The sequence below is a fragment of the Giraffa tippelskirchi genome, chromosome 5 (assembly GCF_054371585.1).
Source record: "Giraffa tippelskirchi isolate mGirTip1 chromosome 5, T2T-mGirTip1v1.2.pri, whole genome shotgun sequence".
Lineage (NCBI taxonomy): Eukaryota > Metazoa > Chordata > Mammalia > Artiodactyla > Giraffidae > Giraffa > Giraffa tippelskirchi.
In genome coordinates, this window is record NC_137279.1 from 173,540,787 (window position 1) to 173,612,875 (window position 72,089).

The window sequence follows — 72,089 nt, forward strand, 5'->3', positions numbered from 1 at the left end:
TCTGCTTCTGTTAGGTCCATACCATATCTGTCTTTTATCAATCCCATCTTCGCATGAAATGTTCCCTTGGTATCTCTAATTTTCTTGAAGAGATCTCTAGTCTTTCCCATTCTGTTGTTTTCCTCTGATTCTTTGGATTGATCGCTGAGGAAGGCGTTCTTATATCTCCTTGCTCTTCTTTGGAACTCTGCATTCAGATGGGTATATCTTTCCTTTTCTCCTTTGCTTTCCACTTCTCTTCTTTTCACAGCTATTTGTAAGCCCTCCTCAGACAGCCAGTTTGCTTTTTTGCATTTCTTTTCCATGGGGATGGTCTTGATCGCTGTCTCCTGTATAATGTCATGAACTTCCGTCCATAGTTCATCAGGCACTCTGTCTATCAAATCTAGTCCCTTAAATCTATTTCTGACTTCCACTGTATAATCATAAGGGATTTGATTTAGGTCATACCTGAATGGTCTAGTGGTTTTCCCTACTTTCTTCAATTTAAGTCTGAATTTGGCAATAAGGAGTTCATGATCTGAGCCACAGTCCGCTCCCGGTCTTGTTTTTGCTGACTGTATAGAGCTTCTCTATCTTTGGCCGCAAAGAATATAATCAATCTGATATCAATGTATTACCATATGTAAAACAGATGACCAGTGCAAGTTCAATACATGAAGCAGGGCACTCAAAGCTGGTGCTCTGGGACAACCCAGAGAGATGGGGTGGAAGGGGGTTCAGGATGTCGGGACTCATGTATACCCGTGCTGGGTTGATGTATGGCATAAACCACCGCAATATTGTAAAGTAATTAGCCTCCAATTAAAATAAATAAATAAAAGGAATAGAGGCAGTGGGCGAAAATTATAAAATAATATGAATGTACTTGTTTACAAAACAGAAATGGACTCACAGGCATAGAAACATGCGTTAGCTTACCAAGGAGAAAGGGAGAAAGGAATAAATGAGGAATATGGGATTGATCTATTAACACTACTGTATATAAAGTAGACTAATCTCAAGAATCTACTGTATAGCACAGGGAATCTTTTTCAATATATTTTGTGAAGAAGAACTAAAAATCCTCTTGATGAAACTGAGAGAGGAGAGTGAAAATGTTGGCTTAAAGCTCAACATTCAGAAAACTAAGATCATAGCAAAGAGATGGGGAAACAGTGGAAACAGTGTCAGAATTATTTTGGGGGGCTCCAAAATCACTGCAGATGGTGATTGTAGTCATAAAATTAAATGACCCTTACTCCTTGGAAGCAAAGTTATGACCAACCTAGATAGCATATTAAAAAGCAGAGACATTACTTTGCCCACGAAGGTCTGTCTAGTCAAGGCTATGGTTTTTCCAGTGGTCACGTATGGATGTGAGAGTTGGACTGTGAAGAAAGCTGAGCGCTGAAGAATCGATGCTTTTGAACTGTGGTGTTAGAGAAGACTCTTGAGAGTCCCTTGGGCTGCAAAGAGATCCAAACAGTCCATCCTAAAGGAGATCAGTCCTGGGTGTTCATTGGAAGGACTGATGTTGAAGCTAAAACTTCAATATTTTGGCCACCTCATGCGAAGTGTTGACTCATTGGAAAAGACCCTGATGCTGGGAAGGATTGGGGGCAGGAGGAGAAGGGAGCGACAGAGGATGAGATGGCTGGATGGCATCATCGACTCGATGGACATGAGTTTGGGTAAACTCGGGGAGTTGGTGATGGACAGGGAGGCCTGGCATGCTGCGATTCAAGAGGTCGCAAAGAGTCGGACATGACTGAGTGATTGAACTGAACTGAACTGAATAGAGAAGAATCTAAAAAGGAATATGTATGCATATAATGCATATATCTGAATCACTTTGCTGTACACCTGAAAATAATACAGTATTGCAAATCAACTCAAAGCCAATAAATTAAAAAAAAAAAAACAAATAGCACCATACATTGGCCTTTAATTTAGAGCATTTACAACCTCCTGGAGAGTCTTACCTCAGACATGCCAGTTATTGCCACCTAGCTCATGCTGTATACCCACGCCACCTAAAGTTATTTTTCTGGTTCTGGAATGCATAACTGGAACACATATATTCATCATTTGGTAAAGAAGAAGTAGCTAAACTTTGGGGTTTAATGTTTCCAGCTTCACTGGGATCTTCCCATATGTTCCCTTTCCAATTGCAAGTTCCCATTACTTCCCAATAAACGCTCACACTTTGGCAGAAGAATGGGAAATCAATTTGCATGTAATTCAGACATTGACAGGATGAGACTCTGGATTTAGTTTTCACAAATCTCAGCCTTGGCTGAGGCCCTGTAGCTACAGGAAACAAAAGTTTCTTTCAGATCAGACATAGAAGCTTTCTGGTCAAGTATGTGTAGTTTGCCCTGGGAGTTTGAATCCCCAATCTCATCCATTTCCTTCAGTGCTCTCACTAGTACAGCTAGGAACAACCAGCCAATCTTACTAAACTCTTTAATTTGACTGAAAAGTTCTAAGATATTGAATAGATGGTCATTAGAACCTTGCTTTTATAAAAATTTGGTTAGTAACATCCAATAATGATGTTTTGTGTATCTTTATTGAAAATCCTCAAAGATGATGCTCTTAAAGGACTGCACTCAATATGTCAGCAAATTTGGAAAACTCAGCAGTGGTCACAGGACTGGCAAAGGTCAGTTTTGATACCAATCCCAAAGAAGGGCAATGCTAAAGAATGTTCAAACTACATACCATTGTGCTCACTTTATATGCTAGCAAGATTATGCTCAAAATCCTACAAGCTAGGATTCAGCAGTATCTGAATCAAGAATTTCCAGATGTACAAGCTGGGCTTAAAAACATAGAGGAACCAGAGATCAAATTATCAACATTTGCTGGATCATTGAGAAGGGGAGGGATTTCCAGAAAAACACCTACTTCTGCTTCAATGACTAAGCTAAAGCCTTTGATTGTGTGGATCACAACAAACTGGAAAATTCTTCAAGAGATGGGAGTATCAGACCACCTTACCTGCCTCCTGAGAAATCTGAATGATGCTGGTTAAGAAGCAACAGTTAGAATTGGACATGAAACAGAAGGTTGGTTCCAAATTGGGAAAGGAGTACGTCAAGGCTGTATATTGTCACCCTGTTTATTCAGTTTATATGCAGAGTATATCATTCGCATGTTTGGCTGGATGACTCATAAACTGGAATCAAGATTACCAGGAGAAATACCAACAACTTCAGATATGCAGATGATACTACTCTAATGGCAGAAAGTGAAGAGGAACTAAAAAACTCTTAACAAGAGTGATAGAAGAGAGTGAAAAAGCTGGCTTGAAACTCAGCGTTTAAAATATAAGATCATGGCATCTCATTGCAACATTTCATGGCAAACAGAAGCCGAAAAAGTGGAAACAGTGATAGAGATAGCAGTCTCACTTTCTTTGGCTTCAAAATCACTGTGGATGGTGACTGCAGCCATGTATTTGGAGACACTTGCTCCTTGGAAGGAAAACGATGATAAACCTAAATAGCATGTTAGAAAGCAGAGACATTTTGCTGACAAAGATCTGTATAGTCAAAGCTATGGTTTTTTCAGTGGTCATGTACGAATGTGAGAGTTGGACCATAAACAAGGTTGAGCACTGAAAAATTGTTGCTTACGAATTGTGGTGCCGGAGAAGACTCCTGAGAGTCCCTTGGACGGCAAGGAGATCAAACCAGTCAATCCTAAAGGAAATCAACCTTGAATATTCATTGGAAGGACTGATGCCAAAGTTGAGGCTACTGTACTTTGGCTACCTGATGTGGAAAACAGACTCATGGGAAAAGACCCTGATGCTGGGAAATATTGAGGGCAGGAAGAGAAGGGGAGGCAGAGGATGAAATGGTTGGATAGCATCACCAATTCAATGGACATGAATTTGAACAAACTCCAGGAGAAACTGAAGGACAGAGAAGCCTGGCGTGCTGCAGTCCATGGGGTCACAAAGTGTCAGACTCAACTTAGCAACACAACAACAACAACATTGCTACCTCATGCCCTAGACTACCTGTGTCCTCTTTACCATTGACCACACAGTCATTAGTGTCTTTCCAACTACTTCTTTTAGAGAAACAGTACCATCCAGAAACCAATTCAGGGAATTCATCCCTCAGATTTTGCTCCTCTTCGACATTATGGGTAGCAAAATCTGAGTTAGTCTGAGTTCTAACAGAGAAACAGAACCAGCAGAATAGACGTCCACACAGGGAAAAAGACAATCGCAGCAGGAGAAGGTGCCTGAGTGCTGCTTCTCTGCCCAGCCACGAGTTCTCCTGCCTCCTTCTCTGTCATCCCACTAGGAGGCTGAGCAGCTGAGCTTAAGAAGGGAACATGGGGACGAGGTAGTCTGGTGGATCAGATAACTGACTGAGTGGGAACAGGGTAGGGAGAGACAGCCAGGCAAAGATCCTTCTCACACAGCACCAAAGGGGAGTGGGAAGGGCAGGGAAGGCAGGTGCTCACTCACCAACCCACTGGAAGAAGTCATGTATACCTGGGCCTTAGGATCTTCCGGAGACAGAGAAGACTGAGCCACGCAGGGACCGAGGGATTCCCAGAGGAAGTCAGGTGATAAACAGGGTGGGTCCCCACCTGGCCAGACTTTGGGTGCAGGCCCAGGACCCCTCTCCACATGGCACCCTGAGCCCTTTGCTCTCAGGAAGCTTCAACTTCTCCCAGGAACCCTCGCCTCCTCGAGTGTACACAACTTTGCCATAGTCAGGATCATTGATGTTTAGGGAGCCAAGAAACTGTCCAAATCAGCGTGGGTGGCCCAAGAGAACTGGTGGATCCAGGATACCCCCTTGTTCAGACTCCCGGTTTACTGGATCTGAAATAGCAACAGAAGGCCTGGCCCCTCAGGGACCCAGCGTCACCAGCCAAGCCAGCAGGGAAAAGAGAAGGCTGCCCTGGAAGATGCAGGGAGCACCCCTCCCTTCATAACAAGCAAGTAAACTGTAAAGTAAAATGACTGCAGGCAGTACTAAGTACCAAGAAGGAAATAAGCCCAGTGCTGAGAGAGAAACTGACAGGGAGGCCCTGCTTAGACAGAGTGACCCAGGGTGGACTCTGGGTGGAGACGACATTCGAGGTCAAACCAAAGGAAGATAATGGAGCTGACCTGTGAAGAGTAAGGGGAAGACCTTTCCAGGTAAAGAAAGCAGCAAGCAGTGTGTGGAGGAGGAAAAAATATGGTTATTTCCCAGGAGCTGCCACTAGATGGGGAAGTGGCCTGAGATAAGGTTGGAGAGATTGTCTAGAGGGTGGTGTATATTCTAGGACGGAGGGTATAGAAAGGATGATATAGAGAAAGCAGCTGGCACCATGCCAGCACATAGCAAGTTATATGCAGTAAGTGAGAATCAGGTATTAGCAAAGTTGGAGTTAATAAATTTAAGGTGATGGTCTTAATTCTGACAGACTTGTTTTGTGTCTTGAAAAGTCCACTATCCCTATATTCTTGTCTGTAAAACAAGCTTAATAACACATGGTAAATTGAGGAGTAGATGGGATTGTGCTTTGGAAAGTATAAGCACTCTGTAAACATTGAAGAGACAGCTTTTTTAAAAAATCTTTTTGTTTAAATTTATCTATTTTTTACTTTACAATATTGTATTGGTTTTGCCATACTTTGACATGAATCTGCCATGGGTGTTCATGTGTCCTCCTTCCAGAACCCGCTTCGCACCTCCCTCCCCATCCCATCCCTCTGGGTCGTCCCAGTGAACCAGTCCCTAGCACCCTGTATCATGCATCAAACCTGGCCTGGGGATTCGCTTCATATATGATAATTTACGTGCTTCAGTGCCATTCTCCAATATCATCCCGCCCTCGCCTTTCCCATAGAGTCCAAAATACTGTTCTATACATCTGTGTCTCTTTGGCTGTCTCGCATACAGGGTTATCTTTACCGATTTACTAAATTCCATATATATGCGTTAGTATACTGTATTGGTGTTTTCTTTCTGGCTTACATCACTCTGTATAATAGGCTCCAGTTTCATCCATCTCATTAGAACTGATTCGAGTTTTCTTTTTAATGGCTGAGTAATATCCATTGTGTATATGTACCACAGCTTCCTTATCCATCCGTCTGCTGATGGACATCTAGGTTGCTTCCATGTCCTGGCTATTATAAACAGTGCTGTGATGAACATTGGGGTACACATGGCAGAGACAGCTTTAAAACCTTTACCACTTTTACTGCCAGCATTGTGCAGAGTACAGAAAAGGCCACTGTGCTTTCTCACTATCACTTCTGTATCTAATTGCAGGCAGAAAGAGGTGATATAGATTTGTTCTTGTTCAATCCCTCAGTCGTGTCCGACTCTTTGTCACCCCATGGACTGTAGCACGCCAGGCTTCCTTATCCTTCACCATCTCGTGGAGCTTGTTCAAACTCATGTCCATTGAGTCAGTGATACCATCCAACCATCTGGTCCTCTGTCTAGCTCTTCTCATCCTGCCTTCAATCTTTCCCAGCATCAAGCTCTTTGTTAATGAGTCACCACTTCCCATCAGGTGCCCAAAGTATTGGAGCTTCAGATTTAGCATCAATCCTTCCAATGAATATTCAGGATTGATTTTCTTTAGGATTCATTTCCTTTAGTATTCACTAGTTTGAACTCTTTGCAGTCCAAGGGACTCTCAAGACTCTACTCCAACACCACAGTTCAAAAGCATCAATTCTTCAACGCTCAGCTGTCTTCATGATTCAGCTCTCACGTCCATTCATGGTTACTAGAAACACCATAGCTTTCGCGGTACATATACACAATGGAATATTACTCAGCCATTAAAAAGAATACATTTGAATCAGTTCTAATGAGATGGATGAAACTGGAGCCCATTATACAGAGTGAAGTAAGCCAGAAAGAAAAACACCAATACAGTATACTAATGCATATATATGGAATTTGAAAGATGGTAACGATAACCCTATATGCGAGACAGAATAAGAGACACAGATGGATAGAACAGTCTTATGGAATCTGAGGGAGAAGGTGAGGGTGGGATGTTCTGAGAGAATAGCATTGAAACATGTATATTATCATATGTGAAACAGAACACCATTCCAGGTTCGATGCATGAGACAAATGCTCAGGGCTGGGATGACCATCCCAAAGGGATGACCCAGAGGGATGGGATGGGGAGGGAGGTGGTAGGGGGTTCAGGATGGGGAACACATGTAAACTCATGGCTGATTCATGTCAATGTAAGGCAAAAACCACTACAGTAATGTAAAGTAATTAGCCCCTAACTAAAATAAATAAATTTATCAAAAAAAAGAAAAAAGAAAAATTAGAGCTTTAACTTTACATACCCTTGTCGGTAAAGTAATATCTCTACTTTTTCACATGTTGTCTAGGCTTCTCATGGGTTTTCTTCCCAGGAGCAAGCATCTTTTAATTTCATGTCTGCAGTCAGCATCTTCAGTGATTTTGGAGCCCAAAAAATAAAGCTTCTCCCTGTTTCCATTGTTTCTCCATGTAATTGCTATGAAGTGATGGGACCGGATGCCATGATCTTAGTTTTTTGAATGTTGAGATTTAAGCCAGCTCCAATGGGCATGATACATATTGTCCCAGGTAAAATAAACAGAATTGTTCTGTGACTTTCACTGCATGGGGAAAGCAAGCAAATATTTAGGCTTGAAAGACTTTTCCTGGAACTTGCCGTCTTCATATGAGTGTAGAAGTAAACAAGATATGATAACTTGCATCAGCATCAAACCCAGCTTTCTCAAATACAGAGAACAAGAAGTGCCTGTGACCTCCCCACAGCAGCAATCACTTCAAGCTGCTGACTTGAGGATTGACTACATTCCCTCTTCCACCTTTCTGTTGCCTATAACCTGAACCAGGAAGCATCCTGAAATTAAAATATTAACTTCCTTCTTAAAATATGGCACTAAAAACTGACCCTAGTTTCTTGAAGATTATGATTTAACTAGTCCAAAGTTACACTCCCTCCCTCTTTCATTCATTTATCAAAACAGTAACATTAATTGAAGATCATCAGTAGGTACTGTCTTCTGGTTCAGGTTATGGAGATTATAAGGACATAGAATGCTAGTGACAACTTTCAAGGAGTCCTTGGTTGGGTTAGGTGGGTACCAAATGAATGGAAAAAATGTTTACTGGTTATGAAATATTAACCACAGCTGACATAATTTTTTAAAGAATTTAACTCATGCTCTACAGTTGAATAACCTCACTTTGTAACAAGCTCATTGAAAATTCTCAATAAACATCACTTTCAGTGATTGCTACATCTAACCACAGAGTTTGCCCAACACTTTCTCACAAAGGCAGCCCTGAGTAGTGAGGCTGCATTTATACCAGTACTTGGAGTTGATAACCTGAAAGACTCTCCTGCTACTTGGATCACTGGAAAACACATCAAACATGAAACACCCTTGGAAAATTAGGCTGCATTCATGTATGGACAGTGGCTCAACCCACTCATTATCTTTTTATGCTCATGGTTAACAGCAAAGTGTCTGGAGCCAGACTGCCTGGGTTTGAATCCTGGTTCTACCTCTTAGCAACAGAGTGACCCTGGTGGGAAACTAGCCTCTTAGTGCATTCGTTTTCTTGCCTTGACTATGGGGATTATTTTAATATGACTTGTAGGATCCTTGTGGGATAAAACATATAATGTTCTTTGCTTAGTTCCTTTAATGTAGGAGGTGATCACTAATGTTAGCTATTACCAAGCATTTTGAGCCCAGCTATATAGAAGAAGCCAAGGACTGAGGGAGGGAAAGGGTAACAACCAGAATTCAAATCCAGCTTCTCCCACTTCAAAGTCTTTCCCTCACTGCCCCTATGCTGTGGGAGAAAAGCTAGTGCTGAGCCAAGTGAGGGAAAGAGTCAGGGTCCAAGAGTCCTTGTGTGGGGGCACAGAGGGGGATGGAAGGCAGCCCAAGAACAAGGTGAAAGTGGAGAGGAATGAGTGTAAGCGGTTACATGCCCTGGAGTTTGGACAGAGCTCAGGATTTAGGGGACAAAGAAAAGAACTCTGGCCTCACGGGTTGTGTATTAAATCCTCTGTCATGAGGATGGGTAAAGGAGGAGGGTCTTGGGAGTAAGAGGTTAAATAGTTCAAAGAACACGTCTGTAGGAAATGGGGCCCCTTTGGGAAAGCTTCCAAAGAATCTTTCCTGAAATGAATGGTGTTTTACTTTCCGTGTTATGAGCCTTGAATATGACCTTGAAGGAGATATTCATGGGAAAAGTGAGAGGCGTTGTTGAGTTGAAGATGATGTCCTCACCTCTCGCTTTTTCATGTATGACTTCCATGGATTTGCCAATACTTGGAAAATTTTCCTAGTGTTTGCCAACTGATGTTCTCCCATCCATCCTCCAGACCTCTTTATTTTTTAATTTTCTCCTTCCCTAGGTGGCCCAAGCCGACTCTTCATGGCTTCAGTACATCCTTTATCAGATATTATTGAACTAATTCATTTTTCTGTCCAAGGCACTAAACCGTGAACTCAAAAGATATTAATTTTTGAGTGAATGAATGACTATGAATGAGTGAATACCTGTGTGAGGTATTCAGAGAAAGAATTACCATCCTACCTTTGTTCGTTTCACAGGAGAACTGTAGCAATTTACCAGAAACATTGTGACTTAAAACAATATAAATTTATTGTGCTATAATTCTTGGGGTCATGGTATGAAATCAATATCACTGGGCCAAAATCAAGATATTGGCTGGGCCAAAATCAAGATATTGGCAGGGCCATACTATCCCTGAAATCTCTAGGGTGAATTCAGTCTGTTCCCTGCCCCAACAGCTGCTCCTAATGTACCAGTTGTAGACATATTTTGAATTTGAAGCTCATCCTGACCTTAGGATGGAGTACAGAGCTAACTTGTTTTTGGTAGAATAAACCATATCCTTGATTTTATGTTAATTAATCGATGTGGCATGGGTAGAGGAATTCAATGTGTTAATATTAAGGCAAGCAATAGAACTGAGTGATGATAAATATTAACGCAGAGGAAGCTCATGGTTATAATGGTTCTTTAATAATCTTACAACTTTGTCAATTAGTATAGGCATTCCATCGAAGACAATAAACTCGTTTTTTTTTTGAAGGTATGTAACCCTAAAACTTTTTGCACCATTAATATAAGGATTGCTATGGCTCATTAAATAGGAATAACTAGTCACAGGGCTTCCCAGGTGGTGCAGGGGTAAAGAATCCAACCAGCAGTGTAGGAGACCGCAGGAGACAGGTTTGATCCGTGCGTCAGGAAGATCCCTGGAGGAGGAAATGGCAACCCACTCCAGAATTCTTGCCTGGAAAATCCCATGGACAGAGGAACCTGGAGGGCTATAGTCCACGGGGGATCGCAAAGAGTTGGTCACAACTGAGTGACAGGCATCCTTGAGCATGCAGGCAACTAATAATAAGTCATTACTAATGAACATATTGTTAAGAATTGCCTCTTGGAAGAGAAAGATTTAAGTGTTATACAATTACCAGGCTTTGCTACCTTAACACACCCATTTTGGGGTAGAGATAATGTTTATTGTTTTGATTAAGATTACCTCCTGTATTTAATATAAAATCTTTCAGAAGATTGGCCTTACTTCTGTTGTCCTTTTTAAAATTTAGAAGCCTGTCAGGAATGCTATGTCTGTTGCTGCTAGATTTCCAATATTTAGCAAAGATCACTTCATGGGAAATGGATGGGGAAACAGTGGAAACAAGTGTCAGACTTTATTTTGGGGGGCTCCAAAATCACTTCAGATGGTGATTGCAGCCATGAAATTAAAAGACGTTTACTCCTTGGAAGTAAAGTGATGACCAACCTAGTGAAAGTGAACGTGAAGTCGCTCAGTCGTGTCCGACTCTTAGCGACCCCATGGAATGCAGCCTACCAGGCCTCTTTGTCCATGGGATTTTCCAGGCAAGAGTACTGGAGTGGGTTGTCATTGATAGCATGTTAAAAAGCAGAGACATTGCTTTGCCAACAAAGGTCCGTCTAGTCCAGTCTATGGTTTTTCCAGTAGTCATGTATGGATGTGAGAGTTGGACTATGAAACAGCTGAGCCCCAAAGAATTAATGCTTTTGAGCTGTGGTGTTGGAGAAGACTCTTGAGAGTCCCTTGGACTGCAAGGAGATCCAACCAGTCCATCCTAAAGGAGATCAGTCCTGGGTGTCCATTGGAAGGACTGATGTTGAAACTGAAACTCCAATAATTTGGCCACCTGATGTGAAGAGTTGACTCACTGGAAAAGACCCTGATGCTGGGAAGGATTGGCAGCAGGAGGAGAAGGGGACGACAGAGGATGAGATGGCTGGATGGCTTCACTGACTCGATGGGCATGTGTTTGGGTAAACACGGGGAGTTGGTGATGGACAGGGAGGCCTGGCGTGCTGTGATTCATGGGGTCGCAGAGGGTCGGACATGACTGAGCGAATGAACTGGACTGAACGGATAGGCAGAGTTTTAAATGATTGTATAATCTTTTGCAGATATTGCTCATCATTTAAATTATGAATAATGAATACAAAGCATAAGTCTAATCCACTGGAGTGGGTCGCAATTTCCTCTTCAGGGGATCTTCGTAACCCAAGCATTGAGCCAGAATCTCCTGCATCTCCTACACCCCAGGAGTTATTTATTTTATAACTGACAGTTGGAACGTTTTGATTCAACCCATTTTACCTAAGCCCCATCCCCCATCTCTGGCAACCTCCAATGTTTTATGTGTAAGTCCAGTTGTTTTATTTCCTTTTGGGTTAGACATTTAAGTGAGATGATGTCTTTCTTGGTCTGACTTATTTTAGTTAACATAAAGCCCTCAAGTTTCATTCATACTGTCACAAATAGCCAAATATCCTTCCTCTTTTATGTCTGAATTACATCCCATATATACATATGTGCTCAGTCACTTCAGTCGTGTTTTTCTCCTTGTGGCCCTATAGACCTCACATATGCATATGACCCCACACTTATGGCAGAAAGTGAAGAGGAACTAAAAAGCCTCTTGATGAAAGTGAAAGAGGAGAGTGAATGTTGGCTTAAAGCTCAACATTCAGAAAACAAAGATCACGGCATCTGGTCCCATCATTTCATGGGAAATAGATGGGGAAACAGTGGAAACAGTGTCAGACTCTAATTTGGGGCACTCTAAAATCACTTCAGATGGTGATTGCAGCCATGAAATTAAAAGACGTTTACTCCTTGGAAGGAAAGTTATGACCAACCTAGATAGCATGTTGAAAAGCAGAGACATTGCTTTGCCAACAAAGGTCTGTCTTGTCAAGGCTATGGTTTTTCCAGTAGTCATGTATGGATGTGAGATTTGGACTGTGAAGAAAGCTGAGCGCCGAAGAATTGATGCTTTTGAGCAGTGGTGTTGGAGAAGACTCTTGAGAATCCCTTGGACTGCAAGGAGATCCAACCAGTCCATCCTAAAGGAGATCAGTCCTGGGTGTTCATTGGAAGGACTGATGTTGCAGCTGAAACTCCAATACTTTGGCCACCTTATGCGAAGTGTTGACTCATTGGAAAAGACCATAATGCTGGGAAGGATTGGGGGCAGGAGGAGAAGGGGACGACAGAGGATGAGATGGCTGGATGGCATCACCGACTCAATGGACATGAGTTTGGGTAATCTGTGGGAGTTGGTGATGGACAGGGAGGCCTGGCATGCTGCGATTGATTGGGTCCCAAAGTGTCAGAGACGACTAAGCGACTGAACTGAACTGACCCTATAGACTGTAGCCTACCAGGCTCCTCTGTCCATGGGGATTCTCCAGGCAAGAATACTGGAGTGGATTGCTATGCCCTCCTCTGGGGGATCTTCCCAACTCAGGGATCGAACCCGTGTCTCCTGTGGCCCCTGCATTGCAAGCAGAGTTTTTACCGTTGAGACACTGGGGAAGCCTCTCTCTCTCTCTCTGTATATATATATATATATGCCCATGTTTTATCCACTTATAAATATTTTGTTTATTCATTCCTCCATCAATTAACACTTAGATTGTTTCTGGGTTTTTTTTGGCTGTTATAAATATACTATTTTCCACAGTGGTTTCACCAAGTTACATTGCCACACATAGTGCACTAGTGTTCCCTTTTCTCAATATCCTTGCTAACACATTTCTTGTCTTTTTGGTAATAAGCATTTTAACAGTTGTGAGGTGATCATTCATTGTGGTTTGACTTCCATTTCCCTGATGATTATTGATACTGAGCACCTTTTCATGTGTCTGTAGGCCATCTATATGTTTTCTTTTAAAAAATGCCTATCCAGATCCTCTACCCATTTCTAATCAGATATATAATTCTGCTATTAATTTTACGAATTCTTTATCCATTTTGTAGACTAACCCTTTATCAGATATATGAATTGCAAATATTTTTTCCCATGTGGTAGGTTGCCTCTTCATTTTGTGGATCGCATTCTTTGTTGTGCAGAAGCTTTTCAGTATGACTTATATGTTATATCCAACTTGGCCATTTTGCTTTTCTTTTCAAATACAAAAAATCATTGCCAAGACTGATGTCAAGGAGGTTATCACCTATGTTTTCTTCTAAGGAGTTTTAGCATCTTTTGAGCTTATATACAAGTCTCTAATCTATTTTCAGTTAACTGTAAGATGTGATTCAGCATCATTGTTTTGCGTGTTACTGTCCAGTTATCCCAACACCACTTGTTAAAGAGATTGTCTTTTCCCCATCGTATATTCTTGAGTCTTTTGTCATGAATTAACCAACCACATATGTGTGGGGTTGTTTCTGGGATCTCTATTCTATGTCAATGATCTATGTGTCCGTTTTTATGACAATACTGTATTGTTTTGATCACTACAGCTTTGTAGTATAGGCTGAAATCTGGGAGCATGATACCTCCAGATTTGTTCGTTTTCTCAAGATTGCTTTGGGTATGTGGGGACTTCCATGCTTCCACATTTTAAATTATTGTTGAATATTGTTAATATTTTGATGAAGATGCTTGTATCTATGTCCATCAGATATTGGCCTGAAAGTTTCTTTTCTTGAGATATCGTTATTTGGTTTTGTTGCCAGGGTAATACTGGCCTCATGTAAAGGGTTTGGAAGTGTTCTCATCTAGTCTATTTTGAGAAGAGTTTGAAAAGAATTGGTATGAATTCTTCTTCAGAGGTTTGGAGAACTCACCAGTGAAGGTGTCTGGTCCTAAACAAGTTTTTATTGAAGGTTTTTGATTATTGACTCAATCTCCTTACTAGTAATCAGTAAGTTCAGATTTTCTCTTTTCGTCATGTTTCAGACTTGGTAGGTTGAACGATTTTAGAAATTTATCCATTTCTTCTAGGTCATCAAATTGGTGGCGTGTAATTGTTCATTGTATTCTCTTATGTACCTTGTATTTCTGTGATATCACTTGTAACTTCTTTTTTCTTTTTTCCTTGGTGAGTCTAGCTAAAGTTTTCTCAGAAGAAAGCAACAAGTTTTAAAATACCATTTTTGTGTTTAAGAACAGAATGCAATAAACAGTGTAGTAAAGGCTCTGAAGCACAGTGTAAAATTGTTAATTAAATAATGATTTTCTATCATAGTATAAAAGGGAATTCCTAAAACTACTCCTGTTACAAGTGTAATACTTCAGTGAAGTAGGACTGAAACTGGTGTTGGATCCTCTATGGATGATGGAAAGTGAGCGGTGTAGTCCAAGTTGAGTACATTTTCTGGTTGCAGCTCAAAGTAAACCTATTAGTAGGAAAACACTATAATTAAGATCAAGGATACAACTTCATTGAAATTCTCAAATATTTGAATGGAGAAGTAATTATGTATTGATATTGCAAAACCAATCATTCCAATGTGATCATAGGGCTTCCCTGATGGCTCAGACAATGAAGAAGCTACCTGCAGTGCAGGAGATCCATGTTGGAACCATGGGTCAGGAAGAACATCTGGTGGAGGGCATAGAAACCCACTCCAGTATTCTTGGCTGGAAAATTCTATGGACAGAGAGGCCTAGTGGACTACAGTCCATGGGATCACAAAGACCCAGAAAAGCCTTGAGTGACTAACCAGTCATTGCAATGTGATTATAAAAATGTGCTTAAAAGGTTGTTAATTAACCTCAGTCACAACCAGGAGGTAGTTAGGAGGGGGTAAGACAGGGGACTGGGAGGGCAGGACTGGCTCAGGTTCTTAGAGCATGGTTATGGTCAGCAAGCCCACAGGACAAAGTCTGTGTAACAGTTACACGGTTCCCAAGGGAAAGCCAGCTAACCTCTCAGGTCTTGGCCCCTCACCCTGTCTGTGGAGCTCACTCCTCACAGGCCCTGGGCTGGTGTCCTCGGGTCTGTCAGACACCCCTTCCTCAGGGAGATCTCAGACTCTCCTGGCAGCCCGGCCCTTTGAGGACAACAGCTCTTCCTTCCTGAGTCTCCCCGCTCCCCAGGCTGAGCACCTTCAGCTGTTCTCACAGGCTTCCAGATGCTTCCTTGCCCTTCCTCAATCCCACCCTCCATGCTTGGACCTGAGTTTGCCTGAGAGGACAGGCATCAGTCTGATGGATGAGCCCTGTGGGTCCACTGAGTGTGTAGTCAACAGACAGGAATCTAAAATGACGTCATGTCACAGGAAATGAGGCTCACCTGCTGTGCGGGGAGTTATATCAGGTAGAGCGGGCCAAATGGCTTGATTTTGTGGAATGCAGGACTTTGCTTAAAACTGACATTCCCAGACAGATTGATCAGCCTCAAGCATGGTTTCTAAGCAAAGGGTGCTGATATGTGACTTGTGCCCCTTAAATTGGGTCTGGTTTTCTCTGGGCATTCTTCCCTCATACAGTGTGTTGTGAGTTTCCTGGGGCGGAGGTATCATCCCCTTCCTGTACCCCTGTACTCTGCACAGAAACTGACCTGGAGGGATGCTCAGTCCAGGTGTGTGGAGAGAGAGAGGAAGAGAGAAATGAGGTGCTTGCAGGCTGGGGAAGCACAGCATCTACCCACTGAATGAGCCAGCACTCAGCCCCGTGGCAGGGCGGGGCTGGGGGGTAAAGGACGTGAGGGCACACTCTGGGGCCAGTCTTTTTGCAAGAGGAGGAGTCTCAGTCATTATCAGCAGAGTGGACCTAAGATGGGGACTGTTAGAATCTGCCACAGAGAGACAGCCAAAGCCCAGTTTGTTCACGGAAGTTGTTGTAGTAGATTTCCAGATTATTTAGATTTTGAGAAACTGTGGGGGTTTTTTGGGTGCAAATGTCACTTTTCTGAGCTAAGGATTGGCACATGGAACCATTAAAACACTTTCACTGATCTTCCCATTTCACTGATGGCTGTTACATAATATATAGACTCTGTAAGTAGATATTTTTTCTTATGCCAATTGTATTACTCATGGTGCTTCCATAATGGCTTGGGTGGTAAAGAATCTGGCTACAATTCAGGAGACAGGGGTCTGATCCCTGAAATGGGAAGATCCCCTGGAGAAGGGTACAGCTACCACTCCATTATACTTGGGAGTATATTGGAGAATTGCAATACTTAGGAGTATTCCAGGGACAGAGGAGCTTGTCAAGTTGCAGTCCATGAAGTCGGACAAAGTGTAGGACATGACTGAACAACGAACACACAAACACACACGGTGCCAATCCTCTCCCAATTTCTGCTGGTCTAATATAACATCTGCAACCAAATATTTCTAGCTGTTATAACACAGAATTTTTTTTCAATACCTGTGTTACTGGCACAGTTAGGAATTAGAATGCCAACTTAATTGGGTAGAACAAAGGACATGCCCAGGAAGAAGGATTTGCAGGCATCTGGCTTTCTTAGGCACCAAGCAATCAGAAAAGACATCCAGGTCCTCTGGGCCAACCAGAGGAGATCCAAGAAAGCTAGGTAACATAGCTAGAGTGGTTAAGGGGCTCCTAAAGGTCAGTCCCTACACTGGGTCAGAAGAACAAGCAGACCAAATGACGGTCATGACTCTGGAGCACAGAGCAGCCCTCATAATGCATTCAAGCAGAACATCGTTCAGTTCAGGGCAGGATTGTCAGCCCTCCCTAGAATAGAGCTCCATGATGGCAGGGATTCTGTTGCTCACTGCAGAATATCTTGCTCCTAGGATGGCAATTGATCCAAAGGAAGTCCTCAACGTATAGATATCAAATAAATGAATAACTGAGCTCATCTACCCACCTACTCTTTCATGTACTTGACATCCACCGTGGTGGAATCATTACAGGATATCTGCTCAGCTCACTTGCTTCAAGATCTCTTCTCTCACAGAGGGTGGGCCTTTGGAAGGCCTATTCACCCCAGCCACAGTTCATTGTAACAGGTGGACACCTTGGCCATGATATTAGAATCAGTGTCTTGGAATAGGATTCAACAGGGCCCCTCAGGCTTCAGTGTGGCAGAATGGAGAAACGTTCCAATGCCAGAAGAGTAGACATTCCCTTCTCCACCACCTCGACCCAGCTGTTCAAGGACAGGGACTGTGTCTGTTGATTCATGACTGTATTACCAACTCCTACCAACTCCTCTGTTCAAGGTAGAGCCTCCTTATACACTTGCAGATGAATGACGGCATGAATGTACAGAGAGAAACAATGGGAGATGCAGTTGTGGCAGCCCTCCAGTCCCTGGTTCTCCCCTATCACACCCTGGCTGTCCCTGCCCTTGGGCTCTGTGAGATGGCCCTGAGCCTCAGCTTTATTTTTGTGCTTCCTTCTTTCTTTCTTAGGTCTGATTCTATCTGATACTTTTAAACAGAATTTTGTATTAAAATGCACTCATCACTCCTACATGTACTCATTCCTTCTTCATGAACTTATTGCTTCTTTGAAAAGTGAGGCTTAATCCCTATGAACATGCTCTACACTCACTCTAGAAACCGGATGATATTTATGAAAGGCAAGCCTGTCAACATGATGCCAAGCAATTAGAACACTGAATGGAAACATGATAAGAGAGGCACCCAGGGAGTCTTGGGGACCCTGGGAAGGGACACCTTGGGGTCAGCAGGTTTGGGTTGAAATGCAATTCACCTGGGTATATATCCTTTCCATGGGTTTCCTCATTCTTCAGTGAAGCAAGATCAAGTAATAACCCCCCCCCCCATACAGGATTGCCTTAAGCATTACATAAGCCTATGAAAACGTTTTGTACTCCATGGAGTGAATCCCTGAACATTTGTCAAGCTTTCATGTGTACAAAGTTCTAATGGTAGTTCTGAGTGAGAAACAAACAAGGAAACTAAATCGTGTCTTAGGCCAAGTTCTGGAGAGATATTAGAACCTGGATCAGAGTCTGGCTCAGCAGTTCTAGTCTTTGACGTCTGTGGATACAATCCAAACCATCTCGCCATGCCTGTACAAACATTCAGCCTTGCCTCAAGCACTTGACTTTAAACAGAGTTGCTTCCATTTTTGATTTTTTGCTCTTGTTATACTTCCAAAGGAACAGAAACAGCAACAACTGCTGAAAAGGACAGAGAAATTCCCATGTATTCACCTTCACTTTCTCTGGGTGATCAAGGTTAGCCCTGTGATCTCTGATACTGAAAACATGCAGGTGGTCCTGCGAAGGATAGATGAAATGAAACCCACATGCCAGCAGGAGCAAATCTTCCCTCTTGGGTACATGTCCCTGGGTCTGGGAAATTCTGACAGAGACCAGCCCTTCAGCATCAGTACGTGACTCTCAACCAGTCATCCTTGAAGCCTGAGAGAGTCAGGGATGGGAGGCAAGTTCGCTGTGGGTGAGAGAGATTGATAGTGGAGAGTCATCAGGAAGGGAAGGCAGCTCGTGGTATAATTATTATTGAAAATTATCATGATATACGACCCAGCGATCCCACTGCTGGGCATACACACAGAGGAAACCAGAACTGAAAGAGACATGTGTATCCCAACGTTCATCACAGCACTGTTTACAATATCCAGGACATGGAAGAAACCTAGATGTCCATCAGCAGACGAATGGATAAGAAAGCCGTGGTACATATACACAATGGAATATTACTCGGCCATTAAAAAGAATACATTTGAATCAGTTCTAATGAGAGGGATCAAACTGGAGCCCATTACACAGAGTGAAGTAAGCCAGAAAGAAAAACACCAATACAGTATACTAATGCATATATATGGAATTTGAAAGATGGTAACGATAACCCTATATGTGAGACAGAATAAGAGACACAGATGCATAGAACAGTCTTATGGACTCTGAGGGAGAAGGTGAGGGTGGGACGTTCTGAGAGAATAGCATTCAAACATGTATATTATCATATGTGAAAGAGAACACCATTCCAGGTTCGATGCATGAGACAAATGCTCAGGGCTGGGGCAATGGGATGACCCAGAGGGATGGGATGGGGAGGGAGGTGGGAGGGGGGTTCAGGATGGGGAACACATGTAAACCCATGGCTGATTCATGTCAATGTATGGCAAAAACCACTACAATAATGTAAAGTAATTAGCCCCAACTAAAATAAATAAAATTATTTTTAAAAAAAAGAAAATAATCATGATAGTAGCAACAACCCTCAGAAGTATTTTCTCAGATCTAAAGAACAAGAGATAAGAAGCACTCTTAGTAACATGAACTCTTTTTATTAATTGCCTGATGTCTCCCCCACTCGCCACAAATAGAGAAAGCCTGCATGTAGCAACGAAGACCCAGCACAACCAAACATAATAAAATAAATAAATAGTTTTTTAATAAAAAAATAGCCCTATAAGCTGCCCAATATTATTCTTCATATAGTAGAAAGGTGGAGATTGTTTCGTGACCTATCACTATGGATAAAACTTGTAAAAGGTTTCACTTTTCTTACTTTTTTCTGAACAATGAATAATTAATAACAGCTATCATAGGAAAGAGATTATTAAATGTTGAGCATAGTTCCTCATTTTCTACCATGAATAATTGTTCCTCCCACTCTTTTTTTTTTTTAATAAATTTATTTATTTTAGTTGGGGGCCAATTACTTTACAGTATTGCAGTGGTTTTTGCCATACATTGACATGAATCAGCCACAAACACGTGAAAAGATGCTCAACATCACTCATTATTAGAGAAATGCAAATCAAAACCACAATGAGGTACCACACCAGTCAGAATGGCTGCTATCCAAAAGTCTACAAGCAATAAATGCTGGAGAGGGTGTGGAGAAAAGAGAACACTCTTACACTGTTGGTGGGAATGCAAGCTAGTACAGCCACTATGGAGAACAGTGTGGAGATTCCTTTAAAAACTGGGAATAGAAGTGCCATATGACCCAGCAATCCCACTGCTGGGCATACACACTGAGGAAACCAGAATTGAAAGAGACGCATGTACCCCAATGTTCATCGCAGCACTGTTTACAATAGCCAGGACATGGAAGCAACCTAGATGACCATCAGCAGACGAATGGATAAGGAAGCTGTGGTACATATACACAATGGAATATTACTCAGCCATTAAAAAGAAATACATTTGAATCGGTTCTATTGAGATGGATGAAACTGGAGCCCATTATACAGAGTGAAGTAAGCCAGAAAGAAAAACACCAATATAGTATACTAATGCATATATATGGAATTTGAAAGATGGTAATGATAACCCTATATGCGAGACAGAATAAGAGACACAGATGCATAGAACAGTCTTATGGACTCTGAGGGAGAAGGTGAGGGTGGGACGTTCTGAGACAATAGCATTGAAACATGTATATTATCATATGTGAAACAGAACACCATTCCAGGTTCAATGCATGAGATAAATCCTCCCACTCTTTTTTAACCTTTATCTCTAATTGTCACATCTCAATGGCACAGCCATTTTGGAAATTCACTTTCCAGAAATATACTGGCCTTCTTGCCTTTTCCTGTCACATACCTCCTTCTGACAATCTTGGTTCCTCCTATGTAGTCCCCAGTCACCCCTCTGATCCAGTCTCCCTGACCCCCCTACACACCCATCTATGGTCCAGGGAACGCTTTTCTCCTGTTGGAGGGGCAGATGTGGTTCCAGTATGGGCGGATGCTGACCCCAACCTTCCACCATGACATCTTGAAGCCCTGTGTCGGGCACATGACCAACTCTGTCCAACTGATGGTGGTGAGTTCACCTCTCTCTCATCTGCACATACTCACACCAAGCTCAATCCGCAGTTCACTCTCAAGCAGATATATCCGTCAAACATCCATCAGACACAGCCCCCTAGAACAATGCGCTCAATCCCAGAGACACGCACATTACACACTAGAGTGCACAAACACATTGTCACGTGCTGAAACTCCCTTCTACAGCCAAGCCTGTTCCCTCTTGCAGACACATGGACACATTATTACCCATCTTATGGGACACACACCTCAACACACATGTGCTACTGCCATATAGAGATAAGAATTGGGAGCTATGGTGGGGCTGCATCTGGGACCCCAGAGTCTTCATCTCTGGCTGGAAACCACTGTTCTGGGACAGATGCAGTGATCAAGGAGAGGAAGGCTCACCTGCAGAACGAGGGACAGCTAGAGAAGGAGAAGACCAGGAGGAACTTGGACTTCCTGGACATCCTCCCCTTTGCCAGAGTGAGTGTAGGCAGGAGAGGTCTGAGCTTTTGGGCCGAAGCACACAGGAAGGGCATAGGTGCACTCTGGCCTTGCCTCCACAGATGGAGAATGGGAGCAGCTTGTCTTACGAAAACCCGTGGAAGTTTCAGTTGCCTTGGACAAATGAAAATGGTTCATGTGGTCAAGCAGGATACTTCAAGGCTATTTATACTAGAGAATTAAACGTGATTCTGTACAATATCACACTGTTAAATAAGACACCACAGGGATATGTTATTCAAGGAAGCTTTTTTTTTAATATTTATGTTTGCTAGTTTTTTTTAACCTTTTGTATTTTTAACATCAAAGAAAGGTAGTCGCTCAGTAGTCTCCAACTCTTTGCCATGCTATGGACTGTAACGTGCCAAGGTCCTCTGTCTGTGGATTTCTGCAGGCAAGAATACTGGAATGGGTAGCCATACCTTTCTCCAGGGGACCTTCCTGACCAAGGATCAACCTGGGTCTCCTGCATTACACGCAGATTCTTTACCCTCTGACCCACTAGCCCAATTTTTATTGGAGTACACTCAATAATCAGTGTGTGATAGTTTCAGGTGAACACTGAAGGGACTCAGTCATCAGGAAGCTTTTAAAAATATTTACTTTTCTGTTTTATTTCAAACTGTCTAAAGATTTCAAAAATGTAAGCATGTGATAGTTTCCATTATCCCAAAACAACCCAAACTCCAAGATCAAGTTATAAGTATTATCTTTTCTTTATAATACTTATATTTTGGAACAAAAGAGAGATTGGTTTAAGAAAACAAAAATAAAAAACAGTAGCAAATCAAGGGGCCCAGGTCTGAGTTCTGTGTTCACTTTCACCCTCCCCCAGGTGGGCGGGGAGATCCTCCCAGATCAGTCTGGGTGCTCAGGGGAGGTCAGCCACAGTCAGGGACAGTCAGTGACCCAGAAGCCATTGCACCATGAGTGTCTCTGCACTGAGCCCATCCAGAGCTCTGGACAGTGTCTCTGGGCTCCTACAGGTGATCTCTCTGCTCGGCCTGGTTCTGCTTCTGCTCAAGGCACCACAGCTCTACCTACACAGACAGTGGCTGCTCAAAGCCCTTCATCACTTCCCGTCTCCTCCTTCCCACTGGCTCTATGGACACAAGCGGGAGGTAGGATGGAGCTGGATGGGGGAGTGGGAAGGTCGGGAGGGCTGGAGATCTAGAGCATGGTCACACTCAGCAAGTTCATACCTGGCCCTGTGCTTGCCTGAGAGCACAGATGTGCTCAGTGTGATGGATCAGCCCTGTGGGTTCACTGTGTGTGGAGACAACAGACAGGAATCTAAGAAGGTGTCAAGTCACAGGAAAAGAGGCTTACTGGCTGGGTTGGGTTATGACAGGTGTGGGGACAAACCAGCTTGGTTCATTCAGACTAAGAGATTTTTTAGTCCCGTAAGGTCAGTGCCAGAAACCCACACCAGAGGCCACACAAAGGAGCGAAGATCCCTTGATGGGGCCAGGTGAGGAGAACTGCCTGTTTGGTGTCCTCTCTCTGGACGATGAGCTCTTGGAACTGAGCCTGTAATCCCCCTCACCCTCAGCACCCAAAACGGAGCCTGCACAGAGCGATGTCAGTCCTCTGTGTGAAGGGACAGACAGGAGGGAAGGGAGCAGCTTGCAGGCTGGGAGGGGCAGCACCTGCCCACCCAGCAGGGCACCACTGCCCCGGGGGGGCGCGGGAGCTCAGAGCAAAGTCAGGGCCACATGGAAATGGCTCACCGAGGGTCTGTGGCTTAAACAAGGTTAGGAGGTAATCACAGATTGAACGGATCTGAGGCCTCTCTTTCTCTGCAGCACGATTAGGGCAGAGTGGAGCCAAAGACAAGAACTAGAAGCAGCCCAAGCCCCATGCGGGCTGGCCCAGTACCTCTCTTCTCTCTCCTTCCTAATCTCCTGCACCCCAGGTTACTCAAGGTCCTCCCCCCAGCCTGTGCATTCCAGCCTCTGAGACTCAGCTCCCGTGTGCCCTCTGCCCGGAATGATCTCATCCCTCATATGAGTGTCTCACAAGCTCCAGGCCCAAATCATTTTCATCGTGGGTCTCCCAGGAGAGGAGAGGACACTCTTTTTCCCTTGGATGTCCTTCCCACATGTCAGTGCTAACTAGATACAGCTATTTCTCTCTGCAAGATCATATCTATGAGCTTCTTCTGGGAAATCTTGCCTCTGGTTTACCTTTCTATCCTGAAAGCATCTTGGTAAATTATGAGTCAAAGAAAGAGCAAGTGCAAGAAGGCTTTTCTAACATCCAGCTCTGGGTTGGGCCCCCTTCCCTAAAGCTTCCCCATAGCCTACGGCTTCTGTCCATCACACTTTCATGATGCCCTTCTCTTATGGCCACTTGATCTCTCAGTCTATTTCACTAACCTGCAGGCTCCAAACAGACAAGCATCTAGAGCCGCATCCTAGTTTAGTGCCTTCCACCTGTGTCTGGCACAGAGTTACTGCTCAGTACACACAAGCTCAGTGAAGGAACATGACGCAGGGTAGACAAATTGCCTCAGAGCTGGTGAGTCTTGATACTAGAAGGATGCAGGCAGAGATGAGATACCAAAGAGCAGAGGGTTGCTCTGAGTTACACAGAAGCCATTGAAGTAAAGACGATGTGACTAAATGCAACATGCCTGGGATCAACTGGTGAGAAGAAATCCAGAGGTAACAAAGCAAACTGAGTCTCCAATGTTGAGGAGAGGCAGTTGCTCTGTGGTAAAGATGACGGGCCACCTGGTAGAGGGAAGAACATGAGCAAAGACCTGGAAGATGAGCAGGTAGATCCAGGGCAAGGAGTGCTGGCAGCAGCATCTTGGAGGCAGAGCAATGGGTCCTGTGGAATCGCCAGCCTGTCAGGGCAAGAAGAGAGAGGGTAAAGTCAGAAAGGAAAGGCCTTTGTGGTCCACACGTAGGAGTTTGCAAAGATTCCACTACAAGACGGGAAGTGCACAAACATTTCTGACAATTAGTCAATGAAACTGAGATTAAAAATCCACATATCAAAATCTTATTTCAATACCATTCTCATATGTGTACTTGCAGAATCTGTCCTAAAACTATGCACACACTCAACATGGAAAATAATATTACACACACAATGTAATATTTAATTTTTTTCACTTAGACATACACATTGCAAACGTTCTTTCATTCTAAGATACATTAACATGTATTCTGAGATAGCATCAAACATATATATGATTAGGATGGCAAAATGAAATTAATATATAAGTTCAACTCTTAAAATATCTATCTCTTCTCTAAATAAGCCAAATAATATGAAAAAACTGCTTACTTTCTCCAGGGGATCTTCCCAACCAGGCATCAACCCAGGTCTCCATTTTGTAGGCATGTTCCTTAACACCTAAGCCACATGGGAAGCCCAACAAGTGATACAAATGTTCATAAATTGCTCAAGGAATTATGTCACTGTGTGCAAATTATTTCCAAATGTTTCACAAGCTATGTAGTTATCTTTGATGTAAGATTCTGTAGGCAGTTTGTAGTGTTGACCCATAACTCTACTTGACATGGGACAGAATCTGATCTTAGGACAATGGTGGACAGCCTGCAAAGTTGGATGAGATTCCAGGTCAGAAGAAATAGTTCTAAACTCTTAGTTCTGCTGATGGATCCAGAGTGATCACCTGACACCCTTCCAGGCCTTCACCTCCACTCCTGCTCCGGAACTAAAAGAAAGAAGTCGTTGACTTGTCTTTCCCCTGGTGACAGTTCCAAGAGGAGTGTGAGCTGCCACACCTACTGAAAAGGGTAGAGAAATACCCGAGAGCCTGTGTTCGCTGGCTGTGGGGCACAAGGGCCCTTGTTGTGGTCTACGACTCTGACTGCATGAAGGTGATCCTGGGGAGATCAGATGAGAGGGCAACCCTCAGCTGGAGGCAATCTTCCATTTGAGTACATGCCCCTGGGTGTAAAATTTCATAAGACACTGGGACGTCAGACGCCAAGGCCTGAATTCCTCCAAACACCCCCCAATTCCAAGCCAGATAAGGACAACATTATTTATTACTAATAAATGCTTTACTCCTGGTGGGGCTGGTTTCTCTTTTACGTCTTTTTTCTTCTTACAAACAAATTGAGATGATCCCACACCTGGAGCCAGTTCCCTGTCCACACTGGCCTAGGTTGGGCACCTTTCACTGTTGCCTGCCCTGGGTCATGAGATAGCCAGACCACCACCGATTGTAGAAAAACCACAGATTCTGTCTCATTCTATGGCACTGAACAGAGTTTATGTTTCAGGGCAATTCACCACCTTAGTCCTGTGTGTGTTCTGCTCTGCAACACTGAGTCTACTTTCCTGGGACCATGGTGACAACCAGGACAGAGACAGTCAGGGAAGGGAGGCAAGTGTTGGTGGTTTCAGACTGACTGCCATCTGACAAGCACCAGGAAGGGAAGGGAGCCCACGGTCTAGACCTCAGCTGCTCTAGAGGCTGTCTGCAGAGTTGGGTCCCATCCATCTTCCCTCCTTACTTTTCAGACCCAAAGGCTCACGTTAACTACAGATACCTGAAGCCGTGGATTGGTAAGTACATTTAAATACAAGTGCCGACCACCCACCCGTTAGGTTCACCAAGAGCGGTCTCTTTGGGTAAATGGAGAACAACAGGAGCCAGGCACCCTCATCTCTGAATCAAACCTCATTTTTCTAATAATACCATCAGCCTTTGGAAAGTATAAGCATTCTGTAAACATTGAAGAGACAGCTTTTTTTTAAATCTTTTTTTAAAAATTTATTTATTTATCTATTTTTTTACTTTACAATATTGTATTGGTTTTGCCATACTTTGACATGAAGCCACCATGGGTGTACATGTGTTCCCCTTCCAGTACCTGCTTCCCACCTCCCTCCCCATCCCATCCCTCTGGGTCATCCTGGTGAACCAACCCCTAGCACCCGGTATCATGCATCGAACCTGGGCTGGCGATTCGTTTCACATATGATAATTTACGTGCTTCAATGCTATTCTCCCATATCATCCCGCCTTCGCCTTTCCCACAGAGTCCAAAATACTGTTCTATACATCTGTGTCTCTTTTGTTGTCTCGCATACAGGGTTATCTTTACTGATTTACTAAATTCCATATATATGCGTTAGTGTACTGTATTGGTGTTTTCTTTCTGGCTTACTTCACTATGTATAATAGGCTCCAGTTTCATCCATCTCATTAGAACTGATTCGAGTTTTCTTTTTAATGGCTGAGTAATATCCATTGTGTATATGTACCACAGCTTCCTTATCCATCCGTCTGCTGATGGACATCTAGGTTGCTTCCATGTCCTGGCTATTATAAACAGTGCTGTGATGAACATTGGGGTACACATGGCAGAGACAGCTTTAAAACCTTTACCACTTTTACTGCCAGCATTGTGCAGAGTACAGAAAAGGCCACTGTGCTTTCTCACTATCACTTCTGTATCTAATTGCAGGCAGAAAGAGGTGATATAGATTTGTTCTTGTTCAATCCCTCAGTCGTGTCCGACTCTTCGTCACCCTATGGACTGTAGCACGCCAGGCTTCCTTATCCTTCACCATCTCGTGGAGCTTGTTCAAACTCATGTCCAATGAGTCAGTAATACCATCCAACCATCTGGTCCTCTGTCTAGCCCTTCTCATCCTGCCTTCAATCTTTCCCAGCATCAAGGTCTTTGTTAATGAATCAGCACTTCCCATCAGGAACCCAAAGTATTGGAGCTTCAGCTTTAGCATCAATCCTTCCAATGAATATTCAGGACTGATTTTCTTCAGGATTCACTTCCTTTAGTATTCACTAGTTTGAACTCTTTGCAGTCCAAGGGACTCTCAAGACTCTACTCCAACACAACAGTTCAAAAGCATCAATTCTTCAACGCTCAGCTGTCTTCATGGTCCAGCTCTCACGTCCATACATGACTACTAGAAACACCATAGCTTTTGTGGTACATATACACAATGGAATATTACTCAGCCATTAAAAAGAATACATTTGAATCAGTTCTAATGAGATGGATCAAACTGGAGCCCATTATACAGAGTGAAGTAAGCCAGAAAGAAAAAACCAATACAGTATGCTGCTGCTGCTGCTGCTAAGTCGCTTCAGTCGTGTCCGACTCTGTGCGACCCCATAGACAGCAGCCCACCAGGCTCCGCCGTCCCTGGGATTCTCCAGGCAACAATACTGGAGTGGGTTGCCATTTCCTTCTCCAGTGCACGAAAGGGAAAAGTGAAAGTGAAGTCACTCAGTCGTGTCTGACTCTTAGCGACCGCATGGACTGTAGCCTACCAGGCTCCTCCATCCATGGGATTTTCCAGGCAAGAGTACTGGAGTGGGGTGTCATTGCCTTCTCCGCCAATACAGTATACTAATGCATATATATGGAATTTGAAAGATGGTAACAATAACCCTATATGTGAGACAGAATAAGAGACACAGATGCATAGAACCGTCTTATGGACTCTGAGGGAGAAGGTGAGGGTGGAACGTTCTGAGAGAATAGCATTCAAGCATGTATATTATCGTATGTGAAACAGAACACCATTCCAGGTTCGATGCATGAAACAAATGCTCAGGGCTGGGGCAGTGGGATGACCCAGAGGGATGGGATAGGGAGGGAGGTGGGAGGGGGGATCAGGATGGGGAACACATGTCAACCCATGGCTGATTCATGTCAATGTATGCAAAAACCACTACAATATTGTAATGTAATTAGCCCCCAACTAAAATAAATATATTTATTTAAAAAAAAGAAGAAGAAAAACCATAGCTTTAACTTTACATACCCTTGTTGGTAAAGTAATGTCTTTACTTTTTCACATGTTGTCTAGGCTTCTCATGGGTTTTCTTCCCAGGAGTAAGCATCTTTTAATTTCATGGCTGCACTCAGCATCTTCACTGATTTTGGAGCCCAAAAAATAAAGTTTGTCCCTGTTTCTGTTGTTTCTTTACATAATTGCCATGAAGTAATGGGACCGGATGCCATGATCTTAGTTTTTTGAATGTTGAGTTTTAAGCCAGCTTCAACAGGGGTGATACATATTGTCCCAGGTAAAATAAACAGAATTGTTCTGTGCCTTCCAGTGCATGGGGAAAGCAAGCAAATATTTAGGCTTGAAAGACTTTTCCTGGAACTTGCCGTCTTCATATGAGTGTAGACGTAAACAAGATATGATAACTTGCATCAGCATCAAACCCAGCTTTCTCAAATACAGAGAACAAGAAGTGCCTGTGACCTCCCCACAGCAGCAATCACTTCAAGCTGCTGACTTGAGGATTGACTACATTCCCTCTTCCACCTTTCTGTTGCCTATAACCTGAACCAGGAAGCATCCTGAAATTAAAATATTAACTTCCTTCTTAAAATATGGCACTAAAAACTGACCCTAGTCTCTTGAAGATTATGATTTGACTAGTCCAAAGTTACACTTCCTCCCTCTTTCATTCATTTATCAAATCAGTAAGTATTACTTGAGGATCATCAGTAGGTACTGTCTTCTGGTCCAGGTTATGGAGATTATAAGGACATAGAATGCTAGTGACAACTTTCAAGGAGTCCTTGGTTGGGTTAGGTGGGTACCAAATGAATGGAAAAAATGTTTACTGGTTATGAAATATTAACTACAGCTGACATAATTTTTTTAAAGAATTTAACTCATGCTCTACAGTTGAATAACCTCACTTTGTAACAAGCTCATTGAAAATTCTCAATAAACATCATTTTCAGTGATTGCTACATCTAACCACAGGTTTGCCCAACACTTTCTCACAAAGGCAGCCCTGAGTAGTGAGGCTGCATTTATACCAGTACTTGGAGTTGATAACCTGAAAGACTCTCCTGCTACTTGGATCACTGGAAAACACATCAAACATGAAACACCCTTGGAAAATTAGGCTGCATTCATGTATGGACAGTGGCTCAACCCACTCATTATCTTTTTATGCTCATGGTTAACAGCAAAGTGTCTGGAGCCAGACTGCCTGGGTTTGAATCCTGGTTCTACCTCTTAGCAACAGAGTGACCCTGGGGGGAAACTAGCCTCTTAGTGCATTCATTTTCTTGCCTTGACTATGGGGATTATTTTAATCTGTCTTGTAGGATCCTTGTGGGATAAAACATATAGTGTTCTTTGCTTAGTTCCTTTAATGTAGGAGGTGATCACTAATGTTAGCTATTACCAAGCATTTTGAGCCCAGCTATATAGAAGAAGCCAAGGACTGAGGGAGGGAAAGGGTAACAACCAGAATTCAAATCCAGCTTCTCCCACTTCAAAGTCTTTCCCTCACTGCCCCTATGCTGTGGGAGAAAAGCTAGTGCTGAGCCAAGTGAGGGAAAGAGTCAGGGTCCAAGAGTCCTTGTGTGGGGGCACAGAGGGGGATGGAAGGCAGCCCAAGAACAAGGTGAAAGTGGAGAGGAATGAGTGTAAGCGGTTACATGCCCTGGAGTTTGGACAGAGCTCAGGATTTAGGGGACAAAGAAAAGAACTCTGGCCTCACGGGTTGTGTATTAAATCCTCTGTCATGAGGATGGGTAAAGGAGGAGGGTCTTGGGAGTAAGGGGTTAAATAGTTCAAAGGGCACGTCTGTAGGAAATGGGGCCCCTTTGGGAAAGCTTCCAAAAATCCTTCCTGAAATGAATGGTGTTTTACTTTCCGTGTTACGGGCCTTGAATATGACCTTGAAGGAGATATTCATGGGAAAAGTGAGAGGCGTTGCTGAGTTGAAGATGATGTCCTCACCTCTCGCTTTTTCATGTATGACATCCATGGATTTGCCAATACTTGGAAAATTTTCCTAGTGTTTGCCAACTGATGTTCTCCCATCCATCCTCCAGACCTCTTTATTTTTTAATTTTCTCCTTCCCTAGGTGGCCCAAGCCTACTCTTCATGCCTTCAGTACATCCTTTACCATATATTATTGAACTAATTCATTTTTTCTGTCCAAGACACTAAACCGTGAACTCAAAAGATATTAATTTTTGAGTGAATGAATGACTATGAATGAATGAATACCTGTGTGAGGTATTCAGAGAAAGAATTACCATCCTACCTTTATTAGTTTCACAGGAGAACTGTAGCAATTTACCAGAAACTTGGTGACTTAAAACAATATAAATTTATTGTGCTATAATTCTTGGGGTCATAGTATGAAATCAATATCACTGGACCAAAATCAAGATATTGGCAGGTCCATGCACTCCTTGAAATCTCTAGCGTGAATTCAGTCCCTTCACTGCCCCACCAGCTGCTCCTAATGTACCAATTGTAGGCATATTTTGAATTTGAAGCTCATCCTGACCTTAGGATGGAGTACAGAGCTAACTTGTTTTTGGTAGAATAAACCATATCCTTAATTTTATATTAATTACTGGATGTGGTATGTGTAGAGGAATTCCATGTGTTAATATTAAGGCAAGCAATAGAACTGAGTAATGATAAATATTAATACAGAGGAAGCTCATGAGTATAATGATTCTTTAATAATGTTACAACTTTGGCAATTAGTATAGGTATTCCATCGAAGACAATAAACTCGATTTTTTCTGGAGGTATGTAACCCTAAAACTTTTTGCACCATTAATATTAGGACTGCTACGGCTCATTAAATAGGAATAGCTAGTCACAGGGCTTCCCAGGTGGTACAGTGGTAAAGAATCCGACCAGCAGTGTAGGAGACCGCAGGAGACAGGTTTGATCCGTGCGTCAGGAAGATCCCTGGAGGAGGAAATGGCAACCCACTCCAGAATTCTTGCCTGGAAAATCCCATGGACAGAGGAACCTGGAGGGCTATAGTCCACGGGGGGTCGCAAAGAGTTGGTCACGACCGAGCGACAGGCATCCTTGAGCATGCAGGCAACTAATAATAAGTCATTACTAATGAACATATTGTTAAGAATTGCCCATCGGAAGAGAAAGGTTTAAGTGTTATACAATTATCAGGCTTTCCTACCTTAACACACCCATTTTGGAGTAGAGGTAATGTTTATTGTTTTGATTAAGATTACCTCCCCTATTTAATATAAAATCTTTCAGAAGATTGGCCTTATTTCTGTTGTCCTTTTTAAAATACAGAAGCCTGTCAGGAATGGTATGTCTGTTAGTGCTATATTTCCAATATTTAGCAAAGAACACTTCATGGGAAATGGATGGGGAAACAGTGGAAACAAGTGTCAGACTTTATTTTGGGGGGCTCCAAAATCACTTCAGATGGTGACTGCAGCCATGAAATTAAAAGACGCTTACTCCTTGAAAGTAAAGTGATGACCAACCTAGTGAAAGTGAACGTGAAGTCGCTCAGTCGTGTCCGACTCTTAGCGACCCCATGGAATGCAGCCTACCAGGCCCGTCCGTCCATGGGATTTTCCAGGCAAGAGTACTGGAGTGGGTTGTCATTGATAGCATGTTAAAAAGCAGAGACATTACTTTGCCAACAAAGGTCCGTCTAGTCCAGTCTATGGTTTTTCCAGTAGTCATGTATGGATGTGAGAGTTGGACTATGAAAAAAGCTGAGCCCCGAAGAATTGATGCTTTTCAGCTGTGGTGTTGGAGAAGAGTCTTGAGAGTCCCTTGAACTGCAAGGAGATCCAACCAGTCCATCCTAAAGGAGATCAGTCCTGGGTGTTCATTGGAAGTACTGATGTTGAAACTGAAACTCCAATACTTTGGCCACCTGATGTGAAGAGTTGACTCACTGGAAAAGACCCTGATGCTGGGAAGGATTGGCGGCAGGAGGAGAAGGGGATGACAGAGGATGAGATGGCTGGATAACATCACTGACTCGATGGACATGGGTTTGGGTAAACTCGGGGAGTTGGTGATGGACAGGGAGTCCTGGCGTGCTGCAATTCATGGGGTCGCAGAGATTCGGACATGACTGAGCGACTGAACTGAACTGAACTGAACTGATAGGCACAGTTTTAAATGATTGTCCTATCTTTTGCAGATCTTGCTCATCATTTAAATTACGAATAATGAATACAAAGCATAAGTCTAACCCACTGGAGTGGGTCTCCATTTCCTCTTCAGGGGATCTTCTCGACCCATGCATCGAGCCAGAATCTCCTGCATCTCCTACACCTCAGGAATTATTTATTTTATAACTGACAGTTGGAACGTTTTGACTCAACCCATTTTGTCTAAGCCCCATCTCCCATCTCTGGCAACCTCCAATTTTTTCTGTGTAAGTCCAGTAGTTTTATTGCATTTTGGATTAGACATTTAAGTGAGATGATATCTTTCTTGGTCTGACTTATTTTAGTTAGCATAATGCCCTCAAGTTTCATTCATGTTGTCACAAATAGCCAGATATCCTTCCTCTTTTATGTCTGAATTACATCCCATATATACATATATGCTCGGTCACTTCAGTCATGTTTTACTCCTTGAGGCCCAACAGACCACAGATATGCAGATGACACCACCCTTATGGCACAAAGTGAAGAGGAACTAAAAAGCTTCTTGATGAAAGTGAGAGAGGAGAGTGAAAAAGTTGGCTTAAAGCTCAACATTCAGAAAACTAAGATCACTTCATCTGGTCCCATCACTTCATGGCAAATAGATGGGGAAACAGTGGAAACAGTGTCAGACTTTATTTTGGGGGGCTCTAAAATCACTTCAGATGGTGATTGCAGCCATGAAATTAAAAGACACTTACTCATTGGAAGGAAAGTTTTGATCAACCTACATAGCCTGTTAAAAAGCAGAGACATTATTTTGGCAAAAAATGTCCGACTAGTCAAGGCTATGGTTTTTCCAGTAGTCATGTATGGATGTGAGAATTGGACTGTGAAGAAAGCTGAGCGCTGAAGAATTGATGCTTTTGAGCTGTGGTGTTGGAGAAGACTCTTGAGAGTCCCTTGGACTACAAGGAAATCCAACCAGTCCATCCGAAAGGAGATTAGCCTTGGGTGTTCATTGGAAGGACTGATGTTGGAGCTGAAACTCCAATACTTTGGCCACCTCTTGCGAAGAGTTGACTCATTGAAAAAGACCCTAATGCTGGGAAGGATTGGGAGCAGGAGGAGAAGGGGACGACAGAGGATGAGATGGCTGGATGGCATCACTGACTCAATGGACATGAGTTGGGGTAATCTCCGGAGTTGGTGATGGACAGGTAGGCCTTGCATGCTGCGATTCATGGGGTTGCAAAGAGTCGGACACGACTGATTGACTGAACTGAACTGACCCTGTAGACTGTAGCCTACCAGGCTCCTCTGTCCATGGGGATTCTCCAGGCAAGAATACTGGAGTGGATTGCTATGCCCTCCTCCAGGGGATCATCCCAACTCAGGGGTTGAACGCATGTCTTCTGTGGCCTCTGCATTGCAAGCAGATTTTTTACTGCTGAAACACTGGGGAAGCCTCTCTCTCTCTCTCTGTGTATATATATATATATATATATATATACATGTTTTATCCATTTATAAATATTTTGTTTATTCATTCCTCCATCAATTAACACTTAGATTGTTTCTGGTTTTTTTGGCTGGTATAAATATACTATTTTCCACAGTGGTTTCACCAAGTTACATTGCCACACATAGTGCACTAGTGTTCCCTTTTCTCAATATCCTTGCTAACACATTTCTTGTCTTTTTGGTAATAAGCATTTTAACAGTTGTGAGGTGATCGTTCACTGCGGTTTAACTTGCATTTCCCTGATGATTATTGATACTGCGCACCTTTTCATGTGTCTGTTGGCCATCTATATGTTTTCTTTTAGAACATGCCTATCCAGATCCTTACCCATTTCTAATCAGATATATAATTCTGCTATTAATTTTATGAATTCTTTATCCATTTTGTAGACCAACCCTTTATCAGTTATATGAATTGCAAATATTTTCTCCCATGTGGAAGGTTGACTCTTCATTTTGTGGATCACTTTCTTTGTTGTGCAGAATCTTTTCAGTACGACTTACATGTTATATCCAACTTGGCTATATTGCTTTTGTTGTCAAATCCAAAAAATCATTGCCAAGGCTGATGTCAAGGAGGTTATCACCTATGTTTTCTTCTAAGGAGTTTTAGCATCTTTTGAGCTTATATTCAAGACTCTAATCTATTTTCAATTAAGTGTAAGATAGTGGTTCAGCATCACTGTTTTGCATTGTACTATCCAGTTATCCCAACATCACTTATTAAAGAGATTGTCTTTTCCCCACCGTATATTCTTGACTCCTTTGTCATGAATTAACCAACCACATATGTGTGGGATTATTTCTCGGATCTCTGTTCTATGTCAATGATCTATGTGTCCGTTTTTATGACAATACTGTATTGTTTTGATCACTACAGCTTTGTAGTATAGGCTGAAGTCCGGGAGCATGATTCCTCCAGATTTGTTCGTTTTCTCAAGATTGCTTTGGGTATGTGGGGACTTTCATGCTTCCAACTTTTAAATTATTGTTGAATTCAGTTTGTTAATATTTTTTTGAAGATGCTTGTATCTATGTCCATCAGATATTGGCCTGAAAGTTTCTTTTCTTGAGATATCGTTATTTGGTTTTGTTGCCAGGGTAATACTGACCTCATATAAAGGGTTTGGAGGTGTTCTCACCTAGTCTATTTTGAGAAGAGTTTGAAAAGGATTGGTATGAATTATTTTCAAAGGTTTGGTAAAACTCACAGGTGAAGCTGTCTGGTCCTAGACAAATTTTTATTGAAGGTTTATTGAAGGTTTTTGATTACTGAGTCAGTCTCCTTAGTAGTAATCAGTAAGTTTAGATTTTCTCTTTTCTTCATGTTTCAGACTTGGTAGGTTGAATGATTTTAGAAATTTATCTATTTCTTCTAGGTCATCAAATTTGGTGGCATGTAATTGTTCATTGTATTCTCTTATGTACCTTGTATTTCTGTGATATCACTTGTAACTTCTTTTTTCTTTTTTCCTTGGTAAGTCTAGCTAAAGCTTTCTCAGAAGAAAGCAACAAGTTTTAAAATATCATTTTTTTGTTTAAGAACAGATTGCAACAAACAGTGTATTAAAGGCTCTCAAGCAGAGTGTAAAATCGTTAATTAAATAATGATTTTCTATCATAGTATAAAAGGGAATTCCTAAAACTACTCCTGTTACAAGTGTAATACTTCAGTGAAGTAGGACTGAAACTGGTGTTGGATCCTCTATGGATGATGGAAAGTGAGCGGTGTAGTCCAAGTTGAGCACATTTTCTGGTTGCAGCTCAAAGTATGCCTATTAGTAGGAAAACACCATAATTAAGATCAAGGATACAACTTCATTGAAATTCTCAAGTATTTGAATGGAGAGGTAATTATATATTGATGTTGCAAAACCAATCATTCCAAGGCGATTATAGGTCATGCTTCCCTGATGGCTCAGACAATGAAGAAGGTACCTGCAGTGCAGGAGACCCAGGTTGGAGCCATGGGTCAGGAAGATCATCTGGTGGAGGGCATAGAAACCCACTCCAGTATTCTTGGCTGGAAAATTCTATGGACAGAGAGGCCTAGTGGACTACAGTCCGTGGGGTCACGAAGACCCAGAAAAGCCTTGAGTGACTAACCAGTCATTGCAATGTGATTATAAAAATGTGCTTAATGGGTTGTTAATTAACCTCAGTCACAACCAGGAGGTAGTTAGGAGGGGGAAAGACAGGGGACTGGGAGGGCAGGAATGGCTCAGGTTCTTAGAGCATGGTTATGGTCAGCAAGCCCACAGGACAAAGTCTTGTGTAACAGTCACATGGTTCCCAGGGGAAAGCCAGCTAACCTCTCAGGTCTTGGCCCCTCACCCTGTCTGTGGAGCTCACTCCTCACAGGCCCTGGGCTAGTGTCCTCGGGTCTGTCAGACACCCCTTCCTCAGGGAGATCTCCGACTGTCCTGGCAGCCTGGCCCTTTGAGGACAACAGCTCTTCCTTCCTGAGTCTCCCCGCTCCCCAGGGTGAGCACCTTCAGCTGTTCTCACAGGCTTCCAGATGCTTCCTTGCCCTTCCTCTGTTGGGAGCCGTTCTGGAACTACTGCCGGGTGACAAAGTCACGGCACCAATCAAGAAGAAACTGCAAAGCGTTTCTCTCCAGGATCGGAACCTTTGCTCCTTCCTGTTTCTATGCTTCTCTTGTAGCTAGCTGTGTTTCTTTCTCTCTGTTGGGAGCCGTTCTGGATCTATTGCCAGATGACAAAGTCACGGCACCAATCAAGAAGAAACTGCAAAGCGGTTTCTCTCCAGGATCGGAACCTTCCCTCCTTCCTGTTTCTATGCTTTTGTTGTGGCTAACTCTATTTCATTCTTTGATGGCTGGAGTTGTAGGGGCTTCCATGATAAGATCATGAGAGTTCAATAAAAAGAAATATGATCCCTTGCCCCAGAGAAATATTCCAAAAATGATTAAACCCACTGAGGCCCCTGACTGGTGGGTCCCTAACATTCAGCCAGGGAATAAGGTCATGATCATTTGGAAAACAAGCCCTAAGCCTATTGTGACCTGGCCTCATGAGGAAATTGTTATTGGTGACTGGAAAACTTGGGTCATGTATCAGGGAAAGCTACAGAAACTAAGCCAATTGCCTTTTCCCCTCAAAATCTAAGCACAAACAGAAAAGATATATATAAATTGTATTGTAAATAGTATCTAGGTAAACTTCAAAAGATTTCCCCTTGCCAGAAATAGTCTTGTGGTATGTGGGTAGATGGTAAACAAGCCACCACTGACAATGGCTGTACTATGAAAAACTTTGCCCTTAGCCATCACTATAGTTTTTAGTCATTGAAGCAAGACGCTGTACTCACTGTAGTAGCAGGCTGTACAAAATAAGCAGATGGAATAATATGATTTATAGATTATGTTTCAGTAATATAAAAATAGGTTTTGGGGGAAACATGTAACCAAAATGTGACAATAGACTAAGAAAAAACTTTTAACACATGTTAGAATCAGGGGATGTTGATCTAAATGGAAAAATATTGTAACAGTCATTACATAGAAGATCTTATGCTATATAAATAGAGACTAAAGCAATAAAGAGTGTGGTCTTTAGGCCATCAAAAAAAAAAACTCTGTCTCTTTTCCTTTCGCCAACGCCGTTCATCCCTTGGGGACCCCTGGACCAGCTGGAGCGGGACTCCGGCATTCCTCAATCCCACCCTCCATGCTTGGACCTGAGTTTGCCTGAGAGGACAGACATTAGTCTGATGGATGAGCCCTGTGGGTCCACTGAGTGTGGAGTCAACAGACAGGAATCTAAGATGGCGTCATGTCACAGGAAAAGAGGCTCACCTGCTGCGTGGGGAGTTAGGTCAGGTAGAGCGGGCCAACTGGCTTGATTTTGTGGAATGCAGGACTTTGCTTAAAACTGACATTCCCAGACAGACTGATCAGCTTCAAGCATGGCCTCTAAGCAAAGGGTGCTGATATTTGACTCGTGCTCCTTAAATTGGGTCTGGTTTTCTCTGGGCATTCTTCCCTCATACACTGTGCTGTGAGTTTCCTGGGGCAGAGGCGTCATTCCCTTCCTGTACCCCTGTGCTCTGCACAGAAACTGACCTGGAGGGATGCTCAGTCCAGGTGTGTGGAGAGAGAGAGGAAGAGAGAAATGAGGTGCTTGCAGGCTGGGGAAGCACAGCATCTACCCACTGAATGAGCCAGCACTCAGCCCCGTGGCAGGGCGGGGCTGGGGGGTAAAGGGGGTGAGGGCACACTCTGGGGCCATTCTTTTTGCAAGAGGAGGAGTCTCAGTCATTATCAGCAGAGTGGACCTAAGATGGGGACTGTTAGAATCTGCCACAGAGAGACAGCCAAAGCCCAGTTTGTTCACGGAAGTTGTTGTAGTAGATTTCCAGATTATTTAGATTTTGAGAAACTGTGGGGGTGTCTGGGTTGCAAATATCACTTTTCTGAGCTAAGCGTTGACACATGGAACCATTAAAACACTTTCACTGATCTTCCCATTTCACTGATGGCTGTTACATAATATATAGACTCTGTAAGTAGATTTTTTTTTCTCATGCCAATTGTATTACTCATGGTGCTTCCATAATGGCTTGGGTGGTAAAGAATCTACCTGCAATGCAGGAGACCTGGGTCTGATCCCGGAAACGGGAAAATCCCCTGGAGAAGGGTACAGCTACCACTCCATTATACTTGGGAGTATATTGGAGAATTGCAATACTTAGGAGTATTCCAGGGACAGAGGAGCTTGGCAAGTTGCAGTCCACAAAGTCAGACAAAGTGTAGGACATGACTGAACAACGAACACACAAACACACACGGTGCCAATCCTCTCCCAATTTCTGCTGGTCTAATATAACAACTGCAACCAAATATTTCTAGCTGTTACAATGCAGAATTTTTTTCAATACCTGTGTTACTGGCACAGTTAGGAATTAGAATGCCAACTTAATTGAGTAGAACAAAGGACATGCCCAGGAAGAAGGATTTGCAGGCATCTGGCTTTCTTAGGCACCAAGCAATCAGAAAAGACATCCAGGTCCTCTGGGCCAACCAGAGGAGATCCAAGAAAGCTAGGTAACATAGCTAGAGTGGTTAAGAGGCTCCTAAAGGTCAGTCCCTACACTGGGTCAGAAGAACAAGCAGACCAAATGGCGGTCATGACTCTGGAGCACAGAGCAGCCCTCATAATGCATTCAAGCAGAACATCGTTCAGTTCAGGGCAGGATTGTCAGCCCTCCCTAGAATAGAGCTCCATGATGGCAGGGATTCTGTTGCTCACTGCAGAATATCTTGCTCCTAGGATGGCAATTGATCCAAAGTCCTCAACATATAGATATCAAATAAATGAATAACTGAGCTCATCTACCCACCTACTCTTTCATGTACTTGACATCCACCGTGGTGGAATCATTACAGGATATCTGCTCAGCTCACTTGCTCCGAGATCTCTTCCCTCACAGAGGGTGGGCCTTTGGAAGGCCTATTCACCCCAGCCACAGTTGATTGTAACAGGTGGACACCTTGGCCATGATATTAGAATCAGTGTCTTGGAATAGGACTCAACAGGGCCCCTCAGGCTTCAGTGTGGCAGAATGGAGAAACCTTCTCCACCACCCAGACCCAGCTGTGCAAGGACAGGGACTGTGTCTGTTGATTCATGACTGTATTACCAACTCCTACCAACTCCTCTGTTCAAGGTAGAGCCTCCTTAGACACTTGCAGAGGGATGACAGCATGAATGTACAAAGAGAAAGAATGGGAGATGCAGTCGTGGCAGCCCTCCAGTCCCTGGTTCTCCCCTATCACACCCTGGCTGTCCCTGCCCTTGGGCTCTGTGAGATGGCCCTGAGCCCCAGCTTTATTTTTGTGCTTCCTTCTTTCTTACATTAGGTCTGATTCTATCTGATACTTTTAAACAGAATTTTGTTAAAATGTTTAATATTTGTTTAAATTAAAATGCACTCATCACTCCTACATGTACTCACCTTCTTAATGAACTTATTGCTTCTTTGAAAAGTGAGGCTTAATCCCCATGAATATGCTCTACACTCGTTCTAAAAACAGGGATGATATTTATGAAAGGCAAGCCTGTCAACATGATGCCGAGCATTTAGAACATTGAATGGAAATGTGATAAGAGAGGCACCCAGGGAGTCTTGGGAATCCTGGGAAGGGACACCTTGGGGTCAGCAGGTTTGGGTTGAAATGCAGTTCACCTGGGTATATATCCTTTCCATGGGTTTCCTCATTCTTCAATGAAACAAGATCAAGTAATAATCCCCCCCCCATACAGGATTGCCTTAAGCGTTCCATAAGTCTATGAAGATGTTTTGTACTCCATGGAGTGAATCCCTGAACATTTGTCAGGCTTTCACTGTGTACAAAGTTCTAATGGTAGTTCTGAGTGAGAAACAAACATGGAAACTAAATCAGATCTTAGGCCAAGTTCTGGAGAGATATTAGAAACTGGATCAGAGTCTGGCTCAGCAGTTCTAGTCTGTGACCTCTGTGGATACAGTCCAAACCATCTCGCCATGCCTGTGCAAACATTCAGGCTTGCCTCAAGCACTTGACCTTAAAACAGAGTTGCTTCCATTTTTGATTTTTTGCTCTTGTTATAGTTCCAAAGGAACAGAAACAGCTACAACTGCTGAAAAGGATAGAGAAATTCCCATGTATTCATCTTCACTTTCTCTGGGAGAGCAAGGTTAGCCCAGTGATCTCTGATCCTGAAAACATGAAGGTGGTCCTGAGAAGGACAGGTGAAATGAAACCCACAAGACAGCAGGAGCAAATCTTCCCTCTTGGGTACATGTGCCTGGGTCTGGGAAATTCTGACAGAGACTGGCCCTTAAGCATCAGTACGTGACTCTCTACCAGCCATCCTTGAAGCCTGAGAGAGTCAGGGATGGGAGGCAAGTTCACGAGGGGTGAGACAGATTGATAGTGGAGAGTCATCAGGAAGGGAAGGCAGCTCCTAGTATTATTATTATTAAAAGTAATCATGATAGTAGCAACAACCCTCGGAAGTATTTTCTTAGATCTAAAGAATAAGAGATAACAAGCACTCCTAATAACATAAACTCTTCTTGTTAAGTGCCACATGTCTCCCCCAATCGCCACAAATAGACAAAGCCTGCATGTAGCAACGAAGACCCAGCACAACCAAACATACTGAAATAAATAAATAGGTTTTTAATTAAAAAATAGCCCTATAAGCTGCCCAATATTATTCTTCATATAGTAGAAAGGAGGAGATTGTTTCATGACCTATCACTATGGATAAAACTTGTGAGATGTTTTGCTTTTCTTACTTTTTTCTGAACAATGAATAATTCATAACAACTATCATAGGATAGAGATTATTAAATGTTTTCCGAGTGTGATTATATCTCAAATATAAATGAATTTCTATACCTGATTTTAAAAAACTTTTATTGCCCTGTCGTTGATTTCCCCTGGTCCGCACTGTTAGGTGTACAGCACAGGGATTCAGATTCCGTTCCCTTATAGCTTACTACAAAATACTGAGCATAGTTGCTCATTTTCTGCCATGAATAATTTTTCCTCCCACTCTTTTTCAACCTTTATCTCTAATTGTCACATCTCAAAGGCATAGCCATTTTGGAAATTCACATTTTGGAAATATAATGGCCTTCTTGCATTTTCCTGTCACATACTTCCTTCTGACAATCTTGGTTCCTCTTATGTAGTCCTCAGTCACCCCTCTGATCCAGTCTCCCTGACCCCCCTACACACCCGTCTGTGGTCCAGGGAATGCTTTTCTCCTGTTGGAGGGGCAGATGTGGTTCCAGTATGGGTGAATCCTGACCCCAGCCTTCCTCCATGACATCTTGAAGCCCTGTGTCAGGCACATGACCAACTCTGTCCAACTGATGGTGGTGAGTCCACCTTTCTCTCATCTGTACATACTCACACCAAGCTCAATCCACAGTTCACTCTCAAGCAGATATATCCGTCAAACACCCATCAGACACAGCCCCCTAGAACAATGCGCTCAATCCCAGAGACACGCACATTACGCACTAGAGTGCACAAACACATTGTCACGTGCTGAAACTCCCTTCTACAGCCAAGCCTGTTCCCTCTTGCAGACACATGGACACATTATTACCCATCTTATGGGACACACACCTCAACACACATGTGCTACTGCCATATAGAGATAAGAATTGGGAGCTATGGTGGGGCTGCATCTGGGACCCCAGAGTCTTCATCTCTGGCTGGGAACCGCTGTTCCGGGACAGATGCAGTGATCAAGGAGAGGAAGGCTCACCTGCAGAACGAGGGACAGCTAGAGAAAGAGAAGACCAGGAGGAACTTGGACTTCCTGGATATCTTCTTCTTTGCCAGAGTGAGTGTGGGATGGAGAGGCCTGAGCCTTTGGGCCGAAGCACATAGGAGGGGCATAGGTGCACTCTGGCCTTGCCTCCACAGTTGGAGAATGGGAGCAGCTTGTCTTATGAGAACCCGTGGAAGTTTCAGTTGCCTTGGACAAATGAAAATGTTTCATGTGGTCAAGCAGGGTACTTCAACGCTATTTAACTAGAGAATTAAACCTGATTCTGTACAATATCACACTGTTAGATAAGACACCACAGGGATGTTATTCAAGGAAGCTTTTTTTAATATGTATCTTTGCTACTTTTTTTAACCTTTTGTATTTTTTACTGAAAAGAAAGTTAGTCGCTCAGTAGGCTCCAACTCTTTGCCATGCTATGGACTGTAACGTGCCAAGGTCCTCTGTCTGTGGATTTCTGCAGGCAAGAATACTGGAATGGGTAGCCGTTCCTTTCTCCAGGGGATCTTCCTGACCAAGGATCAACCTGGGTCTCCTGCATTGCACGCAGATTCTTTACCCTTGAGCCACCAGCCCAATTTTTATTGGAGTACACTCAATAATCAGTGTGTGATAGTTTCAGGTGAACACTGAAGGGACTCAGTCATCAGGAAACTTTTAAAAATATTTACTTTTTTGTTTTATTTCAAACTCTTTAAAAGTTTCAAAAAATGTAAGCATGAGATAGTTTGCAGTATCCTAGAACAACCCAGATTCCCAGATCAATTTATAAATAGTATCTTCTCTTCATAATACTTACATTTTGTAACAAGAGAGAGATTGGTTTAAGAAAAGCAAAAACAAAAAAGAACAGCAAGTCTGGTGCCCCAGATCTGAGCTCTACGTTCACCTTCACCCTCCCCCAGGTGGGCGGGGAGATCCTCCCAGATCAGGCTGGGAGCTCAGGGAAAGTCAGCCACAGTCAGGGACAGTCAGTGCTCCAGAAGCCACTGCACCATGAGTGTCTCTGCACTGAGCCCGTCCAGAGTCCTGGGCAGTGTCTCTGGGCTCCTGCAGGTGGTCTCCCTGCTCGGCCTGGTTCTGCTTCTGCTCAAAGTGGCACAGCTCTACCTGCACAGACAGTGGCTGCTCAAAGCCCTTCATCACTTCCCATCTCCTCCTTCCCACTGGCTCTATGGACACAAGCGGGAGGTAGGATGGAGCTGGATGGGGGAGTGGGAAGGTCGGGAGGGCTGGAGATCTAGAGCATGGTCACACTCAGCAAGTTCATACCTGGCCCTGTGCTTGCCTGAGAGCACAGATGTGCTCAGTGTGATGGATCAGCCCTGTGGGTTCACTGTGTGTGGAGACAACAGACAGGAATCTAAGAAGGTGTCAAGTCACAGGAAAAGAGGCTTACTGGCTGGGTTGGGTTATGACAGGTGTGGGGACAAACCAGCTTGGTTCATTCAGACTAAGAGATTTTTTAGTCCCGTAAGGTCAGTGCCAGAAACCCACACCAGAGGCCACACAAAGGAGCGAAGATCCCTTGATGGGGCCAGGTGAGGAGAACTGCCTGTTTGGTGTCCTCTCTCTGGACGATGAGCTCTTGGAACTGAGCCTGTAATCCCCCTCACCCTCAGCACGCCAAACAGAGCCTGCACAGAGCGGTGTCAGTCCTCTGTGTGGAGGGACAGGCAGGAGGGAAGGGAGCAGCTTGTAGGCTGGGAGGGGCAGCACCTGCCCACCCAGCAGGGCACCACTGCCCCGGGGGCGCGGGAGCTCAGAGCAAAGTCAGGGCCACATGAAAATGGCTCACCGAGGGTTGCGACTTAAACAAGGTTAGGAGACAATCACAGGTTGCAGAGAGCTGAGGTCTCCGTTTCTCAGCAGTGCAATTAGAGCAGAGTGGAGACAAGGACAAGAACTAGAAGCAGCCCAAGCCCCATGCGGGCTGGCCCAGTACCTCTCTTCTCTCTCCTTCCTAATCTCCTGCACCCCAGGTTACTCAAGGTCCTCCCCCCAGCCTGTGCATTCCAGCCTCTGGGACTCAGCTCCCATGTGCCCTCTTCCCAGAATGATCTCATCCCTCATATGAGTGTCTCACAAGCTCCAGGTCCAAGTCATTTTCATCGTGGGTCTCCCAGGAGAGGAGAGGACACTCTTTATCCCTTGGATGTCCTTCCCACATGTCAGTGCTAACTAGATACAGCTATTTCTCTCTGCAAGATCATAGCTATGAGCTTCTTCTGGGAAATCTTGCCTCTGGTTTACCTTTCTGTCCTGAAAGCATCTTGGTAAATTATGAGTCAAAGAAAGAGCAAGTGCAGGAAGAAGGCTTTTCTAACATCCAGCTCTGGGTTGGGCCCCCTTCCCTAAAGCTTCCCCATAGCCTACGGCTTCTGTCCATCACACTTTCATGATGCCCTTCTCTTATGGCCACTTGGTCTCTCAGTCTATTTCACTAACCTGCAGGCTCCAAACAGACAAGCATCTAGAGCCGCATCCTAGTTTAGTGCCTTCCACCTGTGTCTGGCACAGAGTTACTGCTCAGTACACACAAGCTCAGTGAAGGAACATGACGCAGGGTAGACAAATTGCCTCAGAGCTGGTGAGTCTTGATACTAGAAGGATGCAGGCAGAGATGAGATACCAAAGAGCAGAGGGTTGCTCTGAGTTACACAGAAGCCATTGAAGTAAAGATGATGTGATTAAATGCAACATGCCTGGGATCAACTGCTGAGAAGATATCCAGAGGTAACAAAGCAAATTGAGTCTCCAAAGTTGAGGAGAGGCAGTTGCTCTGTGGTAAAGATGATGGGCCTCCAGGTAGAGGGAAGAACATGAGCAAAGACCTGGAAGATGAGCAGGTAGATCCAGGGCAAGGAGTGCTGGCAGCAGCATCTTGGAGGCAGAGCAATGGGTCCTGTGGAATCGCCAGCCTGTCAGAGCAAGAAGAGAGAGGGTAAAGTCAAAAAGGAAAGGCCTTCGTGGTCCACACGTAGGAGTTTGCAAAGATTCCACTACAAGATGGGAAGTGCACAAAGGTTTCTGACAATTAGTCAATGAAACTGAGATTAAAAATCCACATATCAAAATCTTATTTCAATACCATTCTCATATTTGTACATGCAGAATCTGTCCTACAACTGTTCACACACTCAACATGGAAAATAATATTACACACACAATGTAATATTTAATTTTTTTCACTTAGCCATACACATTGCAAACGTTCTTTCATACTAAGATACATTAACATGTATTCTGAGATAGCATCAAACATATATACGATTAGGATGGCAAAATGAAATTAATATATAAATTCATTTCTTAAAATATATATCTCTTCTCTAAATAAACCAAATAATATGAAACAACTGCTTACTTTCTCCAGGGGATCTTCCCAACCAGGCATCGACCCAGGTCTCCATTTTGTAGGCATGTTTCTTAACACTTAAGCCACATGGGAAGCCCAACAAGTGATACAAATGATCATAAATTGCTCAAGGAATTATGTCACTGTGTGCAAATTATTTCCAATGTTTCACAAGCTATGTAGTTATCTTTGATGTAAGATTCTGTACGCAGTTCATAGTGTTGACCCATAACTCTACTTGACATGGGACAGAATCTGATCTTAGGACAATGGTGGACAGCCTGCAAAGTTGGATGAGATTCCGGGTCAGAAGAAATAGTTCTAAACTCTTAGTTCAGCTGATAGATCAAGAGTTATCTCCTGACACCCTTCCAAGCCTTCACCTCTACTCCTGCTCCGAAACTAAAAGAAAGAAGTCATTGACTTGTCTTTACTTTGGTGACAGTTCCAAGAGGAGGGTGAGCTGCCACACCTACTGAAAAGGGTAGAGAAATACCCGAGGGCCTGTGTTCGCTGGCTGTGGGGCACAAGGGCCCTTGTTGTGGTCTATGACCCTGACTACATGAAGGTGATCCTGGGGAGATCAGGTGAGAGGGAAACCCTCAGCAGGAGGCAATCTTGCATTTGAGTACATGGTCCTGGGTGTGAAATTCCAGAAGACACTGGGACATCAGACGCCAAGGCCTGAATTCCTCCAAACACCCCCCAACCCCAAGCCAGATAAGGACAACATTATTTATTACTAATAAATGCTTTACTCTTGTGGGGCTAGTTTCTCTTTTACATCTTTTTCTTCTTATAAACAAATTGAGATGATCCCACACCTGGAGCCAATTCCCTGTCCACACTGGGCTAGGATGGGCACCTTTCACTGTTGCCTGCCCTGGGTCATGAGATGGCCAGACCACCACCGATTGTAGAAAAACCACAGATTCTGTCTCATTCTATGGCACTGAACAGAGTTTATGTTTCAGGGCAATTCACCACCTTAGTCCTGTGTGTGTTCTGCTCTGCAACACTGAGTCTACTTTCCTGGGACCATGGTGACAACCAGGACAGAGACAGTCAGGGATGGGAGGCAAGTGTTGGTGGCTTCAGACTGACTGCCATCTGACAAGCACCAGGAAGGGAAGGGAGCCCACGGTCTAGACCTCAGCTGCTCTAGAGGCTGTCTGCAGAGTTGGGTCCCATCCATCTTCCCTCCTTACTTTTCAGACCCAAAGGCTCATGTTAACTACAGATACCTGAAGCCCTGGGTTGGTAAGTACATTTAAATACAAGTGCCGACCACCCACCCGTTAGGTTCACCAAGAGCAGTCTCTTTGGGTAAATGGAGGACAACAGGAGCCAGGAATCCTCATCTCTGAATCAAACCTCATTTTTCTAATAATACCATCAGCCTTTTTCATGATGCTGTAGCCCTCTGAAGCCTAGCTGCTTCTTCATCACTTCTCAGTCTTTACTAATGTTCCCTGACTTTTTGATAAGTTCTTTTATCACCTGCCCTCCTACACTTTTTCGACCTCATTGCTATCATAATCACATGCTATGGACAAACGTATTGGAAATTCACATCCCTGAAGTGTACTGGCCTCGCCGACCCTGGCCCATGATGAGACTTCTCCTGACACCCTTGGTTCCTCCCAAGATGGTCCTGGTCTTGGCGATGCCCACATATAGCCATCTGTGGTTCAGGGACAGGTTTGGTGCTATTGGAGGGGCAGACGTGGTTCGAGCACCGGCGGATGCTAACCCCAGCCTTCCACTACGACATCCTGAAGCCCTACGTGGGAATCATGGCCGACTCTGTCCGAGTGATGCTTGTGAGTCCATCCCTTGTCACCATATTCACTAGAATCCAGCACAGTTGACATGGCCCACTATCAGACACTCATGTCTCTCAGACATCCATTGAACAGAGCCACCCAGAATGATGCACTCTAGACTTAGTACAAGACAGTACTCATTAAAACTAGGTGGGACAGAGGAACATCTAGGCACCAGCTTGGATCCATAATTTTCTCCTCACCAAGAGAAATCAGGGCCATGGTGTATTCAGGGTCGACTTTTCTCCCATCTCCATGTTTGAACGCAGGGGAATAGAGCAAGGAGGTCAGCTCAAAGTGGCCCTGGCCGGCCTGGACAATGGCAGCTTCAGTGGCAGAGAGGACATCCCAGGATGTCAGGCAGGTGGGCTCTGGCCTAGGTTTCATGGCTTCTGCATGTCACTGAGCCATTCATAGGAGGAAATGAGGCCAGGTCTACACTCACAGAGCTGGGCCTTCACAAACATCACCTCTGATCCAGACCAGGTAGCACCTGTTCTTAGCTAACATTAGATGAATGAGAGCAATTGAGTAGCTCATGCCCCTTCTAGGAGCCCCATTAGAGAACTTTAGCTTTTCCTTGCCTTCAAATATTTGCATCTAGTGTTGGATATCACCTGTCCAGATCTTATCTCAGGACACAAAAGTTCTCCCGTTGTCCCCTGAGAAACTGCTTTCTGCCCTCCCAAAGGTGGTTATTATCATGTTATTCCAAATACGCAGAATTAGTTAGGATATAAGAAGAGAATATAACTGCATATATACGAAAGATTCAGAAAAAATAGCCATCACATTACACACGAGTGTTACAGCCCTAAGTTGCTAAAACATGTCTGCCTAGAAAGTGAAGAAATGTCATCTGAAGACGTAGAGCCAGAGAGAAAGCCTGGCCTTGGCAGCACATGTCTTCTAGGTGAGCAGAGCAGGGTCAATCCCCATCCCTCCACAGGACAAGTGGGAGAAGCTCGTTAGCCAGGACTCACATCTGGAGATCTTTGGACATGTCTCCTTGATGACCCTGGACACCATCATGAAGTGCGCCTTCAGCCACCACGGCAGCATCCAGACAGAAAGGTCGGTGACAGCTCTTCAAGGGCAGGGTCCTGTTCTCACCACCTGGGAAGGACTTACCTGAGAGGCAGTAAGGGCAGTGTGGGTGCTTATCAGCACAAAAAGTAACATTCTATACGGAGACAAGGACCATGGTCAAATTCCACCCAGACCACCCTTGACTCTCTCAGAGGTCCCTGAATCCTGCAGAGGGAGAAGCCTGGCTGCTCAGGACACTTGTAAAGGACTCCAGGGGGATGGCTCCTGGGCAATGAGGCAGAAATGACAATGCCTCAGTGTTACCTGAGGAATTCTCCACCCAGAGCCCAACTTGCTCTCCAGGTCAGAGGCTCCCTCAACTCCAGTCTTTTCTGTGTCCTCTCCCTTCAGGAATTCTCAGTCCTACATCAAGACCACCAGGGACCTCAGTCATCTGTTTTTTTCCCGACAGAGAAATGTTTTCTATCAGAACGACTTCATCTACAGGCTGACCCCTGAAGGCCGCTGGAACCAGCAGGCCTGCCACCTCGCCCATCAACACACAGGTTCCCCTCTTCCCGTCAGGCTGCTCCCCCACCTTCATTAGGCACAAGTGAAAGACCTGACCTTGACCCTTCAGGCAGAGCCCAGACTCCTGCTTTCTCTTCAGGAGCTGACCCACACCCGCCTTCTGCACGGACTGTGAACCCAGAGTTCAGGGTGTCAGGTCTTGTGTAGAGAATTTCAGTAGTCACCAGGTTGATGATGACTGAGTGAGACTCCCCTCCTGACAGAATTCAGGCAGAGGCCCCACGGGCTGTGATACTGCGGGGATTCCTGTCTGGAGTAGATGATGCTTGAGCTCTCAGTCCTGATATGTTCCCCTAGTCCCACCCTCACCCTCAGCCACCTGGCAGCCAGATTGGGCCTGAGGGGCAGATGGGGCTATGGTGGGTGCTGCATCTGAACCCTCAGAGTCCTCAGCTCTGTCTGGGAACCACTGTTCTGGGACAGATGCAGTGATCAAGGAGAGGAAGGCTCACCTGCAGAAGGAGGGAGAGCTGGAGACGGTGAGGAGCAGGAGGCACTTGGACTTCCTGGACATCCTCCTCTTTGCCAGAGTGAGTGTGGGCAGGAGAGGCCTGAGCCTTTGGGCAGAAGCACACAGGAAGGGCATAGCTGCACTCTGGCCCTGCCTCCACAGATGGAGCATGGAAGCAGCTTGTCTGACGAGGACCTCCGTGCCGAAGTGGACACGTTCATGTTTGGGGGTCACGACACCACAGCCAGTGGCATCTCCTGGATCCTCTATGCTCTAGCCTCCCACCCAGAGCATCAGCAGAGGTGTCGGGAAGAGATCCAGAGCCTCCTGGGGGGTGGTGCTTCCATCACGTGGTGAGTTTCCTGGAGGTGAAGGACCCTGTCCTACCTGAGCTAGAGAGAATCAGTGGTTGTCCAGTCCCGCCTGTCCTCAAATGAGCTTCCTTTCAGGGACCATCTGGACCAGATGCCATACACCACCATGTGCATCAAGGAGGCCATGAGACTCTACACGCCAGTGCCAACTGTTTCCAGAAATCTTAGCAAGCCCATCACCTTCCCTGATGGATGCTCCTTACCTGCAGGTATGAACCTCACCTCACCATTCAGCTAAGCACACTGTAGAACCACGTGGTAGACCAGAAATCCACCTGTGCACTTCCAGTTCCAGAATACTCTGGCTCTTGTCTGCCTAAAGATAATATTTATTCTGTAGTTTGAATGAGTTTTAAAAAATGCTTTTCCATAAAACCTACAATTAATACTACCACATATTCAACAAACCTACTACTGGGAATATACCCTGGGAAAACCAGAATCCAAAAAGCACATGTGCCACAGTGTTCATTGCAGCATTGTTTGCAACAGCCAGGACGTGGAAGCAACCTAGATGTCCACTGACAGATGAATGGATAATGAAGATGTGGTCTATATATGCAATGGAATATTAGTCAGTATAAAATGGAATGAATCTGAGTCAGTTGCAGTGAAGTGGAAGAATCTACAGCTTGTTATACAGAGTGAAGCACTCAGAAAGAGAAAATCAAATACCATATATTAACACACACACATGTATATATAGGATCTAAGAAAATAGTTTTGATGAACCTATTTGCAGAGAAGGAATGTAGATGCAGACATAGGGAATGGACTTGTGGACGCAGGAGGGTAAGGAGAGGGTAGGATGAATTGGGAAAGTACCATTGACATAGACAGACTACCATGTGTGAAATATTAACATGTATCTAGTGGAAAGCTGCTATATAAAAGGAAGCCCAGCCTGATTCTCTGAGGTGACCTAGAGGGGTGGAATGGGAAGGGGGAGAGAGATGCAAGATGGAGGGGATATAGCTGTTGTTTAGTTGCTAAGTTGTGTCTGGCTCTTTTGAGACCCCATAGACTGTGGCCCACCAGGCTCCACTGTCCATGACATTTCTCAGGCAAGAATATGGGAGTGAGTTGCCATTTCCTTATCCATATATATGTACATACATAACTGTACCTTATTTGCACTGTAGTAAGGCAGAAACCAGCACATCATTGTGAAGTAATTAACCTCTACTGAAAGAAAAATGATTTGACACAGAATTTGAATGCAACAAAGCTCAACAAATAAATGTTGACCCTTCTGTGCGGTCTTACGATGGAGACTAAAATTCTAATTCCTTGAATCATGAAGGCTTAAGAGAAAAGCAGAAGCAGGGGGAGGCATGGTTCTTCCATATGGGGTGTAAGTAAAGGAGGGAGCTCAACAGACTCCACTGTCATACGTCAGAGGGTCTAGTCTCTGAGGTGTCCTCTGGTGGATGGCAAAGAGCAGGTGATGATGAGGTCTAAGAGCCCTGTCATGGCTGGAAGGCACTCACTGATTTAGCATCCAGTGGGTCTTAATCCCAGCCTGGTTTCCTCCAAAATGTGGGACCATAGACCCAACCCATAACCTCTCTGAGCCTCAGGTGCTTCATGGGCTCGTGGGGACAGGAGAGCTTGTGTGAGGATTAAATGATTATTTCACTTTCCCTGGGTTCATGATGGCACCTGATAAATGTGAGTTGTCACCTGAGCTGCTCCTAAGCATAACCTTGCAGTTCTTTTAATTCTCAATCCTGGGCTGTGGTCACCTACCCCTAATCTGTGATGGTGTGCTTTGTCATGCCCCGCCCACCTGTCTTGCAAGAGCATCATTTCATTCAGAGTGACAGAGGGTGCTCCCATGGTGGCTCCCAGGACTTTTGTGAAGACACACATCCCCTGCACCATGGGATCATCAGGCTTCTCTCTCTCCTCTCTGCCCCACAGGAATCTTAGTCTCCCTCTCTTTTTATGGGCTTCATCACAACCCGAAGGTGTGGCCAAACCCAGAGGTATGATGAACGGAGGAGGAGGAGATGGGATGCTCTCCCGACACCAAACCCTTCCCCTGCTCCCTCTCTGAGATTCTTATCCCCTGGTGGATTCACTTAAGCGATTTGACCCCAAATGTCCTGGCTCCGGTGCTCTCTCTGCAGGTGTTTGACCCAACCCGCTTTGCACCAGGTTCTAGTCGACACAGCCATGCCTTCCTGCCCTTCTCAGGAGGCTCCAGGTGAGGCCTCTGTACTTGGGGAAGCAAGTGTCACTGGTTGCTACCCGATGTGTGTGACTGTCAACCTTCACGTGTGGAACATGAAGTTCTGTCCTTGTATGTTGAAGTGCTGAGAAGGAGGTGTGGTTCTCCATGTACAAGAAGGTCTTCAGGGCCCACCACAATGACACTGACCTCCTAATGTCCACAAGGATTGACCTCATTTCCATCCAAAGTATCCTGGATTTTTCCCACTGTAGAAGTATGACGTTTTAGCATTAGAGGTCTTCCTGAAACTTAAACTACACGTTTGGTTAGCACAATTTCAGTCACCTAAAAAGATGATTTTCTCTGTTCCCGCCTTCCTAGTCAGCCCACTGGTTTTTGCTTAATTCACCAGTCTGCCCCTCAATGTATTCATCGTGCTTGCCTAGGCTGGGAATTCCAACTGCCTTCCATGTCCTGAGGCTTCAAGTCATGTATGTGATCAGTTACAGCTGTAGTTTGAAGAAATTTTCATAGTCATCAGTGTGTTCTCTATTCCTGAAGGACATCCAACATAGTTTTCACTGTGTATTAATATAACAATGACACAGTTTTCTGTTGCCAAAATTCTTCATTTAAAAGCAGAATTTAGACACCACAGTCCCATATAGTACAGGGTAATGTTAGTAAGAAAGACCTTAAAGTGGAGGACTCTATTGCTGATTCTGCTCATGATGCCAGTTGCCTCACTGTTCACACGGTGCACACTGTTTGCTGAACCCAGGATAAGCAAAGGGTCAGCTAAGAGGCTGAAGGAGGACTAGACGATCCATAGGAACTGCAGACACATTTATTCTCTCCTGGCTGGAATGGCCGCCATAACACAGCCTCTGTCCTGCCTGACGCAGCCACCATAGCAGCAACCATAAACACCACAGCCTAGCTAGAACATAACCTCATATAATATAGCCATGATGTTGCCCAACGTAGCCCCAGTGCAGCAGTAACCAGGGCTTTCATGGTGAAACTCATAAAGGTGTACCACACACGTCCTCCAGAGCTTTTCCAGGTGGACTTTATATAACAAAAGTAGCCAGAGTCCAAGCGAGTACCATGTGACACACGCATGCAGTGGTATACGTGATCTCAGCTGTTACATAATCATTATTTACAAAGCATGAGGCAACAGTGAGAGACCACAGGGCAAGAGAGCCTGACCATGTCATCTTGGTTAATTTGCTCTTTCCTTACAGGAGGGAGACTATTTTGTGTTTGACACATGCATTTGAAAAATCCATTGCATGTAAGACATAAAGCACATCGAAACAGCTCTTATCCTGGATTATACACTCCTAAATGATTGCTCTGAAGATCTTAAAGGCTGGAGAACCTCCCCTGAAATAGTAACTTCAGTGACTTTGTAATTTAGTAGAAACAAGTTTTTTCTCACTCTACAGCTCTAGTAATCTCTCAGTTGGTGAATCAACCTTTGCAGAACAGTATTGATGCAAACTGTCTTCCTGAATTGATTCTAGGATTTGGTTTACACCAGAGTCCAGTCCTTCCTTGTAGATATGGCTGCCTGTCATGCAGCTGCCACTAGAGGACAGGAGGGCTTACGCAGCTTGATTCCTAGGTCAGACTGAATATTTCTTATATTCTCATTCCACTTGACTTGTTTTCAATTCAATTAATATTGTTTAAATATGGAAGTATGTATTAAGCGTGTCTCCGTGTACCAGGACCCGTGCTAGGAGATGGGAACACAGGGATGATAATGCTGTCCTCACTCAGGGTTGACTGTCAACATGTCAACACGTCTACTCAAGACAGACATCATTCGCACACCCACTCTTTCACTCATTCATTCATTGAGCAGACTGTGGGAGGATCCATGATCTGGCACTGTGCTGGGCACTGGATGTGATGTGTCCTTGAGTTAACACCCATGATGCCTTGAGGGTCCAGAGTGGGAAGAGGTGCAGCCAGCAGAGGGGGTGAGGGTGGTGGTCACTGGATTGAGCCTTGAGCATGAGGATGGCAGAGGCGAGGGGAGGGAACCTCAACAGTGCCTGAGTCAGGAAGAGGAGAGGGACAGACCCCAGATGAGCTTGGAAGAACCCAGAGAGGGCTGTGATGCAGGTGAGGCACTGGGACGTGTTCCCCCCTGTGATGTGGAATATAGCAGTCCTGGAGCTGCTGTGGTTGTAGAGGGAGGGGAGGAACGGAGGCTGAAAAAGTCAGATGAGGAGCCCAAGGGATGGTTACGAGGGTCATTTCTGGATTGTATTGGGAAGGTTCCAAATGTAGATTGACTGAGGAGCTGAGGGAGACAGAAAGCCAGACCATTAACTGGGAGGGAATTTGTCCAGTAGGTTCAGGGTGGTTAACCCTTGTTAACCAGGAAGCCTCCCTGTTAGCATTCTGATTCCTTGCACAACCCTGTCTTGGCATCTCTGGGGACTCGACAGCCTGTTTGTCCACCGTAGGTGATAAGGTCCTGAGAGAGTGTCCACCCTGCCCGATACAGTGCACTGGGCTGACCTGAAACCAGGAATTGACAGTGGACGAGTGAATAAAGTACTGGTTCGCAGTTCTTGATCCACTTCTCTTGACTCTGTGGCTTGGAGCACCGATGCTCCCCAGGTTTTCCTGCTGAGAGCAGGACTAGGAGTTAGGAGCTAGACCTTAGAGAGGTGGACTTTGTCATCTGTCGGGGGAGAGCTTTGCTGGCAACTTCAGTGTGATGAGTAAGGAAGGGATCAGGGCTGGGCCAGCTGGAGGACAGCCCTGAATCCCTGTGCTCCGCAGGGATTAGAAGTCTCTGCTCACTTCCTTTTCCCCTCCTCACCCAGGAACTGCATCGGGAAGCGGTTTGCCATGAATGAGTTGAAGGTGGCCGTGGCCCTGACCTTGCTTCGCTTTGAGCTGTCACCGGATCCCTCCAGGATCCCCGTGCCCATGCCACTCATTGTGCTGAGATCCAAAAATGGGATCCACTTGCAGCTCAGGAGGCTGTCTGATCCACGTGGGGAAAAGGACAAGCTCTGAGGGCCTCTGCCTGCCATCCTGTCTTGCTGTCACTCTCTCCTGTCCTTGCCTCTTTGCCCACTTCTTCCTTCTGTCTGCCCCCTGCCAGCTTGCCTCATCTCCTGCCTCCTGCCCAGCAGCAGACTTTCTGCCCTTCTCCTCTCACCTTTCTCCAGGCTCCCTATCTGCTTATCTCTCCATCTGTCTCTGACACCCTGCGTCTCTCAAGATCCACCTGAATCTTGATCACCCGACATTCTCCAGTCTGTCTGTTCTCCTCTGTATTTCTCCCCTCTGGCTGCCTGTCTGTCCATGTATCCACTTCTGTTTAGATGCTAAAATAATTTGCCTCTGCCTTAGGGACTTAGAACCACACAAAGTTATCCTCTGATGGCTCTGGAGTGAGAAGTCAGAAATGGGTTTCCCTGGACACAACCAAGATGTTGACAGGCCCCTCATCCAGGGACCTGGGACAGGATCCTGCTTTTTGCCATTTTTGCATCTAGAGCTGCAATGCTTTCATTCCTTGGATCCTGGTCCTCCTTCATATTTAAATCCAGAATTATCTTCAAATGTCCTTCTGCTTCTGTCTTCACATAACCTTGTCTTTCATCAAAACTTTGTGCTTATTTGGGCAATTCAGATCAAACAGGTGTATTCCGGGCTTCCGGGAACTAGGACAGGAACACATGGGAAGTCATCACTGTTAAACCCAGTGTAACTCCCTTCGCCCTGGGCCGCTGCTGTCGCCTGTGTGAGATCGGTCTACCGCGTTTCACTTGCATGATTTCCTCTTTCCCCGGCCATGAATAAAGTTTACAATATCATATGGAATGTGTGTGTCTTCTCTGAAAGGAGTTGGATGAAGCAGAAGAGAGAGAAGGGGAGGGAATAACAGCAGGGAGGAGGAGGGGAGATAACACCTGCTCTGTGGGGCCAAGACCCTAGAGGGAGAGCGTGTTCAGACCCCCTGCAGCTTTAAACTCTGGAGTCACTCAAGCCCCACAACCTGCCCGGCACCTGAGGCTCCCATGACAGCTGAGTCAGGAGAAAGGCCTCGTCGCCTAAGGCTCAGAGGGAAGACGCTCACACCAACACCTGTCAGGAAAGGAGCCTCCCTGTTCTTCTGTGGCAGCTTTCTCACCACATCTGTAGAGGGGTCCAGTCAGTGCCCACCCTGTGCTGAGCAGGGAAGTCTTACACGCTTGGTCAGGCACAAGAGTCTCCTTCACCCCAGAAGAGATTTGAGAAGGACCCATCCTGGCCATGTCACCAGCCCCCTGGCAGCCTTTCCTCACAGGCAGGGCCTAAAGGCTCCTCAGAGACCACAAGGGGTAGAGGCGTGTGTGTGCAGGAGGGCCTGGTAGGGAGCAGCTGGGCACAAGTCTTGGCTGCCACACCAGGAGAAGCTGGGCCCCTCAGGAAACTTGTAAATATGGAGCTTCTCCAGAGGCTAAGGCAGAAATGACAATGCCTCACTTGGGAATGCAAACTTGTATAGTCACTATGAAGAACAGTGTGGAGATTCCTTTAAAAATTGGAAATAGAACTGCCATATGACCCAGATTTCCCACTGCATGGCATACACACTGAGGAAACCAGAAATTAAGGGAATGTGTACCCCAGTGTTCATCGTAGCACTGTTTACAAAAGCCAGGACATGGAAGCAACCTAGATGTCCATTAGGAGATGAATGGGTAAGGAAGTTGTGGTACATATACACAATGGAATATTACTCAGTATTATAAAGAAAGTATTTGAGTCAGTTCTAATGAGGTGGACGAACTGGAGTCTATTATACAGAATGAAGTAAGTCAGTTGGAGAAAGACTAATACAGAATATTAATGCATATAAATGGAATTTAGAAAGATGGTAATGATGACCCTGTATGGAAGATAGCAATAGAGACAAGGAAGTAAAGAACAGGCTTTTGGACTACTTGGGAATAGGCGGGGATTGGGTGATATGATAGAATGGCACTTAAACATGTATATTCAGTTCAGTTCAGTTCAGTCGTTCAGTCATCTCTGATTATTTGTGAGCCCGTGAACCATAGCATGCCAGTCCTCCCTGTCCATCAGCAACTCCCAGAGTCTACCCATACCCATGTCCATTGAGTCAGTGATGCCATCCAGCCATCTCATCCTCTGTCGTCCCCTTCTCCTCCTGCCCCCAATTCTGCCCAGCATTAGTGTCCTTTCCAATGAGTCAACCCTTCGCATTAGGTGGCCAAAGTATTGGAGTTTCAACTTAAACATCAGTCCTTCCAATGGACACCCAGGACTGATCTCCCTTAGCATGGACTGGCTAGATCTTGCAGTTCAAGGGACTCTCAAGAGTCCTCTCCAACACACTTCAAAAGCATCCATTCCTCGGCACTCAGCTTTCTACACCATCCAACTCTCACATCCATACATGGCTACTGGAAAAACCATAGCCTTGACTAAACGGACCATTGTTGGCAAACTAATGTCTCTGCTTTTAAATATGCTATCTAGGTTGGTCATAACTTCCCTTCCAAGGAGTAAACATCTTTTAATTTCATGGCTGCATTCACCATCTGCAGTGATTTTCGAGCTCCAAAAAAATAAAGTCTGACACTGTTTCCACTGTTTCCCCATCTATTTCCCATGAACTGATGGGACCAGATGCCATGATCTTAGTTTTCTGAACGTTGAGCTTTAAGCCAAATTTTTCAGTCTCCTCTTTCACTTTCATTAAGAGGCTCTTTAGTTCTTCTTCACTTTCTGCCATAAGGGTGGTGTCATCTGCATATCTGAGGTTATTGATATTTCTTCCTGCAATCTTGATTCCAGCTTCTGTTTCTTCCAGCTCAGCGTTTCTCATGATGTACTCTGCATATAAGTTAAATAAGCAGGGTGACAATATACAGCCTTGACGTACTCCTTTTCCTATTTGGAACCAGTCTGTTGTTCCATGTCCAGTTCGAACTGTTGCTTCCTGACCTGCATACAGGTTTTTCAAGAGGCAGGTCATATGGTCTGGTATTCCCATCTCTTTCAGAATTTTCCACAGTTTATTGTCATCCACACAGTCAAAGGCTTTGGCATAGTCAATAAAGCAGAAATAGATGTCTTTCTGGGACTCTCTTGCTTTTTCGATGATCCAGCGGATGTTGGCAATTTGATCTCTGGTTCCTCTGCCTTTTCTAAAACCAGCTTGAACATCTGGAAGTTCACGGTTCACGTATTGCTGAAGCCTGGCTTGGAGAATTTTGAGCATTACTTTACTAGCATGTGAGATGAGTGCAATTGTGCTGTAGTTTGAGCATTCTTTGGCATTGCCTTTCTTTGGGATTGGGATGAAAACTGACCTTTTCCAATCCTGTGGCCACTGCTGAGTTTTCCAGATTTGCTGGCATATTGAGTGCAGCACCTTCACAGCATCATCTTTTAGAATTTGAAATAGCTCAACTGGAATTCCATCACCTCCACTACCTTTGTTCGTAGTGATGCTTCCTAAGGCCCACTTGACTTCACATTCCTGAATGTCTGGCTCTAGGTGAGTGATCACACCATCGTGATTATCTGGGTCGTGAAGATCTTTTTTGTACAGTTCTTCTGTGTATTCTTGCCACCTCTTCTTAATATCTTCTCCTTCTGTTAGGTCCATACCACTTCTGTCTTTTATCAAGCCCATCTTTGCATGAAATGTTCCCTTGGTATCTCTAATTTTCTTGAAGAGATCTCTAGTCTTTCCCATTCTGTTGTTTTTCTCTATTTCTTTGCATTGATCGCTGAGGAAAGCTTTCTTAACTCTCCTTGCTCTTCTTTGGAACTCTGCATTCAGATGGGAATATCTTTGCTTTTCTCCTTTGCTTTTCACTTCTCTTCTTTTCACAGCTATTTGTAAGCCCTCCTCAGACAGCCAGTTTGCTTTTTTGCATTTCTTTTCCATGAGGATAGTCTTGATCGCTGTCTCCTGTATAATGTCATGAACTTCCGTCCATAGTTCATCAGGCAATCTGTCTATCAGATCTAGTCCCTTAAATCTATTTCTGACTTCCACTGTATAATCATAAGGAATTTGATTTAGGTCACAGCTGAATGGTCTAGTGGTTTTCCCTACTTTCTTCAATTTAAGTCTGAATTTGGCAATAAGGAGTTCATGATCTGAGCCACAGTCCGCTCCCGGTCTTGTTTTTGCTGACTGTATAGAGCTTCTCCATCTTTGGCTGCAAAGAATATAATCAATCTGATATCAATGTATTACCATATGTAAAACAGATGACCAGTGCAAGTTCAATACATGAAGCAGGGCACTCAAAGCTGGTGCTCTGGGACAACCCAGAGAGATGGGGTAGGAGGGGGTACAGGATGTGGGGACTCATGTACACCCGTGCTTTGTTGATGTATGACATAAACTACCACAATATTGTAAAGTAATTAGCCTCTAATTAAAATAAATAAATAAAAGGAATAGAGGTACTGGGGAGAAAGTATAAAATAATACAAATGAACTTTTTTACAAAACAGAAATGGAGTCACAGGCATAGAAACATGCATTAGCTTACCAAGGAGTAAGGGATAACGGAATAAATTAGGAGTATGGGATTGATCTATAAACACTACTGTATATAAAGTAGACCAATCTCAAGAATTTACTGTATAACACAGGAAATTTTTTCAATATATTTTGTGAAGAAGAACTAAAAAGCCTCTTGATGAAAGTGAGAGAGGAGAGTGAAAAAGTTGGCTTAAAGATTGAGAAAACTAAGATCATGGCAAAGAGATGGGGAAACAGTGGAAACAGTGTCAGAATTATTTTGAGGGGCTCCAAAATCACTGCAGATGGTGATTTTAGCCATGAAATTAAACGACCCTTACTCCTTGGAAGGAAAGTTATGCCCAACCTAGATAGCATATTAAAAAGCAGAGACAATACTTTGTCCACAAAGTTCCATCTAGTCAAGGCTATGGTTTGTCCAGTAGTCACGTATGAATGTGAGAGTTGGACTGTGAAGAAAGCTGAGCGCCGAAGAATTGATGCTTTTGAGCTATGGTGTTGGAGAAGACTCTTGAGAGTCCCTTGGACAGCAAGGAGATCCAACCAGTGCATCCTAAAGGAGATCAATCCTGATGTTCATTGGAAGGACTGATGTTGAAGCTGAAACTCCAATACTTGGGCCACGTCATGTGAAAAGTTGACTCATTGGAAAAGACCCTGATGCTGGGAAGGATTGGGGGCAGGAGGAGAAGGGGGTGACAGAGGATGGGATGGTTGGCTGGCATCACCAACTCAACGGACATGAGTTTGGGTAAACTCGGGCAGTAGGTGATGGACACGGAGGCCTGGCATGCTGCGATTCATGGGGTCACAAAGAGTCAGACATTACTGAGCGACTGAACTGGACTGAATAGGGAAGCATCTAAAAAAGAATATGTATGCATATAATGCATATATCTGAATCACTTTGCTGTACACCTGAAAATAATATAGTATTTCAAATCAACTCAAAGTCAACAAAGTGGAAAAAAAAAATAGCACCATACATTGGCCTTTAATTTAGAGCATTTACACCCTCCTGGAGAACCTTACCTCAGACATGCAAGTTATTGCCACCTAGCTCTTGCTGTATATCCACCGCTACTAAAGTTATTTTTCTGGTTCTGGAATGCATAACTGGGACACATATATTCATCAATTGGTAAAGAAGAAGTAGCAAAAGTTAGGGGTTTAATGTTTCCAGCTTCACTGTGATCTTCCCATATGTCCCCATTCCAATTTCAGGTTCCCATTACTTCCCAATAAATGCTCACACTTTGGCAGAAGATTGGGAAATCAACTTGCACGTAATTCAAACATTGACAGGATGAGACCCTGGATTTAGTTTTCACAAATCTCAGCCTTGGCTGAGGCCATGTGGCTACAGGAAACAAAGGTTTCTTTCAGATCTGACATAGAAGATTTCTGGTCAAGTATGTATAGTTTAGCCTGGGAGTTTGAATCCACAATCTCATCCATTTCCTTCAGTGCTCTCACTAGTACAGCTAGGAACAACCAGCCAATCTTACTAAACTCTTTAATTTGACTGAAAAGTTCTAAGATATTGAATAGATGGTCATTAGAACCTTGCTTTTATAAAAATTTGGTTAGTAACATCCAATAATGATGTTTTGTGTATCTTTATTGAAAATCCTCAAAGATGATGCTCTTAAAGGACTGCACTCAATATGTCAGCAAATTTGGAAAACTCAGCAGTGGTCACAGGACTGGCAAAGGTCAGTTTTGATACCAATCCCAAAGAAGGGCAATGCTAAAGAATGTTCAAACTACATACCATTGTGCTCACTTTATATGCTAGCAAGATTATGCTCAAAATCCTACAAGCTAGGATTCGGCAGTATCTGAATCAAGAATTTCCAGATGTACAAGCTGGGCTTAAAAACATAGAGGAACCAGAGATCAAATTATCAACATTTGCTGGATCATTGAGAAGGGGAGGGATTTCCAGAAAAACACCTACTTCTGCTTCAATGACTATGCTAAAGCCTTTGATTGTGTGGATCACAACAAACTGGAAAATTCTTCAAGAGATGGGAGTATCAGACCACCTTACCTGCCTCCTGAGAAACCTGAATGATGCCGGTTAAGAAGCAACAGTTAGAATTGGACATGAAACAGCAGGTTGGTTCCAAATTGGGAAAGGAGTACGTCAAGGCTGTATATTGTCACCCTGTTTATTCAGTTTATGTGCAGAGTGTATCATGTGCAAGTTTGGCTGCATGACTCGCAAACTGGAATCAAGATTACCGGGAGAAATACCAACAACTTCAGATATGCAGATGATACTACTCTAATGGCAGAAAGTGAAGAGGAACTAAAAAACTCTTAACAAGAGTGATAGAAGAGAGTGAAAAAGCTGGCTTGAAACTCAGCGTTTAAAATATAAGATCATGGCATCTCATTGCAACATTTCATGGCAAACAGAAGCTGAAAAAGTGGAAGCAGTCATAGAGATAGCAGTCTCACTTTCTTTGGCTTCAAAATCACTGTAGATGGTGACTGCAGCCATGTATTTGGAGACACTTGCTCCTTGGAAGGAAAACGATGATAAACCTAAATAGCATGTTAAAAAGCAGAGACATTATTTTGCTGACAAAGATCTGTATAGTCAAAGCTATGGTTTTTTCAGTGGTCATGTATGGATGTGAGAGTTGGACCATAAACAAGGTTGAGCGCTGAAGAATTGTTGCTTACGAATTGTGGTGCCGGAGAAGACTCCTGAGAGTCCCTTGGACGGCAAGGAGATCAAACCAGTCAATCCTAAAGGAAATCAACCTTGAATATTCATTGCAAGGACTGATGCTGAAGCTGAGGCTACTGTACTTTGGCTACCTGATGTGAAAAACAGACACATGGGAAAAGACCCTGATGCTGGAAAATATTGAGGGCAGGAGGATAAGGGGAGACAGAGGATGAAATGGTTGGATAGCATCACCAATTCAATGGACATGAATTTGAACAAACTCCAGGAGAAACTGAAGGACAGAGAAGCCTGGCGTGCTGCAGTCCATGGGGTCACAAAGTGTCAGACTCAACTTAGCAACACAACAACAACAACATTGCTACCTCATGCCCTAGACTACCTGTGTCCTCTTTACCATTGACCACACAGTCATTAGTGTCTTTCCAACTACTTCTTTTAGAGAAACAGTACCATCCAGAAACCAATTCAGGGAATTCATCCCTCAGATTTTGCTCCTCTTCGACATTATGGGTAGCAAAATCTGAGTTAGTCTGAGTTCTAACAGAGAAACAGAACCAGCAGAATAGACGTCCACACAGGGAAAAAGACAAACGCAGCAGGAGAAGGTGCCTGAGTGCTGCTTCTCTGCCCAGCCACGAGTTCTCCTGCCTCCTTCTCTGTCATCCCACTAGGAGGCTGAGCAGCTGAGCTTAAGAAGGGAACATGGGGATGAGGTAGTCTGGTGGATCAGATAACTGACTGAGTGGGAACAGGGTAGGGAGAGACAGCCAGGCAAAGATCCTTCTCACACAGCACCAAAGGGGAGTGGGAAGGGCAGGGAAGGCAGGTGCTCACTCACCAACCCACTGGAAGAAGTCATGTATACCTGGGCCTTAGGATCTTCCGGAGACAGAGAAGACTGAGCCACGCAGGGACCGAGGGATTCCCAGAGGAAGTCAGGTGATAAACAGGGTGGGTCCCCACCTGGCCAGACTTTGGGTGCAGGCCCAGGACCCCTCTCCACATGGCACCCTGAGCCCTTTGCTCTCAGGAAGCTTCAACTTCTCCCAGGAACCTTCGCCTCCTCGAGTGTACACAACTTTGGCATAGTCAGGATCATCAATGTTTATGGAGCCAAGAAACTGTCCAAATCAGCATGGGTGGCCCAAGAGAACTGGTGGATCCAGGATACCCCCTTGTTCAGACTCCTGGTCTACTGGATCTGAAATAGCAACAGGAGGACTGGCCCCTCAGGGACCCAGCGTCACCGGCCAGGCCAGCAGGGAAAAGAGAAGGCTGCCCTGCAAGATGTAGGGAGCACCCCTCCCTTCATAATAAGCAAGTAAACTGTAAAGTAAAATGACTGCAGGCAGTACTAAGTACCAAGAAGGAAATAAGCCCAGTGCTGAGAGAGAAACTGACAGGGAAGCCCTGCTTAGATAGAGTGACCCAGGGTGGACTCTGGGTGGAGACGACATTCAAGGTCAAACCAAAGGATGATAATGGAGCTGACCTGAGAAGAGTAAGGGGAAGAGCTTTCCAGGTAAAGAAAGCAGCAAGCGGTGTCTGGAGGAGGAAAAAATATGGTATCTCCCAGGAGCTGCCACTAGATGGGGGAGTGGCCTGAGATAAGGTTGGAGAGATTGTCTAGAGGGTGATGTGTATTCTAGGACAGAGAGTATAGAAAGGATGATATAGAGAAAGCAGCTGGCACCATGCCAGCACATAGAAAGTTATATACAACAAGTGAGAGTCAGGTATTAGCAAAGTTGCAGTTAATAAATTTAAGGTGATGGTCTTAATTCTGACAGACTTGTTTTGTGTCTTGCAAAGTCCGCTATCCCTATATTCTTGTCCATAAAACAAGCTTAATAACACATGGTAAATTGAGGAGTAGATGGGATTGTGCTTTGGAAAGTATAAGCACTCTGTAAACATTGAAGAGACAGCTTTTGTTTAAAATCTTTTTGTTTAAATTTATCTGTTTTTTTACTTTACAATATTGTATTGGTTTTGCCATACTTTGACATGAATCCACCATGGGTGTTCATGTGTTCCCCTTCTAGAACCCGCTTCCCACCTCCCTCCCCATCCCATCCCTCTGGGTCATCCCGGTGAACCAGCCCCTAGCACCCTGTATCATGCATCGAACCTTGCCTGGCCATTCGTTTCACATATGATAATTTACATACTTCAATGCCATTCTCCAATATCATCCTGCTCTGGCCTTTCCCATAGAGTCCAACATACTGTTCTATACATCTGTGTCTCTTTGTCTGTCTCGCATACAGGGTTATCGTTACTGATTTACTAAATTCCATATATATGCATCTCATCTGAATGCAGAGTTACAAAGAATAGCAAGGAGAGATAAGAAAGCCTTCCTCAGCGATCAGTGCAAACAAATAGAGGAAAACAACAGATTGGGAAAGACTAGAGACCTCTTCAAGAAAATTAGAGATACCAAGGGAACATTTCACGCAAAGATAGGCTCGATAAAGGACAAAATGGTATGGACCTAACAGAAGCAGAAGATATTAAGAAGAGGTGGCAAGAATACACAGAAGAACTGTACAAAAAAGATCTTCACGACACAGATAATCACGATGGTGTGATCACTCACCTAGAGCCAGACATCTTGGAATGTGAAGTCAAGTGGGCCTTAGAAAGCATCACTACGAACAAAGTGGAGGTGATGGAATTCCAGTTGAGCTATTTCAAATCCTCAAAGGTGATGCTGTGAAAGTGCTGCACTCGATATGCCAGCAAATTTGTAAAACTCAGCAGTGGCCACAGGACTGGAAGAGGTCAGTCTTCGTTCCAATCCCAAAGAAAGGCAATGCCAAAGAATGCTCAAACTACCGCACAATTGCACTCATCTCACATGCTAGTAAAGTAATGCTCAAAATTCTCCAAGCCAGGCTTCAGCAATACGTGAACTGTGAAGTTCCAGATGTTCAAGCTGGTTTTAGAAAAGGCAGAGGAACCAGAGATCAAATTGCCAATATCCCCTGGATCATCGAAAAAGCAAGAGAGTTCCAGAAAAACATCTATTTCTGCTTTATTGACTATGCCAAAGCCTTTGACTGTGTGGATCACAATAAACTGTGGAAAATTCTGAAAGAGATGGGAATACCAGACCATCTGACCTGTCTGTTGAGAAACCTGTATGCACGTCAGGAAGCAACAGTCAGAACTGGACATGGAACAACAGACTGGTTCCAAATAGGAAAAGGAGTACGTCAAGGCTGTATATTGTCACCCTGCTTATTTAACTTATATGCAGAGTACATCATGAGAAACGCTGGGCTGGAAGAAACACAAGCTGGAATCAAGATTGCCGGGAGAAATATCAATAACCTCAGATATGCGGATGACACCACCCTTATGGCAGAAAGTGAAGAAGAACTAAAGAGCCTCTTGATGAAGGTGAAGGAGGAGAGTGAAAAAGTTGGCTTAAAGATCAACGTTCAGAAAACTAAGATCATGGCATCTGGTCCCATCAGTTCATGGGAAATAGATGGGGAAACAGTGGAAACAGTGTCAGACTTTACTTTTTTGGGCTCCAGAATCACTGCTGATGGTGACTGCAGCCATGAAATTAAAAGACGCTTACTCCTTGGAAGGAAGGTTATGGCCAACCTAGATAGCATGTGTAAAAGCAGAGACATTACTTTGCCAACAAAAGTCCGTCTAGTCAAGACTATGGTTTTTCCAGTGGTCATGTATGGATGTGAGAGTTGGACTGTGAAGAAAGCTGAGCGCCGCAGAATTGATGCTTTTGAACTGTGGTGTTGGAGAAGACTCTTGAGAGTTTCTTGGTCTGCAAGGAGATCCAATCAATCCATCCTAAAAGAGATCAATCCTGGGTGTTCATTGGAAGGTCTGATGTTGAAGCTGAAACTCCAATACTTTGGCCACCTCATGCGAAGGGTTGACTCATTGGAAAAGACCCTAATGCTGGGTAGGATTGGGGGCGGGAGGAGAAGGGGACGACAGAGGATGAGATGGTTGGATGGCATCACCGACTCGATGAACATGGGTTTGGGTAGACTCCGGGAGTTGGTGATGGACAGAGAGGCCTGGCGTGCTGTGATTCATGGGGTCGCAGAGAGTCGGACACGACTGAGCGACTGAACTGAACTGATACTGTATTGGTGTTTTCTTTCTGGCTTACATCACTCTGTATAATAGGCTACAGTGTCATCCATCTCATTAGAACTGATTCGAGTTTTCATTTAAAGGCTGAGAAATATTCCATTATGTATATCTACTACAGCTTCCTTATCCATTCGTCTGCTGATGGACATTTAGGTTGCTTCCATGTCCTAGCTATTATAAACAGTGCTGTGATGAACATTGGGGTACACATGGAAGAGACAGCTTTAAAACCTTTACCACTTTTACTGCCAGCATTGTGCAGAGTACAGAAAAGGCCACGGTGCTTTCTCAGAATCTCTTCTGTATCTAATTGCAGGCAGAAAGAGGTGATATAGATTTGTTCTTGTTCAATCCCTCAGTCATGTCCGACTCTTTGTCACCCCATGGACTGTAGCACGCCAGGCTTCCTTATCCTTCACCATCTCGTGGAGCTTGTTCAAACTCATGTCCATTGAGTCAGTGATACCATCCAACCATCTCGTCCTCTGTCTAGCCCTTCTCATCCTGCCTTCAATCTTTCCCGGCATCAAGGTCTTTGTTAGTGAGGCAGCACTTCCCATCAGGTACCCAAAGTATTGGAGTTTCAGCTTTAGCATCAATCCTTCCAATGAATATTCAGGATTGATATTCTTTAGGATTCATTTCCTTTAGTATTCACTAGTTTGAACTCTTTGCATTCCAAGGGATTCTCATGAGTCTACTCCAACACCACAGTTCAAAAGCATCAATTCTTCAACGCTCAGCTGTCTTCATGGTCCAGCTCTCACGTACATACATGACTACTAGAAACACCATAGCTTTAACTTTACATACCCTTGTCGGTAAAGCAATGTCTCTACTTTTTCATATGTTGTCTAGGCTTCTCATGGTTTTTCTTCCCAGGAGTAAACATCTTTTAATTTCATGGCTACAGTCAGCATCTTCAGTGAATTTGGAGCCCAGAAAATAAAGTTTGTCTCTCTTTCCGTTGTTTCTCTATATAATTGCCATGAAGTAATTGGACTGGATGCCATGATCTTAGTTTTTTGAATGTTGAGTTTTAAGCCAGCTTCAACAGGGGTGATACATATTGTCCCAGGTAAAATAAACAGAATTGTTCTGTGCCTTCCAGTGCATGGGGAAAGCAAGCAAATATTTAGGCTTGAAAGACTTTTCCTGGAACTTGCCATCTTTATATCAGTGTAAAACTAAACAAGATATGATAACTTGCATCAGCATCAAACCCAGCTTTCTCAAATACAGAGAACAAGAAGTGCCTGTGACCTCCCCACAGCAGCAATCACTTCAAGCTGCTGACTTGGGGATTGACTACATTCCCTCTTCCACCTTTCTGTTGCCTATAACCTGAACCAGGAAGCATCCTGAAATTAAAATATTAACTTCCTTCTTAAAATATGGCATTAAAAACTGACCCTAGTATCTTGAAGATTATGATTTAACTAGTCCAAAGTTACACTTCCTCCCTCTTTCATTCATTTATCAAATCAGTAAGTATTAATTGAGGATCATCAGTAGGTACTGTCTTCTGGTTCAGGTTATGGAGATTATAAGGACATAGAATGCTAGTGACAACTTTCAAGGAGTCCTTGGTTGGGTTAGGTGGGTACCAAATGAATGGGAAAAATGTTTACTGGTTATGAAATATTAACCACAGCTGACATAATTTTTTAAAGAATTTAACTCATGCTCTACAGTTGAATAACCTCACTTTGTAACAAGCTCATTGAAAATTCTCAATAAACATCATTTTCAGTGATTGCTACATCTAACCACAGAGTTTGCCCAACACTTTCTCACAAAGGCAGCCCTGAGTAGTGAGGCTGCATTTATACCAGTACTTGGAGTTGATAACCTGAAAGACTCTCCTGCTACTTGGATCACTGGAAAACACATCAAACATGAAACACCCTTGGAAAATTAGGCTGCATTCATGTATGGACAGTGGCTCAACCCACTCATTATCTTTTTATGCTCATGGTTAACAGCAAAGTGTCTGGAGCCAGACTGCCTGGGTTTGAATCCTGGTTCTACCTCTTAGCAACAGAGTAACCCTGGGGGAAACTAGCCTCTTAGTGCATTCGTTTTCTTGCCTTGACTATGGGGATTATTTTAATCTATCTTGTAGGATCCTTGTGGGATAAAACATATAATGTTCTTTGCTTAGTTCCTTTAATGTAGGAGGTGATCACTAATGTTAGCTATTACCAAGCATTTTGAGCCCAGCTATATAGAAGAAGCCAAGGACTGAGGGAGGGAAAGGGTAACAACCAGAATTCAAATCCAGCTTCTCCCACTTCAAAGTCTTTCCCTCACTGCCCCTATGCTGTGGAGAAAAGCTAGTGCTGAGCCAAGTGAGGGAAAGAGTCAGGGTCCAAGAGTCCTTGTGTGGGGGCACAGAGGGGGATGGAAGGCAGCCCAAGAACAAGGTGAAAGTGGAGAGGAATGAGTGTAAGCGGTTACATGCCCTGGAGTTTGGACAGAGCTCAGGATTTAGGGGACAAAGAAAAGAACTCTGGCCTCACGGGTTGTGTAATAAATCCTCTGTCATGAGGATGGGCAAAGGAGGAGGGACTTGGGAGTAAGAGGTTAAATAGTTCAAAGAGCACGTATGTAGGAAATGGGGCCCCTTTGGGAAAGCTTCCAAAGAATCTTTCCTGAAATGAATGGTGTTTTACTTTCCGTGTTATGAGCCTTGAATATGACCTTGAAGGAGATATTCATGGGAAAAGTGAGAGGCGTTGCTGAGTTGAAGATGATGTCCTCACCCCTCGCTTTTTCATGTATGACATCCATGGATTTGCCAATACTTGGAAAATTTTCCTAGTGTTTGCCAACTGGTGTTCTCCCATCCATCCTCCAGACCTCTTTATTTTTTAATTTTCTCCTTCCCTAGGTGGCCCAAGCCTACTCTTCATGCCTTCAGTACATCCTTTATCATACGTTACTGAACTAATTCATTTCTCTGTGTAAGGCAGTAAACCGTGAACTCAAAAGATATTAATTTTTGAGTGAATGAATGACTATGAATGAATGAATACCTGTGTGAGGTATTCAGAGAAAGAATTACCATCCTACCTTTATTAGTTTCACAGGAGAACTGTAGCAATTTACCAGAAACATGGTGATTTAAAACAATATAAATTTATTGTGCTATAATTCTTGGGGTCATAGTATGAAATCAATATCACTGGGCCAAAATCAAGATATTGGCAGGGCCATACTCTCCGTGAAATCTCTAGGGTGAATTCAGTCTGTTCCCTGCCCCAACAGCTGCTCCTAATGTACCAGTTGCAGGCATATTTTGAATTTGAAGCTCATCCTGACCTTAGGATGGAGTACAGAGCTAACTTGTTTTTGGTAGAATAAACCATATCCTTAATTTTATATTAATTAATGGATGTGGTATGGGTAGAGGAATTCAATGTGTTAATATTAAGGCAAGCAGTAGAACTGAGTAATGATAAATATTAATACAGAGGAAGCTCATGAGTATAATGATTCTTTAATAATCTTACAACTTCGGCAATTAGTATAGGTATTCCATCGAAGACAATAAACTCGATTTTTTCTGGAGGTATGTAACCCTAAAACTTTTTGCACCATTAATATTAGGACTGCTATGGCTCATTAAATAGGAATAGCTAGTCACAGGGCTTCCCAGGTGGTGCAGTGGTAAAGAATCCGACCAGCAGTGTAGGAGACCGCAGGAGACAGGTTTGATCCGTGCGTCAGGAAGATCCCTGGAGGAGGAAATGGCAACCCACTCCAGAATTCTTGCCTGGAAAATCCCATGGACAGAGGAAACTGGAGGGCTATAGTCCATGGGGTGGCAAAGAGTTGGTCACGACAGAGCGATAACCATGCTTGAGCATTCAGGAAGCTAATAAAAAGTCATTACTAATGAGCATATTGTTAGGAATTGCCCGTCGGAAGAGAAAGGTTTAAGTGTTATAAAATTATCAGGCTTTCCTACCTTAACACACCCATTTTGGAGTAGAGATAATGTTTATTGTTTTGATTAAGATGACCTCCCTTATTTAATATAAAAACTTTCAGAAGATTGGCTTTACGTCTGTTGCCCTTTTCAAAATATAGAAGCCTGTCAGGAATGGTATGTCTGTTAGTGCTGCTGCTGCTGCTGCTAAGTCGCTTCATTCGTGTCCGACTCTGTGCGACACCATAGACGGCAGCCCACCAGGCTCTGCCATCCCTGGGATTCTCCAGGCAAGAATACTGGAGTGGGTTGCCATTTCCTTCTCCAGTGCATGAAAGGGAAAAGTGAAAGTGAAGTCACTCAGTCGTCCGACTCTTAACGACCCCGTGGACTGTAGCCTACCAGGCTCCTCCGTCCACGGGATTTTCCAGGCAAGAGTACTGGAGTGGGTTGCCATTGATAGCATGTTAAAAAGCAGTGACACTACTTTGCCAACAAAGGTCCGTCAAGTCAAGGCTATGGTTTTTCCAGCAGTCATGTATGGATGTGAGAGTTGGACTATGAAAAAAGATGAGCCCCGAAGAATTGATGCTTTTGAGCTGTGGTGTTGGAGAAGACTCTTGAGAGTCCCTTGAACTGCACGGAGATTCAACAAGTCCATCCTAAAGGAGATCAGTCCTGAGTGTTCATTGGAAGTACTGATGTTGAAGCTGAAACTCCAATACTTTGGCCACCTGATGTGAAGAGTTGACTCACTGGAAAAGACCCTGATGCTGGGAAGGATTGGTGGCAGGAGGAGAAGGGGACGACAGAGGATGAGATGGCTGGATGGCATCACCAACTCGATGCACATGAGTTGGTGTAAACTCGGGGAGTTGGTGATGGACAGGGAGTCCTGGCGTGCTGTGATTCATGGGGTCGCAGAGAGTCGGACATGACTGAGTGACTGAACTGAACTGAACTGATAGGCTCAGTTTTAAATGATTGTCCTATCTTTTGCAGATCTTGCTCATCATTTAAATTATGAATAATGAATACAAAGCATAAGTCTAACCAACTGGAGTGGGTCACCATTTCCTCTTCAGGGGATCTTCTTGACCCAAGCATCGAGCCAGAATCTCCTGCATCGCCTACACCCCAGGAGTTATTTATTTTATAACTGACAATTGGAACCTTTTGATTCAACCCATTTTTCCTAAGCCCCATCCCCCAATGCTGGCAACCTCCAATGTTTTCTGTGTAAGTCCAGTTGTTTTATTTTCTTTTGGATTAGACATTTAAGTGAGATGATGTCCTTCTTGGTCTGACTTATTTTAGTTAGCATAATGCCCTCAGGTTTCATTCATACTGTCACAAATAGCCAGATATCCTTCCTCTTTTATGTCTGAATTACATCCCATGTATACATATATGCTCAGTCACTTCAGTCGTGTTTTACTCCTTGTGGCCCTATAGACCTCACATATGCAGATGACACCACCCTTATGGCAGAAAGTGAAGAGGAACTAAAAAGCCTCTTGATGAAATTGTGAGAGGAGAGTGAAAAAGTTGGCTTAAAGCTCAACATTCAGAAAACTAAGATCATGGCATCTGGTCCCATCACTTCTTGGGAAATAGATGGGGAAACAGTGGAAACAGTGTCAG

At 44.0% G+C, this 72,089-nt stretch overlaps 1 protein-coding gene and 1 pseudogene across 2 annotated transcripts; both read left to right on the forward strand.

Moving 5' to 3' along the window:
• Window positions 1-22,503: 22,503 nt before the first annotated feature.
• LOC145505296 (taurochenodeoxycholic 6 alpha-hydroxylase-like) lies at window positions 22,504-42,552 on the forward strand (annotated as a pseudogene).
• Window positions 42,553-43,244: 692 nt separating this feature from the next.
• On the forward strand, window positions 43,245-55,966 carry LOC145507905 (taurochenodeoxycholic 6 alpha-hydroxylase-like). 2 transcript variants are annotated; one of them, XM_081495399.1, is made up of 12 exons: window positions 43,245-43,498; window positions 46,111-46,252; window positions 46,881-46,925; window positions 47,361-47,488; window positions 48,441-48,565; window positions 48,932-49,086; window positions 49,535-49,641; window positions 49,725-49,915; window positions 50,012-50,145; window positions 51,860-51,924; window positions 52,069-52,145; window positions 54,965-55,966. In XM_081495399.1, exons 1-12 carry the CDS (start codon window positions 43,304-43,306, stop codon window positions 55,158-55,160), a joined length of 1,560 nt encoding a protein of 519 aa, XP_081351525.1. In that variant the 5' UTR covers window positions 43,245-43,303; the 3' UTR covers window positions 55,161-55,966. The 2 variants fall into 2 exon arrangements, with proteins under 2 accessions (XP_081351525.1, XP_081351526.1); XM_081495400.1 differs by having other exon boundaries at window positions 43,267-43,498; window positions 49,028-49,086.
• Window positions 55,967-72,089: the final 16,123 nt, after the last annotated feature.

Excerpts from the sequence above, each read along its gene's own strand:
- LOC145507905 (XM_081495399.1), top strand. The coding sequence starts at position 43,304 with ATGAGTGTCTCTGCACTGAGCCCGTCCAGAGTCCTGGGCAGTGTCTCT. Across the intron at positions 49,916-50,011 it reads GGTGGTGCTTCCATCACGTG|GGACCATCTGGACCAGATGC; the intron begins GTGAGTTTCCTG and ends GCTTCCTTTCAG. Across the intron at positions 51,925-52,068 it reads AGGTGTGGCCAAACCCAGAG|GTGTTTGACCCAACCCGCTT; the intron begins GTATGATGAACG and ends CTCTCTCTGCAG.